General features: G+C 49.1%; 4 protein-coding genes across 5 annotated transcripts; 2 read left to right on the top strand and 2 right to left on the bottom strand.

Moving 5' to 3' along the window:
* Nucleotides 1-7513: 7513 nt before the first annotated feature.
* On the top strand, nt 7514-24205 carry Lrrc59 (leucine rich repeat containing 59). The gene is made up of 7 exons (XM_041664602.1): nt 7514-7878; nt 9678-9737; nt 12258-12416; nt 12627-12731; nt 17437-17509; nt 20602-20775; nt 22130-24205. The coding sequence occupies exons 1-7, from the start codon at nt 7774-7776 to the stop codon at nt 22375-22377; spliced, it is 924 nt and encodes a 307-aa protein (XP_041520536.1). The 5' UTR covers nt 7514-7773; the 3' UTR covers nt 22378-24205.
* A 30-nt stretch (nt 24206-24235) lies between these two features.
* Eme1 (essential meiotic structure-specific endonuclease 1) lies at nt 24236-32086 on the bottom strand. Of its 2 annotated transcripts, XM_041664600.1 has the most exons (9): nt 31957-32086; nt 30240-31023; nt 30026-30153; nt 27398-27484; nt 27199-27317; nt 26899-27019; nt 26478-26593; nt 24616-24805; nt 24236-24424 (listed from the first exon to the last, which is right to left on the bottom strand). In XM_041664600.1, the coding sequence occupies exons 2-9, from the start codon at nt 31009-31011 to the stop codon at nt 24248-24250; spliced, it is 1710 nt and encodes a 569-aa protein (XP_041520534.1). In that variant the 5' UTR covers nt 31012-31023; nt 31957-32086; the 3' UTR covers nt 24236-24247. The 2 variants fall into 2 exon arrangements, with proteins under 2 accessions (XP_041520534.1, XP_041520535.1); XM_041664601.1 differs by lacking the exon at nt 24236-24424 and having other exon boundaries at nt 24678-24805; nt 26915-27019.
* On the top strand, nt 32027-38370 carry Mrpl27 (mitochondrial ribosomal protein L27). The gene is made up of 4 exons (XM_041664603.1): nt 32027-32103; nt 34992-35117; nt 35507-35574; nt 37965-38370. Exons 1-4 carry the CDS (start codon nt 32064-32066, stop codon nt 38169-38171), a joined length of 441 nt encoding a protein of 146 aa, XP_041520537.1. The 5' UTR covers nt 32027-32063; the 3' UTR covers nt 38172-38370.
* A 4599-nt stretch (nt 38371-42969) lies between these two features.
* Nucleotides 42970-57595, bottom strand: Xylt2 (xylosyltransferase 2). The gene is made up of 11 exons (XM_041665685.1): nt 57383-57595; nt 49753-50245; nt 49363-49538; nt 48947-49149; nt 48461-48541; nt 48070-48286; nt 47806-47982; nt 47321-47583; nt 46858-47053; nt 45957-46290; nt 42970-44100 (listed from the first exon to the last, which is right to left on the bottom strand). Exons 1-11 carry the CDS (start codon nt 57515-57517, stop codon nt 43778-43780), a joined length of 2598 nt encoding a protein of 865 aa, XP_041521619.1. The 5' UTR covers nt 57518-57595; the 3' UTR covers nt 42970-43777.
* Between the last annotated feature and the right edge of the window lie 3353 nt (nt 57596-60948).

Genomic DNA, 60948 nt, shown 5'->3' with positions numbered 1-60948 from the left:
AGGACCCAAGCAGGACCATTATCCGTCTTTATTTGTGTAGGTATACCCACGATAACCATGACTTCTAATAAATGAGTGATTACTGAATCAGCTTTTTCTGAACTTAAAGCAGTTGCCCACTGAAAGCCTGAATAAGTGTCAATGGTGTGATGAACATATTTTAATTTGCCAAATTCTGCAAAGTGGAACACATCCATCTGCCAGATTTCATTCCTTTGGGTGCCCTTTGGATTAGCCCCTGCAGGCAGTGGCGTTTGGTTATAGAAAGAACAAGTAGGGAATTTCTTTACAATCTCCTTAGCTTGTTGCCATGTAATTGAAAACTCTTTCTTGAAACCTTTGCTATTAACATGATGTTTTTTTTCTGAAATTCAGAGGCTTGTAGCACACTACCAATCAATAAATAATCAATTTCTGTATTACCTTGTGCTAGAGGACCTGGCAGACCCGTATGGGATCGGATGTGTGTTACGTACATAGGGCAAAGCCTGTTCCTGATCAAATCTTGAACCTGGAGAAACAATGAGGTTAGTTCTGTATCATCAGGTATAAATTCAGCAGTTTTAATATGTAAAATAACTCTTTCTGCGTATTGTGAATCTGTAACTATATTAATAGGTTCTTTAAAATCCCTTAGCACCATAAGAATGGCATATAATTCCGCCTTCTGGACAGAATTATAAGGACTTTGTTCCACCTTATCCAAGTCTTCTGATTTGTAACCTGCCTTCCCTGATTTATTGGCATCAGTATAGAATGTACGGGCTCCAGTTATTGGAGCATCACGGACGATTCGAGGAAGAATCTAAGAAGTTCTCTTTATGAAGTTAAGCCTCTTGCTTTTTGGATAGTTGTTATTAGTGTCTCCCAAAATATTAGCACAATATTTGCCATGGTTCATTATCTTCTCATAATTTCTTTAGTTCATCAGCAGTGAAAGGCACTATAATTTCTGCTGGGTCTATGCCTGCTAGTTGACGAAGTCTCAGCTTGCCTTTTATAATTAACTCAGAGACTTTTTCCACATAAGTTTTCAGTTTTTTACTTGGCTTATGTGGTAAAAAGATCCATTCCAAAATAATATCATCTCTCTGCATTAAAATTCCTGTAGGAGAAATTTTTGATGGTAGTATGATAAGAATACAATCGAGCTGTGGATTCACCCTGTCCACATGTGCCTGTTGTAATTTTTCCTCAATCATTGTCAGTTCCTTTTCTGCTTCAGCCGTTAATTCTCTGGGATTGTTTAAATCTTTATCACCATCCAAGGTTTTGTTCAAATGAATTATTAGATCAGGTGTTATTCCAATAGCTGGTCATAGACTGGAAATGTCTCCTAACAGTCTTTGAAAGTCATTAAGAGTCCGTAGGCGATCTCTCCTAATTTGTGCTTTTTGTGTCTTAATTTTTTGCAAACCTATTTTATAACCTAAATAATTAACAGAATCTCCCTTCTGAATCTTTTCAGGAGCGATTTGCAATCCCCATTTAGGTAAAAGTATCTTTATTTCTTCAAACAGTCTGTTCATGGTATCCATGTTTGAATCGGATAACAAAATGTCGTCCATGTAATGGTATACTATAGATTTGGGAAATTTCTTGTGTATTATTTGCAATGGTTGGTTCACAAAATATTGACACAGGGAGGGGCTATTTAATATACCCTGGGGGAGGATGGCCCAGTGGTACCTCCTCGAAGGTTGAGAATTGTTATAAGTAGGCACTGTGAATGCAAATTTTTCTCTATCTTCTTTTTTGCAAAGGTATAGTGAAAAAACAATCCTTTAAATCAATAACTATGAGAGGCCATCCTTTTGGTAATAAGGAGGGCAAAGGAATTCCAGATTGCAGAGGGCCCATAGGTTGAATAACCTTGTTGATGGCCCTGAGATCTGTCACCATTCTCCATTTACATGATTTTTTCTTAACCACAAATACAGGAGAATTCCAAGGGCTGGTAGATTCTTCTATATGTCCAGCATCTAATTGTTCTTGTACCAGCTGTTCTAAAGCCTATAACTTTTCCTCAGCTAAAGGCCATTGCTTTGTCCATATTGGTTTCTCAGTCAACCATTTTAGAGGCAAGGCTGTTGGTATCTCTGAAGGGACATCAATTGCTTGTTCTTGTACAGCCCAAATGGCCGGTTTTCTCCGTTTGTAATATCTTTTAATATTATTCTCAGAAATATAGGCTCTAGAAGTAGCAGGAATGTTAATTTCGGTATTCCATTGTTGTAATAGGTCATGACCCCATAAATTCATTGCAATATTGGCTACAAATGGGCTTAATTTTCCTATTCGTCCCTCTGGCCCTATACATTCAACCCACCTCATGCTCTGCCTTACTCGAGATAGGGTTCCAATTCCCAGGAGCTGAACATTTACATTCTGAAGAGGCCAATACGGATGCCAAGATTCTGGGGTAATGATACTTACATCAGCACCTGTGTCCAGCAGGCCAGTAATAAAAATGCCATTTACACACACTCTCCGTTTAGGTCTTTGATCATTTATAGAAGTTTGCCAAAACACACGTAACTTATCTTTCTGATCATTATTGCTAGTAACAGTAGGCATGGGGTTTCCTAATTGTCCTGATGAGGCACATTCTCTGCAGAAACTGGAAATGACTGAACCATGTTTGCCATGGGGGCCTGTGAGGCCCCCCCCTCTCACGTTTCCAGTCTGTATCAGGTTGCCTTGTCTATCTCTTGTAGACCTGCATTCATTCGCCCAATGTCTGCCTTTTCCACATCTTCTACATAAACCTGAAGGCTGAGTCCTCCTATTTCTGTTATTTCTAGAAGATGCATTATTATTATTATTTCTGAAAGATGCATTATTATTATTATTATTATTATTATTATTATTATTTCTGAAAATTCGTTGTCTACAATTCCTTTTCATATGACCCATTTTGCCACAATTAAAACATTTGGTATTCTGGTGTCTCCTTTTACCATTGGAAATTGCTTCTTCTACCCATACTTCAGTGCCATAATCAAATATATCAGCATTGAGTGTATGCAAGACCCATTCTTCCAAGGGCGCTGATCTGAGCTTTAAAGGCCCCAAAATCCTTTTGCATTCCACATTTGCATTTTCATAAGCCAAAGACTCAATCATTATATGTCTTGCTTCTGGGTCAGATATCCCTATTTGTACAGCCTTAGTTAGTCTTTATAAAAAGTCACTAAAGGGTTCTCTCTGACCCTGTTTAACTCTGACAAATGATTCCATTCTCTGTCCTGGGTCTTGTGCCCTGTCCCAAGCCCTTAAGGCTGCTGTAGTACACATGGAGAGTATGTTTTCATCCAAATTAGCTTGTTCCTGAGGGTCAGAAAAGAGCCCTTCACCTAGAATTTTATCTAGGGAAATGTCAATTCCCTTCGCTTTTTCCTGCTGTTCTAAGAGTCTAGCCTCTTGCCTGAATAAGCATTTCCATTTCAATTGCGGTCCACTCTCAAGTACCGCAGAGCTCAGCTGGAGCCAGTCCAAGGGGGTTGCTCTGCTTGTCGTGGCCCAAGATCTTAGCATCTCTTTAACAAAAGAGGCTTGCATCCCAAAAGTCATGACAGCCTGTTTAATTTCCTTGAGGTCATTCATACGGACAGGCTCCCATGTATCCTCCTTGATGACCCTAGGGTTTCTGGACCCAATCACCTTCTCTGTTGTTATTACTGGAAAGGCAGGTAGAGCTGTAGGTAGAGCTTTGTGGAAATTGTCCCGGAGAGATTTACCCACAGATATAGTTAAAATTTGCCTTTCTACCCTTTGCTCTTCTTCATCAGAATTTAGAAATTCCTCAATCTTTTCAATTCTATTCACCATTGCCTTCTGCAATGTCTGAATCTCCTGTCCAGAATTATGTTCCAAAGCCTTCATTGAGGATTCTAAAGTATGGAGTTTGTCCGTTAGAGATAACATCTCATCTTTGGACATAATTTTTATGGCATAAACCGTGCCTTCTTGTATTGACAATCTTTCGGTCAATCTGTCATAAGCTTTAGACAAAATCCAATTGTCACATTCGTCAATTTTGATTCTCTCAGTTAATGTTTCATTTCCTACAGAAAGGGACTGAATCTTACGATCCAAATCAGCTGTTCCCTCTTCCATAGTAATGAATTTCTCCTTAACATCAGCCTGGAGAACTTCAAACTGATTCTTGAGAAGATTGTTGTCATTCTCAATTGTTTTTAAGCGTTCAATCTCTGCCTTAAGAATCCTGGATTTGTCTCATAAAGACTTTATCATATTTCTATTATCAAACCATTTAGTGCCAATGAAAACTACGAAACCCAGAAGGATCCATAGATGTGGGGTGATAGACACCTCTTGTAAAATCTCCCACATGGTACAATTAAAAAAACTGTTAAATTCTTGAATAGTAACGTGTTCAGACATTTTATTTATAAAAGAAAAATTTTTTACCTGCAATGATCGGTTCCTGCCAGTGGTGGTCTCTGTGTTTTTGGAGCCTGTCCTAGAACTAGCTCTTGTAGACCAGGCTGGCCTCGAACTCACAGAGATCCGCCTGCCTCTGCCTCCCAAGTGCTGGGATTAAAGGCCTGTGCCACCACCGCTTGGCCTGCCTTGAACTCACAGAGATCTGCCTGCCTCTGCCTCTGCCTCCCAAGTGCTGGGGTCAAAGGCCTGCGCCACCACCGCCCGGCCAAATCACTTTGTATCAGACCAAATCTGCCACTGTGGCAGCTTTTGTTGCAAAACCGCAGGTACTTGAGCTTCTGCTAATCCAGGCAGTGGGGTTCCGCTGTAAACTTAGCCAAGGCAGGCAGAATGGGCCTGTGTGCCGAGTATGTCTCGGACTCGGCACTGGGGCCCAAGTCACGAACTAAAAAACAGCACCCGGGAGCGTGCTGTGTCAGCTAGCGGGCTACGCACTTGAGTCGGGGGCAAAATAGCCCGACGTTGGACGCCAAAATGTAATGGCGTAAACGAATGCAAACAGATTGTAAAAAAATATATATAGCTTTAATGGAGAAATAGACTTACAGAACCACCGTTCCCGCGGAGACCAGGAAAGCAGAAGCTGAGGCTGGGAGCGTGCTTGCCAAACATTAGCCCGAGGCGAACACGCCCCCTAAGGGGCGGGACTTATCCCCACAACTTACTTGACTGGGCATGTGGCCTGCCAGGACTTCACTCTTATGAGTCATCTCTCATAATGTAGCCATGGCTACCATTTCTCCCTCAATTCTCAGTTAAGCAGATAAACAGCTCATGCACCAATGCCTTTCACAAGGCGCTCATTGGAAGGAGGCCAGGTTCTCTAATTAGAGAGTGTCTAACAGCCACCCTCTGCACCCAAGGATATTCCACCTGAAAAGAGGACACAGATTATGGAGGGACTCTGTTCAAAAACAAAGTGGGACCAAAAAGAGATGTCACAATGTCTAAGGCTAAAGCTGGAGGCTTTCTAAGGGGGTTTTCCTTGGAATCTTCAGCCTCATCCAACTCTTCAAGGAGGATTTTCTTTTGGTGCAAGGTCGATTCAATAGTTTTTCACTTTATCCTTTCCTTTCCATTACAGGTCATTATGGAGAACTCCCCTTCCGTTCTACTGACTCCCCTCTCAAGTGTACCTTTAATTAATAACAAAAATTTGACCCAGACAACCTTAGAAAATGGCACACCATATTTATCTATGTGTTTACTTGTTTGTTTGTTTAATGTACATGGTGTTTTGCCTGTATATATTTTGTGCAAAGGTGTCAGATCCCCTGGAATTGGAGTTATAGACAGTTGTGAGCCGCCCTGTGGTTGCTGGGAATTGAACCCAGATCCTCTGGATGAGCAGTCAGTGCTCTTAACCACCGAGCCTTCTCTCCAGCCCTGGTCCATTGGAACACCTCCTAGCTCCAATACAAACTGGAGTGTGGAGAGAGATGGCAGCTTCTGTATTTGTATTGTTTGTGTGGACTGTAAGATCCTTTAGGGTAGGAGAAAAATAGGCTGAGATAAAAAGAATGCAGGACTTTAAATAGAAAGCATCCATCTGTGTGGCTGAGGAGCTAGACACAGGATCTCCATGAGCGTGCTTAACCCCTCAGGTCCATCTTGAAGGCAATACTAATGAATATTTACCTCGCTGCTCTTTTCTGTTTCACAGGTACCCGTCTGCACACCGTCTTATTCAGGGGAGGAGGGGTGTGCAACACCAAGGTGTTGGTAAATGAGTATGAAATTGCACAGACTTCTGTTGTTCTCTAGATCACCCGAAGGAAGTTTTATTTCTTATTTATTTGTGTGTGTGTGTGTGTGTGTATGTATGTATGTGTACTATGATTTGCCATGGAATATGTGTGGAGGCCGGAGGACAATCTGTGGGAATTAGTTCTTCCTCTCTATAATGTGGGATCCAGGAATTAAACTCAGGTCACTGGGTTTCGGGGGAACACCCCAATCCACGGAGGCATCTGACTGGGCCTCATGTATCCCAGGTTGGCCTCAAATTCCCCATCTGGAGGAGGATGATTTTGAACTTTTGATCCTCCTGCTCCCATTTCCCAAGGACTGGGATTACAAAGCATATGACAACATGTTTGATTTAAGTGATGCTGGAGCAATGCTAGGCAAATCCTTTGCCAGCCTATGCCTCCCGCCTCCTGCCCCTGGAGTAAGATTAAAATTTCAAGTTTAAGATGAGCAAACTGAGCTGGGGAGCTGACTCAGCAGAAAGGCATTTTCTCATTTCATGTTTGAGAACCAAAGCTTGGGTCCCCACAGAGATCAACATAAAATCAGGTAGATATGCTTCCAGCCTCTAATCCCAGGATGTGGGAAGCAGAGACGGGAAACTTCTGGAGCAAGCTACCTAGCCAGACTAGCTGTCCAGAGAACTCTGGGTTCTGTGAGAGACCCTCCTTCTGCATAAGGTGAGTGATCAAGAAAACCAACCTGGGTCAGCCTTGGGCCCCCATACATGTGAGCTCCACGTATGTGTGCATGCATACATGCACAGGCGCCACACTCATGGTAAAAGTGCTTCATTCATTCATTCATTCATTCATTCAACAGAAACTTGCTTTTTGCTTTTAAATTATATTTATTTATTTTGTGTGTGTACATGCACGTGCATGCCAGAGCACATGAATGGAGGTCGGGGACAGCTCGAGGAAGTCGGCTCTCTCCTTCTACCATATCGGCTCAAGGGATTGAACTGAAATCTGAAATTGGGCTAAAGGCTGCAGCAGTGAGGAGAAAAGAGGAAGTTTATAGCAACCAGATTTAGTAGAACACTAGGAGAAAATTTGGAGGACACACATAATTTGGCTCCTAATCCAGAGGATAGGGATGCTCTCATGAGGCTAACTTTGGATGCAAACTCAGGCCCTGTAACTTCCATCTCTGTTATTTCAGTTTCAGACATCTCTGGACTGCCACGTCTAGCCACTCAACAACTCCGGGCGAAGGCGGGGCTCTGCAGCTGCAGTACAGCAGCCTGGGCGGCAGAGGGCGCGCCGACATACGCTAGGGCCGCTCTGGCCCGGCCCTTCTCAGTGGCCGCGGAAGGTGACGTGGACACGGAAGTGGTCGTCGTCGCGGCGGCACCGGTGGGATCAGGGCCCGGGGCTGGGAGTGTGGCGAGCGAGCGGACGGGCAGCGGAGGCCTCGCAGCGGCTGCGGCGGCGGCTCAAGGCGCAGGCGTGGTCCGTTGGGTGCGAATCCGCTGAGTCCACGAGCAGCTTCTCAGCCCTCTCCCCTGCCCGTCAGAACCCGGGAACAGGGACCCGCTTAGCCGGCGCCACCATGACCAAGGCCGGCAGCAAGGGCGGGAACCTCCGCGACAAGCTGGACGGCAATGAACTGGACCTGAGCCTCAGCGACCTGAATGAGGTCCCCGTGAAGGAGCTGGTCAGTACGACCCCACGAGCCCCGGGAGCCCCCTTATACTCCTGACGCCTGCCCTACGCGGGCAGGCCCCTCTCTCAAGCCTCAGTTTCCCGATCCTTAAAAAACTAGGTCTCCGGGGAGGCTGCGGTCTGCCTCAGTGTTCTTACTGCGGTGTACACGTGTCACTTTGGCACAGTTCCAGAAGATAGGGACCCTGTACCTACCCGACCCTGGGCTTCTTAGGGGCCAGGAGTGAATTTACCCTCGTTTCGGAAGCTCTCACAACGTCCAGCATCCTGCTGGGTCTTAAAATGAGAACCTGCGGGTGCTGGATGTGTTCGAGGATGAATGAATGACCTGGTCCTGGGAAGTAGGCCTTCAGATAGACCTGGGTGTGGCGCCGAACCCAGCTTCTCTAAGAAGCCTGCAATCCCAGCTGGCTGTCGTACCCCGGAAGCTGCCCTCCCTGAAGAAAGTGAAATCTCTCCGAAGGACTGACAAGGTCTCATCCCAGCTGCGCCGAAACTGTCGTGTATCGCATTTCACCCTCCATCCTCCTCTACCCCAACCCCTATTATTCCGGAGTCTGAGGCCCTGGGGACATCACACACCTAGTTGGTTGCCAATATGGAGCTATATCCTCCATCCGTGGGTTTCCTACTCTGTGCTCCCTAGCCCTAAAGTCTCCTAAAGTTGGCTTCACTTTGGATGGCCACACCTTCATTATTGCCGTTAAGGGGCTACCTTTGCCCCTGTCATTTGGCCTAGTCGTCCTTCCACTGTGGCTGTGTAGTATGATGGTTTGAATGACCTGCCCAGTTCATATCACAGCTCCATTGCTCAATAACCAAATGTCCTCGGCAAGTTAACTAACCAGCCTTTATGTCTAGATTTCTTCATTGATAAAATGGTGCTAACAGTTCCTGTCTCCTACGTTTATGAGTATTAAAATCAATGTCAAATACTTGGAAGGTAGCAAATACTGATAGATGTGGTTGGTGGTTTCCACTCTATGGTATCCAAAAGTTTTTTAGGTGGTCATTTGGACATTCAGGTTGACCTAGGATCCTTAACTGAATATTTGGTTCCTTTACCACTCTCGGAAGAGGGCCAGACTTGTGTGAGCCTGGCCCTAGGACATCCCTCTGAAACCATTTCCTCCAGGCATGTGGTCATTACAGCATTCTCCTTAGGGGGAAGAGAGAGCCAGTTTTGCAGAGCCGCTCTTGCCCTGGACACATTTGGGAAGTAGAGACAGGCTGTGAGGGCCTTGCCCTCACTCTGGTGCTCCTTAGCCAGAGCCCTCCCCAGAGAAGGCACTCAGTACCGATACTGTTGGTGGATAGATGACTGAATGAGAAAATAAAATTGTGGAGCTTTATTAGATCCCGTTCCTGCCCTGAAACCTAATAGCAGGCACCAGAGGAAAATTCTCAAGTGCCCTGGGGTTTTTGAAGGATCAGTTTTCTCTGGGACATTCTATGGACAAACCCCTCCTTTGCAGTCCTCCCTGGATCCTGGTTGGCTGGCATTTTTCTTCTTACCCCCAAGAACATTATACTTTCACACCTTTCCCTCCTGGGGTCTCACTCTGACCCCGGGCTAGTCTTCTATTTGACATCCTCTTGCCTTCCAAATCCTGGGATTACAGGCATGCGCCATCCTGCCCACCCCTATCTATCTATCTATCTATCTATCTATCTATCTATCTATCTATGGCCCTTGCTAAGTGTGGAAACATTTTCTGGAAACTGCTTCATTAGCAGATGTCACTGAATCATTCCAGTTGTTGGTTTGACTTGTTTTTCTCTTCTTTTTAGGCTGCACTCCCAAAGGCCACTGTATTGGATCTGTCCTGCAATAAACTGAGCACTCTTCCGGTAAGTCTGGCAAACACCAGTGAATCCTGGAGCCCTAAATATTCCTCATGTTGCTGGGAGCGAGGGGTGGCATAAAGTGTAATTTCAGGAAAGGTCTACAGACAGGGTCCCGCTAAATCTGAGGGTATTGGTGGGGACCGGTGGAGGAGGGTGGTTTGCCTCAGAAGTACATTCTTTCGAACAGCAGGAGAGGCAGGCTATAGGAAGTCAAGTCAGCAGGATGCTGCTGAATCACTTACGGGGCTCATCTTTTTTCTGCTTTATTTTAGTCTTTGACAAAAGTAGTTTACTGCTCTTGCATAAAGGAGATAGAGACCACTGTGTCAGTTTGCTCTGTGTTCTATGGGAAAAAAGTGAGCTTGCATCTTGATTTGTTTTGTGACTAGGTCCTAGATAGCCCAGGCTGGCCTTGAAACTCCTGACCTTGCTGCTTCCACCTCCTGAGTGTTGGGACTGTTGGTCTGTACCACCATGCCTGACTTGTTTTGTGGTTTGTTTTGAGATTATATAAACTGTGTTGTACAGCCTGGCTTCAAATCAGTGGCAGTCCTCTCATGTTAGCTTTCTAAGAGCTGGGATTTCAGGCCCCAGCACCATGCTGGGTACACATCTTTTGATGAGGTTTGATGAGACTCTCCTGCCTTTATCCCCCAAACCTGGACTTGAATTACTTGAGACTTGCTTTCCTTGTTATGAACATACCCAATGTATATCAGGTCCTTTTGATGCTTTTGGTTTTTGGAGTCTTTTTTTTGCATAGAAAACAATATAACACTTTATAACATTATAACACTTTGTACAAATATAATTGTATCCTGCTCAGATGCCTGCTCCCCCACTCTTCTCCCATCATTCCTCATGGTTTGATTTTTCTCACAACTTCTTCCAGTTCTCATTTTTCTGGAGACAGGGTTTCTCTGTGTACCCCAGGCTAGCCTCAGGCTCCTGAGTGCTGGGATTATTGGTATAACAGCACCCTGCTGTTACTTCACCCGTGTAGGCATTGATTCCTTCAGCCTCTCCTCTCCTGAGCAATGGCCTCCTCCTCTGTCGCGGTGCTCCTTTGTCATCAGGCCGTTCCTTGCTGTCAGATGCCTCTTGCATCCTGTACCGTGGCCAGTCATACCTTGCTGGATTCTAGGGTACCCTCTTGTTGGCGCAGTCAGAAGTTAACCGTTTCTTCATTGGATCATTAGTCAGTCCCTCTCAGTGTTCTCTTGGGCTTCTCTTATTGTCAACAGCATCTTCTTCCCACAGCTCATTAAAAATGGCTTCTGTTCCAGGAGGTATTGTATATCTAATTAAAGAAGGGTAGCAGCTCCTGGCAGCGTCACACCTGCTACCCACTGTGCCCGGCAGTCACTCATCACCCGAGTGCACTCTTGAATCTGAGTCTGTCCCGTTGTCTGTCCTAAGAACTTTGCTTTGACTGTACAACATGAACCCCTTGGTGTTTATGAGTCCCTCACAGAGCACCAACAGTGCTCGTTAGCTGAGTTGTAATGCCACTGTCAGATGGATGCTTAGCAAAGGTTAGTGTCAGGGACTAAGAATGAGCCTGGTTTGAATAGGACAGGTCCTAGGCATTGAGTTGCTTACCCTAAAACACATTAAGACCTGTGAAAAGTTACTGTGCTAGGTGTCACAAGAAATAGAGGCTAAAACTTAGTACTCAAGTATTGGCCATGTTTATAAAAAACAGGTGTGTATATGTGTGTTTCTTTTCTTGTAGAAGGATCTTGAGGATGGGAATTGAACCCATGGCCCCGTGGATAAGCTATGCACAGCTTTTGTGTTTATAGTGCTGGGAGGTAGACTTCGGGCGTTGCGTATGCTGGGCAAGCGCTCAACCACTGAGCTATCCCTGTAGTCCAATTTGTTGTTTGAGATGAGGTTTTGTTCTTCTGCCCAGACTTGCTTCCAACTGTACCAGCCTCCCAAGTAGCTAGGAGTACAAGTTTGTCCTACAATGTCCAGTGAGAAATCTTATGAAAGATGGAGACAGGGCATCATGGGAGGACAGGAAAAGCCCTGTATCACCTAGCAGCGGTGTAGAATAGGAGCTAATCAACAAGATGGGGAAAAAACAGCATATTATTTTTTGGTGTTTTGAGACAGTTTTTCTGTGTAACAGCCTTGGCTGTCCTGGAACTCACTCTGTAAACCAGACTGGCCTCAGACTCACAGAGATCCTCCTGCCTTTGCCTCCCGAGTGGGTTATATGTGTTTCTAATGCTGGTTTTGTGCTAATGCTGTCCTATAAGCTTGTCTAGGTAACTACTGTAATAGCAGTGTTCTTTCCGTTCCTTGTCATTTGGAGAGAAGTAGTGCAAAGGTTGGGATTTACACAGGATACTCTTGACTTGGGGGTTCCTACACCTTTAGATCAAAGTTTGTGAGCCTGACTTGGGGGTTCCTACACCTTTATATCAAAGTTTGTGAGCCTGACTTGGGGGTTCCTACACCTTTAGATCAAAGTTTGTGAGCCCTGGGCCTAAGTCTTTTTCCTCCGGGTCCTAGTCGGATTTCTGTGGCCTCACACACCTGGTGAAGTTGGACCTCAGCAAGAACAAGCTGCAGCAGCTGCCCGCAGACTTTGGCCGCCTGGTCAACCTTCAGCATTTGGATCTCCTCAACAACAGGCTGGTCACCCTGCCTGTCAGCTTTGCTCAGCTCAAGGTAAAGGCACCGAGGTTGCCCAGCCAAGTGTGACCAAGGGCTCAGGGACTAGGGGAGCATAGCTCTGAGCAGGGGAGGGGACCAGAAATGCCCTGCTCAGCTGACTGTTCTCCGAGGTGGAACATAGAGTTTTATTCTAGCTCCTTTTATCCCACTTTGAGGTACTGTGTGGAAACTCAGGCTTAGCCAGTCCCTTTCCCGTCTCTGTAGAATCTGAAGTGGCTGGATCTGAAAGACAATCCCCTGGATCCTGTCCTGGCCAAGGTGGCAGGAGATTGCTTGGATGAGAAACAATGTAAGCAGTGTGCAAACAAGGTAAGCATGAAGCTCCCAGGGGCCTTGCTCACATTCTCGCCTGGGACTTGACTCTCTCTCTTCTTGTTTACCCTCCCAGGGTACCAATAGTGCCGTATTATTAAAGCACCCAAGTCTCAGTGAGATGAGCCTGACACGCAGAGGTCTGTGTTGCTGTAGTTACCTAGTATTTATTATTATTTAAAAAGACTTATGTATGTGTGCCTGCATGAGTATGTGTACCATATACTTGCAGGTGCTCACATAGGCCATAGAGGGTATTGGACCTAGAGTTACAAGCAGTTATGAGCTGCCTGATATAAATGCTGGGAACTGAAGCCAGCTCCTGCAAGAGCAGCAAGTGCTCCTAACCACTCAGCTAGGCCTGGTGCATTTATTTTTACAAGTAGTAGGACCATCTTTTCTACTACATACAGTCCTTCTTCAGAAACCACTCACGCTCCAGTCTGACATTATGTTTATTTATATTAGTTTATTTTTTAAATGTTATCTTTTTTTAAGGATTTATTTTTGTTTTATGTGTACATGTACATGCATATATATGTACCACATGGAGGCCTGGTACCTGAAGAGCCTGCAGAAGGTATTGGGTTCCCCGGCATTGACCTTGAAGCTAGTTGTAAGATTCCTGAATTAGATGCTGGGAACTGAACCCTGCTCCTCTGCAAGAGTAACAAGCGGTCTTAACTATTGAGCCATCTCGCCAGCCTCTTAAATCCATGCATTTGTGGATGGTGGCCAGAGGATAATATTGGTTACATCCTCATGAATGCTGTTCACATCTTTTGAGAAGGGGTCTATCAGTGACCAATTAGGCAAGATTATCTGGCCAGTGAGAACCAGAGATCCTCTTGTTCCCACTTCAGTAGCACTGGGATTACAAGTGTGTGCTACTATGTGTTTTTACGTGAGTTCTGAGGATCAAACTGAGGGCCATATGCTTATAGGCAAGGGATTTTTTGTTTGTTTGTTTGTTTGTTTTTTTCTAACTAAACCGTCTCTCAACTTGAAGAGTTGTTTTCCTAGGACGTAGTAACTCTGTCCTAGTTACTAAAACATTGGCTTTATTAGGGTTAAAGCCATGACCTTTCTGAGGCAGCATTATAACCAGTAAAAAAGTCAAGATTGAAGGCCAGCAATTGGAGCCAACGGGTAAAGGCTCTTACCATCAAGCCTGATGACCTGAGTCCCATCTCTAGGACCCACATGATGGAGGGAAAGAACTGACTCCCCTGGGTGGTCCTCTGACCTCCACGTGTACACCACCCCCTTGGCACATGCATGTCCCCTCTCTTCCCCTCACAAAATAAATAAACCTTTTGAAAGGGAGTTAAGAGGCTGGAGAGAGACTGAGATGACTGAGCAGTTAAGAGCACATGCTGGTCTTTCAGAACATTCAAGTTTGATTTTCAGCATCCACATTGGCTACTCGAGGAGTATCTGATACCTCTGGTCTCCTTAGGCACCTACTCTTTCTCCCTCCTCTCTCTCTCTCTCTCTCTCTCTCTATCTCTATCTCTATCTCTATCTCACATATGTGTGAGCACACACACGCTCACACACACACTTATTTTTCCCCAAGGTGGTTTCTCTATGCAGCCTTGGCTGTCCTGGAATTCACTATGTAGAGCAGGATGATCTCGAACTCATAGAGATCCGCCTGCCTCTGCTTCCCAAGTGCTGGGATTAAAGATGTGTACCACCACTGCCCGGCTTTGAATCTTTTGAAAATGGGGTTAAGGTTTAGAAGTTTGTAGCTATAGATAGACATGTCCTGACAAGAGAGTGAGGAAGAAGGGGCATTTGTGCAAGGCTGCCCTTTCTGGTGACCAGGTTCCTTGATGATACCTTACCTTGCTCATTAGGAGCAGTGCTGTACCCTCAGTCATGCCCACTCTGCTAGGGGAACAGATTGCTGCTTCCGCAGCTGAGCACCAAATGGTTTGCCATGTCTGGATGCTGTGGGAGCAAGACAAACTTAGCCTTACCTCAGCTAATATAAGCTAAATGTGTGTGAGGGGTTCCTGTGAGCCTCAAAAGCAATGGCCTTTCCCCCTTAACTACTCAGGGTTTATATAATCTCACCATGATTGTTACAAGAAAGCAAGCTCAGAAGTAAGAACCAACCAGGCAAGGCAGCATAGGAAATCCTGTTGTGAAAACTTGGTGGGACCCTGGGAAGTGGGTGTTTCCCTTTTGTCTGACCTGTGATATCTCAGGGTACACGCACCAGTCATCTCCATTCAGCAGATACTGTTAGACTGTATGGAACCAGTCTCTCCAGAGGGGACTGTGGTAGGGTGCTCGCCTAGTGTGCTAGTGAGCTCTCTGGGACAGCATAAAACCAAGCATGGTGGCGTAAGGCCATAATCCCAGCACTTGTGATGAGGCAGGAGGACAAATTCCACGTCATTCTTGGCTATGTAGTGTGTTTGAAGCCAGCCTGAATGACACTTATTGATAATTCATAGCTTATGACCACAGAAGTAGACTGTATTTAGTGCAGAGGCCCCTTCTGGTCATATATTTCTTCCGGACATGTTCCAGGTAACACAGTGCATTATAGATGTGGTAACTAAAGCCACAGTCCTTGGTAGCACAGGCACGACTGCCTCTAGCTGCAGCACCTTCAGGCATTGTAGAGGAGTAGTTTGGCAAGTCAGAATAAGGCCAAAAGTTTCTAGAAGAGCATCTGCCCCTAGGAAGTTACCTTAGGGCAGTCTTTCTCATTTCTGAGCTGCCTGTGTTAACAGATAATTTCTGATGGGACCTTGGAGCCAGGGTAAGAATGGACATGTCATAGCCAGCCACACACCTGCTGAAGCCAACTGTACACTTCTTACTTAGTATCCAGTTTGGAGTGAGACAGGAGCTTTGGACACTTTTGGACTCTGTTCACCATCATGTTCACCCATCTTCCAGTGCCTGCAGTTCTTTGTTGGGCTGTGATTTTTATAAATTGGATTCCCTTGAAAGGTACTGATAGATCCAAGTCCTGGGTTAGCAGTTTGTGGCTTCAAACCAGGCTATGGAACCCCTCTTGTGATGAGTGTGTGTGTGTGTGCTTGAGGTTGCCAAGAACTAGGTGAGGCTTGAATGCTGTCCTCTGCTGTCTTACTTTAGAATAGATCAGTTTTCCTGTTGCTCCTTATGTCCACAGTGAAGATGGTGTGATTCAGCCGCAGTGTGTATTGAATCCCATCATGCTGCAGATGATGCCAAGTAGCCAGAGCAGGTTACCATAGTAGGTCAGAGAAACTTACGTTATCTTTGGCTTCCAGATCAGAAAATTGGCTTAAAAGAGCCAAATTGCTTGCTGAGATCACACAGAGTGATAGAATTTGGATTGCCAGAGGCTCTGAGTTACACTCAATGGAACACCAGCTTCTAAAAATTATAGGAACTTAAAAAACATGAAACAAAAAGCTTGGTGGTGGTGGCGCATGCCTTTAATCCCAGCACTCAGAGGCAGGGACAGGTGAATCTTTGTGAGTTTGAAGCCAGCCTTAGCTACAGAGTGAGTTCCAGGACAGGGACAGACAAGGCTGTGTAGAGAAACCTTGCCTTGGAAAAAAAAAAAAAATCACAGGACTGAGAGGGAGAGGTAGCTCAGTAAATAGAGCATGTGTTTAGCATGTAGAAGCCCTATAAAAACAAACAAACAGAAAAGATGAAAGGAATTTGGTTCCTCCTCCTGTGTCCACAGTGAGAACATTTGTGACTCTTTTGGGTAGTGGTCATTCATGAGTTGATCCTGAGAATTTGGAGCCCTGTGTACTGATTACAAGTGGGTGATATTTGGGCCTTTCTCTTAAAGCTGTCTTCTCCTTAGTGGGTCAGTACTCAGGTCTTAGTTTCTTACTTTCTGCGGTGCACCTGGGCACATCAGTTTGTCTTGATTTTTGCCCTTTTGTCATAGAAATTCTGTCATGGGTATCCATTGCCTCCAATCTGTCATACCTAGCAACTTGCTAGGAACAAAACAGTTCCTGCCAGTGACTTAACTGGTGTGCTGGCTCATGCCTGTCAGGACTGCCATACATGCGGGGCCAGGCTGGGATACTGATCACTACTTTATTTCAAGAAACTGAAACCAGGGGGCTGGAGAGATGGCTCAGTGGTTAAGAGCATTGCCTGCTCTTCCAAAGGTCCTGAGTTCAATTCCCAGCAACCATATGGTGGCTCACAACCATCTGTAATGAGGTCTGGTGCCCTCTTCTAGCCTGCAGACATACACACAGACAGAATATTGTATACATAATAAATAAATATTAAAAAAAAAAGAAACTGAAACCAAAGCCAGAGGGAATTACAGCGTATGAACAGGAGCAGAAGGAGAAGGGTCAGGGGAGCATGTTCAAAGGAATGCTGTCTCCCTGGGGATAACCGGGAGCCACTGGGTGGATGATGTGAACTTGTCCCTGTGAGCGTGATGGGAATGACAGAACTTTTCATAGATTCTAGTTGGTGTTGCTTTTTCCTGGAAAGTTTATTCTGGCAGTCTTAATGAACTGGAGTCACGTGACTCTTCTGCGATGAAGTATTTAAGATATAAAGATAGAATTATCTCCCCTGGTCCTGTCCCACCTTCAGGGCCCCTGATAGTCCAGGATCCTGACGTGAACGGTCTCTTTCCTGAGACCTGAACAGCATGAGAACATGAGCTGTGAGGACTGAGTAGCTCAGAGCCTCTTCTCTCCTGCAGGTCTTACAGCACATGAAGGCCGTGCAGGCGGATCAGGAACGGGAGCGGCAGCGCCGGCTGGAAGTAGAGCGAGGTGGGTGGCCATCCTTCTCCTCTTCCCTTTCCTTAATCAGCCAGCAGTCTTAGGTTTCCGGAACAGGATCTGTGGGAGGGTGCGGAAGAGTGTGTGTATGTGGAGGCCTGGGCAGGGGGCACACAGGACGGGACAGTATAGTGGCATCATGTTATCTGATGCCTTTCTCCATCCAGACCTCTCTGCAGGGCTCCACAGCCAACAAGCAACTACTAATGTCTCTGCTTTGAGTTGGCCATCCTCTGATGGTAAAATGGCACCTTCAGCATAGCTGGAGCTGGGCACATGGGTGCATACCTATAATCTCACTATTTGGGAAGCCTGGGCTACAAAACAAGACCCTCATCTCAAAAAGCAAAACCCCAAATAAAGAACCAATGAAGTAAATACCAAAATTTCCCCACAGTTCTGTCCTCTACCTCTCAGCTCAGGATCTTTTTGAAACATAGATCAGATACTGCTACGGTGTGCTTAAAACTCTTTCTTGGCTTTCCACTGAATCTAGAATGGCATCCCAAGTTAGTGGGGTGGCCAGCCTCATCCTCCACACAGGCGAGCATGCCATTAAATTAGCTTGTGCGCACTTTCTTTGGCAGCACATAGACTACAACTTAGCCATTCCTTTTCCAGGACACACTAACTATAGTTCTAGGATGTTCAGAGTTCTATAGAGAGACCCTGTATGAAACCAAACCAACCAACCAACCAAACAAACAAACAAAAAAACCCAAACCAACTCCAGCAGCAAAAACAAAAAAAGGCAGTGAAGTTTGAGTGGAGGTAAGGCAGGTGGAGGCAGGTCTGTGAGAAGTTAGGAGTAGGGTGAATGTGATCTAAATACTTTATATGAAATTATGAAGGAATTAATAAAAAATCACGGATTTATTTATTATGGGGTCCCTCAAACTCACAGATTTGCCTGCTTCTGTCTCTGGAATGCTAGGATTAAAGTTAGGTGCCACCACACCTGTTCTAAAAATAGTATTTTTCAAAGATAGCAAGCAGGCTGGAGAAATGACTCAGTGGTAGCAAGCACTGGCTGCCCTACTCAGGGAGCTGAGTTTCATTCCCAGCTCCCTGGGGTGGCTCAGAGCCATCTGTTATGTGGTTCCAGGGAACTTGACACCTTCTGGTTTCCACAAGCATTGTATGCACATGGTACACATGCATATGAAACTAAAACTAATCCTTAAAGAAAGAAAACAATGCAACCATTAGAACTTGCCTGTCTTTTCCCCTCTGCATCTCAGCACTCTGATCTTGGCTGGCTGACTTGTAAGCTGCAGTGCGAGAAAGGACGTGCACAGTATTGACTACTGGCAGTCCCTGAGCTCACCATATGGGAGTTACAGCTCTGCTTGCTATATGCATAGCTGCCGTGGCAACACAACTCACTCCTGCTTTTCCACTCCTTGCCAGCACCAGGTCCCTAGAGGCTGGGTGTGGTCTGCTCTTGGCATTCTCTGTGCCCAGCTGGACACTGGTTGTTTGCATGAAAAGGAGCTACTGTCCCGATAGTACTACTGTTCAGCTCCACTATGGATCCCCTAGGCTTTCAAGCCTTAAAAGGGCACTTAACCACCATTTTGTGGTATTCTGACTTTAGAAACATGTATTTTAGGCTTCTAAATGACTAATTTGAAAATGCATTTTTAGAACCAATAATTTGGAAGTGGGATACCTCATGAACTGTAAAGTCAACCTGAGCAAATCTTGTGTTGAGTTGATTCTTTCTGAATTAAGCTGGTGTAACTTTAGAAAAAGATTGCACTATAACCCTGACATGAGCTCCCCTCACCGTCTTCCTCTCTGTTCACGTTCATCCCACAGAACCAATATCTCCATTCTATCTTCTCTTTATAACCAGGAGGTTCAGCCCTCTGTGCACTTTTGTTCTTTTGGGGGAGGGAAGGTGTTCTCCAGGCTGGTTTTAAAACTCCCAGGCTTACAGTCGCCTACCCTCAGCCTTTTGACAACTTAGTTATTTACTCTGTGTGCCCACAGTATACATACAGTGGTAAGAGAACAACTTGTGGGAGTCTGTTCCCTCCTATGTGGGACCTAGGGATAAAACCAGGTCATCAGGGGCTGGAGAGATGGCTCAGCAGTTAGCACTGGCTGCTCTTCCAGAGGTCCTGAGTTCAGTTCCCAGCAACTACATGGTAGTTCACAGCCATCTATAGTAGGATCTGATGCCCTCTTCTGGCATGCAGGCAGAACACTGTATACATAATAAATAAATGAATATCTTTAAAAAAAACCCTCAGATCATCAGGCTTCATGGCAGGTGCCTACTGAGCCATCCTGTCTGTCCACCCATACCTTTCTTAGATTCCCCTTGTAATACTCCCTAATTTTTCTATTGCTTGTAGCCAGAAATCAGTAATAAGACTCAGTAAACCCTGAGAGAAACTTTGGTTTTTCGAGATGTGATTTCTCTGTAGCTTTGGAGCCTGTACTGGAACTAGCTCTTATAGAGCTGGCTGACTTTGAACTCACAGAGATCCACCTGCCTCTGCCTCCTGAGTGCTGGGATTAAAGGCGCGCACCACCACTACCAGGCTTTTTTGTTTGTTTGTTTGTTTTTTTAAGAGATAGAGTTTCTCTGTGTAGTCTCGGCTGTCCTAGAATTCACACTGTAGACCAAGCTGGCCCTGAACTCACAGAGTTCAGGCCTGCTTCTGCCTCCTGAGTGCTGGGATTAAAGGCATGCACCACCACCACCTGGTGAAACTTCATTTTTAAGGGTAACTTCCTTGACCCAGGCTGGTTTTCAACTCATTTAGCCGAGAGTAGCCTGGACCAGGCGATCTTCTGCCTCAGCTTCCTGAGTGCTGGGAGTACATTTTTCATAGATTCTCCCTTGATAGCCGAGTCTAGCCTGAAACTCATAATCTTACACACCCCTCAGCATCTCTCCTACCCTAAGTGCTGGGATTACAGACCTGTGCTACTGTACCTGGATTCTCTTACAGTTTCTGTGTGACCCATGGCATAAAAGAAAAGGCAGATGAATCCACTTTAATCGCTTGCGTAGACAGCTGTTGGGGGTTGTGTGAGAGGAGTCATGTTTTGAATGCAAACTGTTGCAGAGGCAGAAAAGAAGCGGGAGGCCAAGCAGCAAGCTAAGGAAGCAAAGGAGCGCGAGTTGCGAAAGCGGGAGAAGGCAGAGGAGAAGGAGCGCCGACGGAAGGAGTACGATGCCCAGAAAGCTTCCAAGAAGGAGCAGGAGAAGAAGCCCAAGAAGGAAACAAATCAGGCCCCAAGTAGGTTTGCTTTCTGTTAGCAGCATGCAGGGGCAGAGTGGTGGTTTGTGTCCCTGTGCTTATTCGTCCTTGCCTTGAGCAAGACACCTAATGTCACTACTACTTGTTTGCTAAAGATAGGGGCTCTGCCTGTTTGCCAGCAGGTGAAGAGTAAGTGAGAAAAACACTTTAAAGTTGCTGCCTAAATTGGGCATGGTGGTACTTGGGAGGTGGAGGTGGGAGGGTCACTGCACTCAAGGCCAGCTTGGTCTGCACAGTCAAGTTCCAGGACAGCTGGAGTGATGGAGTGAGACCCTGTTTCCAAACAAACAGGAACTCCCCCCCTTTTTTTTTGCCTAAAATTCTCAAGATGTTTCTCATTAGAAATTGATGTGTGAAGCTGGGCATGTTGACACGTTTGTACCTTAACACCAGGCAAGTCGAGATAGGAGGGTTGTTAAGTTTGAGCCTATGCTGTGTGTGTGGGTGATCTTAGAACAGCCGCCACACATGATCGTCCCGGGAGTGGTCACATTTATAATGTGGTATGTGTTTACCTTCTGAGCTTGTCTCTTTTTAGAGGGTGGATGAGGTTTGAAATAGGGTTTCTTCAATTAGCCCAGACTGCCCTGGAACTCAGTTTGTTGACCAGGTTGACCTTGAACCTGGAGATCCACCTGTCTGCCTCCCAAGTGCTGGGATTAAAGCCCGGTAGCACCATGGCCCAGCTCCTGAACTTGTCTTTTAGAAAAAGGTCTTGAAGTGTAGCCTAGGCTAGCTTTGAGTTTGTGATCCTCCTGTCTGAGCTCCCAGAGTGTTAACATTCCAGGCATGAGCTACCACCCTGGCCGATCTTTTTTTCTTTTTATAGAGACTGGCATTATTTAGCCAGACCTTGTGCAGTTTTTCCTTTGGAGACAGCGGCACTATAGCCCAGAGTGTCGTCAAACTTCTAGTAATGCTTCAGGCTCCTGAGTGCTGGGATTACAGACCTGTGCCCCAGTATATACTAGTTTATACTTTTTATGTAACAGTGACATTTTTGATATTAGTAATTTGGACCCACCCCCCTAAGTGGGTGGCGGTCTACCCTTTTTGAACACCCCTGATGAGCTTCCTATGCTCCCGAGGACCCCAGATCATCTCCCTGTTCCAAAGAGAATGGAAGACCCTGGGAACTGAGCTGCAGAAGGCAACAGAATGAATCCCATTGTATATAGCGCTTAGAGACCTTGGGGAAGACTGCATTTGCATCTCTGAATAGCAGGGGATTTAGCTCTCATTTTTAAAACATCTGCTCAGGACTTAAGAAGGGAGTGGATCTGCATGGATTCTAGAATTGCTCTCTACAAACTGGCTTATTTTGTCCCTCCAGAATCTAAATCTGGCTCTCGCCCTCGCAAGCCACCACCCCGAAAACACACTCGCTCCTGGGTTGTGTTGAAGGTGTTGCTGCTGCTGCTGTTGCTGTGTGTGACAGGAGGGCTGGTTGCATGCCGGTTGACAGGGCTGCAGCAGCAACCCCTCTGCAACAGTGTGAACACCATCTACGACAATGCCGTCCAGGGCCTGCGTCATCACGAGATCCTCCAGTGGGTCCTCCAGACCGACTCCCAGCAGTGAGCTTGTCCTCAGCACCTCTGCCTCCCAGCCTTGGAGCTTGGATTCCTATGGAATTGGGTTCTGCTGGACACAACCTCTTTTTAGCGTCAGACCTACCTGCCATCATCAAATGGCTGCTGATTGGTACTTGCGATCTCCCCTTTTATAGGACGTCTTTGTTCCTTGTCAGGGTTCCCTGGTGGAATGAGGAGAAATGGAGAGGGGAGGATGAGTTACCTGCATGCCTAAAGGAGTAGGCTTGGGGCGGGGAGGGAGAAGACATAGGCTTTTCTAATTACACAAGGCTGTGTAAGGCAAGGTTCCTTTCTACTAAATGGCCAGCTGTCACTACATTTATACTTTTGTATGTCACAAACCCTTTCATTCCTCCCCAGGTAACCAGGACAAATTGGAGGACAGTGTGTTACTAGGGACTAGGAATACTTGGGTAAATCTAACCTAAGCTGAAAGGGTGGAGTAAAATGTTTCTTGAAAAGATCTCAGACATGTGAGCATTTTAGTAACATACAAAATGCTTGGCTGTGGAGATGACTTCTTTGCCATAGGTCCAGGGTAGCACTTGAGGCAGAGCAGGAGAGGCTGTCCATGACTTGCCCACAGTATTCTAGCTAGTCTAAAGCAGAACTCAACTCTCACTCCAGTTTTCTTTTTTTTTTTTTTATTTAATCCAGTTTTCTTCCTTTCCCTTGATGTCATTTGGCCTCCTTTATATAATACCCAAGAGAATGGACTCCCACCAGAATCGTCCCAGCCGAAGTGAGTCTTTCATAATAGACAAGTCATGCCACCCGCAAATCTCCTGCTATCAGGGTCCTGGGAAGATCCTGTGGAATTTTGCCTCAGCTTAAATGGCTTCCACAAAATGGCAGCAGGCCAGTCTCCCTGCCCCAATTTAAAGCATTAACTCCCCAATGGCCTGGAAGCACAGAGGCAGATCTCTACAAAAGCTGCACCGGGACAGCTCCACCACCAGGACTTGGTGTGATGAAATACCTCAGAGGCATTTGATTTCAAAAAGGCAGGTTTAGAGTTGATTCTGGGCCTGTAACAGCAGGGAAGGAGTAGGGAAGTGGGAGCCAAAGGGAAACAGTCACATGGTGGTGCTGCATAGTGGTACATACACATATCTAAGCATTAGCACAAACCAGGGCAGCACCGCCCACCTTTCTGCTGCTACAGAAAGCATTTTTGCCCCCTTCTCCTTGTCTTCACAGCATCTGGATGAAGGGATCAGGAACAACTGTGTCTGGTGCTTATTTGCTAAAAACTCCTGATTGCAAGTTTCTCGACTCTCCCCTAGGGACCAAGTACCCGTCAGTTCAGAGTGGAGCCCTAGTGGCCCATCTGGACAGGCCTGACACTGGAAGAAAGGCCTTTGTCTTCTCCTCCTCCAGACAGCTCTGCCGTGTAGGTCCACACCTTACTCAGAATCACTACACATTCCTTTAGTCTTCCTCCAAGCTCCAGAGCCATTGGTACAAATGCTTTATTGAGAAAAAGTATATACTACATACATGACATCATGAAAACAGGAGTCAGCCTGGACATAGTTCCCTGGCTGGTTGAGGCAGCTCTGTGGCTGAGCCTAGTCTAGCCAACCCACAGGCAAGAGTTCACTCTGACTTCGAGATTTGATGCTTATTCTTTGGATTTCTACAATTATTAAATCCGTGTCTGAGTGGTCTGCCTTTCTCCTTTGTGTTGTGAGGGTCGACTGGGGCAACATGGGATGGTTGGTTGTCCGTGGCATCTGGTTTGCAGTAAGTGCTGGTGGAGGTGGATTGTAGTGTATCACCGTCTCTGCTCCCACAAGGAGACTCCACCCCTAACTGTACGTAGGAGGTACTTTGGCCCTCTGTGGCTGCGGACGTCAGTCAACACTGTCTAGGATGAGGTCTGGTTGTAGTGTAGTCATATGACGGTAGATCCGCCTGGATAGTTCTGGCCCGACACGGCGGGAGGTAGATGTCACACCTTCTCCACGGCGTACCTGTATGTCAGCCAGCAAATTCTGACGTTCTTGCTCAGAAAAACACCGCTGATAAGCCTGGAAGTGGCAAATGAACTTTTAACCCCATACTACCCACCCACCCATGGCCATCCCTTGGTAGTCAGGTCATTTTGAGGCAGAAGAAAATGTCCCAGACCAGATAACCCACACTGCTGACCTACATTCCTAGCCCATCAATAGAAGCTCTCTTAGGAATTCTGGAGAGTGAGGCCCCCATAGCAGTATACCTGCACCAGGAGCTGTGGGGAGGGATAGGCATCCACAATAGCGCTGGCCATTTCCAGGCTGACTCGGTTCAGCTGCTGAATCTGCCTCCTCCAGATCGCTGCAAGTCCCCTACCAGCTGGGTCCACTTTCATCCCTCCAGCCCAGTCTTTCTCCAGGCAGAAGGAAAAGCTGGTTTGATCCCGGAGCTTCCTGCAAGAGCACCATTGGGGACCTGAGTTCCTCTCCTACTTATTTGTCCCCTCAACTGTGGACTGAGTTCTCCAGTGACCTGGAAGTAGACTTAGTCTTACATCAGGCCAGTTTGCGTCTCCTTGTTCTCAAGCATAGTGCTGGTTGCAGGTTCCCATAAAAACTGCATTTAGTTTGGGGTGGGATGGGACAGGAGAGGTAGTGACTCAGCAGTTAAGAGCCCTGACTGCTCTGCCAAAGTAGATTTGATTCCCAGCACTCACAGGGCAGCTCACTATTACCTGGCTCCAAACCCAAGGGCTCTGATGCCCCCCTCTGCCCTCCTTAGGCATTGCTCACACATGCAGGCAAACACCCATAAACATAAAAAGGAAAAATTGGATCTGGGGCCCAGGGGAGTAACTGAGTGGGTAAAGTGCCGCATCTGTAACCCCAGAGCTACAGGGGGGTTATGGGATATGAGACAGGATCCCTGGAATCACAGGCCAGCTAGCCCTACATATGCAGTGGCAAAGGAGTTCCTGCATTTTCAGTAAGACCTGAACCTGAGGTTATTGCCCACAGTCTCATACACGTGCATGCACACATATACACACACGCAAAAAGATTAAAAAACAACCCCTGCTTCTAGTCCTTTTCACTAGAGAAGGTAATAGTTTCTTTTCCCTGATGTTAAGGTGGGGTTGTAGGCAAAGGGGACTGAGTAATGGGCAATTTGGATACTATTTCTGGTTCTCACTTCCCGGGGGCTTCAACAGCTCAATCTCAGTTCCCCATCCCTTTAATATAATAAAACACCTGAACAGGGTTTCTCTGAGGTCCATGAGTTTACAGTTCTGACTAGGATCATTCAAGATCTGACCTGAATGAATCCTAGTAATCCAGCATCAACTTATACAATAGACTTGCCTCTAAGTTAAAGAGAATATTTTTAAAAAGGGCTGGAATTTAATGTGTATGAGTGTTTGCCTCCATGTATATATGTGTATTACTTACTTGTCTGGTGCCCTCACAGGCCAGAAGAGGGTCTTATAGACAGTTGTGAACTGCCATGTGGGTGCTGGGAACAGCCTGGGTCCTGTGCAAGAGCAGCAAGTGTTCTTAACCACTGAGCCATCTCTCCAGCCCCCTCGATATGAGGCTTTTGCCAAGGATCTCCAGCATAAGATAGGGTTCTGCCTAAAAACAGGCACTGGGGGCTGGAGAGATTGCTCAGAGGTTAAGAGCACTGCCTGCTCTTCTAGAGGTCCTGAGTTCAATTCCCAGCAACCACATGGTGGCTCACAACCATCTATAATGAGATCTGATCTAGTGCCCTCTTCTGTTCTGGTGGCATCCATGCAGAGAGAACACTGTATCCATAATAAATAAATAAATCTTTAAAAAAAAAAAGGCACTGAGCTGGTGGCAGTTTAGGAGAAAGGCACATTTTCTCTGGCTCTAAGAACCAAGGGAAAAGGGGGCTGGAGAGATGGCTCAGCGGTTAAGAGCATTGCCTGCTCTTCCAAAGGTCCTGAGTTCAATTCCTAGCAACCACATGGTGGCTGACAACCATCTGTAATGAGGTCTGGACAGAATATTGTATGCATAATAAATAAATAAATATTAAAAAAAAAAAAGAACCAAGGGAAAAGCGAGACCTAGAGTGGAGGGCATCCTCCCAGTCACTTACTTAAAGGGAGCTTCAGCCACAGCCTTTGTAAATGCACAGGTAAAGTCAGCCAGCTCTTTCCAGCTCTGCACCATTTGAGCCTGGGCTTCTGTATGTAGCTGCAGATCCACCAATGCCTAGGAAGAGTGGAGAGACTGGTTGGAAGCCTTCTCAGTGCTCCCTGAAGCTACTCTGAACCTCTTGGCTCCATTTACCCCTCTTTCCTACTCAATCCAAGGCAGACAGAAGTGCCAGTGAGCCTCTTATTGGTCTCAGTTGGAAACCTAGTTAGACAAGAGTGAGCACTCACCTGACTCGGGCAACAGGAGTTCTTTTGTTTTTTTTTATTGAGATATTTTTCTCTGCTCCCCTCCCTTCCTCCTCTGTCCCCTTCTACCCTCTCCCGCGATTTCCCATGCTCCCAGGCAAAAGGATTTCTTACCTCTTCCATGTCTAACCTGGACATCATGAGCCTTGTGCTAGACTCTTGTCTCTTCTGCTGCTTCTCTTTAGCCTGTTTATTTGCCATTCCTGATTTCCTTTTCCTTGGCAGATTCTGAGCCCTGGAACAGCAGCCCGAAACTAAGCCAGGCAGAAGTGTTGCCAGACTATTGACCAGCACAGCCCATGACTTGTCAGGGACACCATCTTGCATAATGCCTTGCAGCCAGGGTGAACAAGCTCCCCTTGATAACCCATGACCTGCCCCTTTAGGGCCTGTATCTATAGGGCATAGCCATACCTGAAGCATTTCTCCTGATTCACTATCACCAGTGACAATGCTTTCCCTGTCTTTGCTGTGACATCAGTTACAAAGCCCTGAAGTGTCTCCTTCCCTTTCTCGGTAATGCTGGTACTTCCCTGCATAAAGTGGCAGAAAGGGCATTAACACTAATTCCTTGGGAGGAGGCTGGCACCATTCTACCCCCAGCCCCGCACACCTGCTTTCCGTTGTAGACCATGGACATGAAGGCCTCTGCCAGGAGCAACACCAGGACAGTCGGCTCTTCTACCCAGTCTCCTCCATCCTGCCAAAGACGAAGAACACAGTGCAGGGAAGCTCAGCGGCTGTGGTTCCTGTGGGCGAGCTGGATCTTCCGGGGGAATGGCCCTGTGTAATAGTCTTTCCTTCTTGAATGGTGTCGTGGTGGCAAGAAAATCCACCTGTGGTCCAGTCCCTCCCTCCCTCGACCGTCCAGCGCTATTTCCTGCATCTCAGAGACAGAGTATGAACATGGGCAAGATGACTCGGGGGCTAAAAGTACTTGACACACAAGGCTGAGGACGGTTAAGGTGGAAGGAGAGAAGTGAGATGCCACAAAGTTGTCCTCTGGCCTCCACATGCACCATGGCACACATACATGTACACAACAATAATGCATTTTTAAAGTTGGGAGTGGTGGGGAGCTGGAGAGATGGCCCAGAGGTTAAGAGCACTGACTGCTCTTCCAGAGGACCCAGGTTCAATTCAGTTTCCAGCATCCACATGGCAGCTCACAAATATTTGTAACTCTAGTTCCAGGGGATCTGACACCTTCACACCAAAGCACATTTGGAAAAAAAAAAAAAAAAAAAAAGCCAGGAGTGTGGCACACACCTTTAATCCCAGCTCTCAGAGGCAGAGGTAGGCGGATCTCTGTGAGTTCAAGGCCAGCCTAGTCTACAGAGAGAGTTTCAGGGCAGTCAGGGCTACACAGGGGAACCCTGTCTCAAAATTCAATTTTTTTTTTTTAAAAAAAAAGAGGGCTAGAGAGATGGCCCAGTGGTTAAGAGCATTGCCTGCTCTTCCAAAGGTCCTGAGTTCAATTCCCAGCAACCACATGGTGGCTCACAACCATCTGTAATGAGGTCTGGTGCCCTCTTCTGGCCTGCAGGCAGAATATTGTATACATAATAACTAAATAAAATTTAAAAAAAGAAGAAGAAAGAAGAAGAAAGAAGAAAGAAGAAGAAGAAGAAGAAGAAGAGAAGAAGAGAAGAAGAAGAGAAGAAGAAGAAGAAGAAGAAGAAGAAGAAGAAGAAGAAGAAGAAGAAGAAAGAATTTCCAAGCATGGTGGCAAATGCCTTTAATTTCAGCACTTGGGAGGCAGAGGCAGGTGGATCTAAGTTTAAGGCCAGCCAGGGCTACATAGAGAGACCTATCTCAGAAAAAGGGGGTCGGGGCATTGGTGCTGTGTATATAGGCAGCTCAACAGTAGAGTGTTTGCCTAGTATACATGAAGCCCTGGGCTCCATCCCCAGCACTACCAGGGAAAAAAGGTAAAAAAGAAAACCTCAAACGGACCAAGGGCTCAGTCAAAGCCAAGGTGCTTCAGGGCCTTAACAGGGTAAGTAACAGGGTGCTGAGGAAGGAATGGGAGCAAGACTTGCACAGTTTCCTCACCGTCCCTAGAACCCAATACAAGACTCCTAACACAGCAAGCCGGGTGCAGGTGGAGGAGCTCCAGGGTCTAGTTCCCGCCGTGAGCGTTCAACACTTTTTATCCCATTTCCCTCCCTGTGAAATGTGGAGATTTCAGCCTTCAGGACAGCTGTAACTAGAACATAAGAGATGGCAGAGTGTCTTCCAAGATAAACTGCTCTATTAGTATAAGAGGTTTTGTTTGTTTTGAGACAAGGTCTCAATACATAATGGCCTGATCACTATACATAAACGAGGCTGAATTTCATACTCAGAGATCTACCTGTTTTTGTCTGCTAAGTGCTGGGATCAAAGGTGTGCGCCACCATGCCCAGCTATGAATATAGTTTTGCTATTAACGCAAGATAAATGTGTAGGTGACTGTCCTAAGTTACAGAGAGAGGGAAACAAACATCTTAAGGCTTTGTTTTGTTTCTAAACTTCCCTCTCCCCCCAAGACAGTGTTTTTCCACGTAACAGCCCTAGCTGTCCTGAAACTCGCTCTGTAGACCAGGCTGGCCTTGAACTCACGGAAAGCCACCGGCAGAGTGCTGAGATTAAAGGTGTGCGCCACCACCGCCCAGCTCATTTCTAAACCTTGAAGGGCAGAGTGGATTCACAGATAGGAGGAACAGTGGGAATGTAAGTAACGCAGAGACCCCAGGATTGAGGATGACTGTGTGCTGCAAGCCTACTGGATGCTCGTGCCAGATTGTCTCACTGAGACCCTCCAACAGGGACAAGTGATGTTCCGACTCCTCCACTCTACAACAGGCAACTGAAGCCCAAACACATGTGACCTGCAGAGTCCAGCAGTCGAGTCACGAGGATTTAAACACAGTTACTCTGATCCCAGAGCCCAGCTAGAGAACTAGGGATTGCACACAAATTCTCTTCCCTGTCCCACTCTGCTTAAGCTATGTCTAGACATCACGTGATCCCCAGGCTCAAGGGAAAGAGAACGAACTCTTTATTTCTCAGGGTTGCCTATAATAGTGTTGGCCCTCTCATCCTTCTGGAGTCTGCTAACCACTGCCTCACCTCATCCCTTCAGACTTGGGGACAGTGACAGCTTTACCACTCAGTCTCAAGCAGGGGCAGTAAAGCAGTTTATCCTGCAATGCTAGAGGGCGAAGGGGAAGGAAAACCTTTAGCCAGAAGCTCATACCTCTTCCAGCTCTGTCCTCCTCCTCCAAGTGATACTTCGAGGCACGGCCTGGGCTTCAATCACACAGCTGCACTCCATAGACTGCAGTGCTCCCAGGAGCTGGCCCCCGCCTTCCATCTGTAAAAGCACTGCAATAGATTAGAAAGGGCTGGTCATAGGGGAGTCCAGGACACAGTCCGCTGGGCTCAGGGGAGAAGCTGGAATCTGCGAGAACCTGGGTCCAGCACCACCACAATGTGCTTCATGCATTCCTCTGGCCTCTGGGCTTTCAGCCTATTGACCATCGCTGTCCTCTTTTTCTTTTCAGGCTGCCTTGGGGTGTTTTCCTTCCTGCTTGCTTGTTGTGGCTGCCAGCATCCCTGAGCGCCACTTCTCTGGACCTTCTGACTGTGCTTGGTTCTCTTCTGAGGTAGAGGGATGTCCGGAACTGGATTGGTTACTGCCAACTCACTGCAGGCTGACTGGTACGCTGGCAGTTGACGGCCCGGACTGTCTAAGACAGAGTCCCCGTCATTTGCTGGGCTCTTCTCTAAGGCATGGTGGAGAGGACCATCAGGGATCTTTGGGAATGGCTGCTTTTTCCAGTCACCCAGTCCACTTATATCACGTTGATGATCTGAAACAGTTTTAAGTGAGGAGCTAGAGTGCTCAGGGATCAGCTGCTTGTGGGTCAAAAACTTACACGAGATCCTCTCAGCCAGGGGGACAAGTACATCTTCATCCTCACTTCCGCTGCTTAGCACTCTGATGGGCCCTGCCTGTGTGAGAGCTTCAGCTGAAGCTAGGACAAATGGTGGATCTTCCAAGCCTGGTGAGGGAGGACAGGAGGCCTCAGAATCTGAGGTGACAACCACTACATTCTTTTCCCTTTGAGGCTGAATCCTGTCAGCTGAAGATGGCTCCTTCTTCAAAAAGGCAAATGTGGGCAATTCCTCAGAATCACTCTCCAAGGAAAGCAGCGAGAGGGATAGCTTTGTTAGCGCCATCAAGTTAATTGCCTAAAAGGAAAGATGAGAACATACATGAGACCATTCAAGCTGGTCCACTAGAGGTGCTCATGTGGCCAAGCTTTAGGAAAATAAATATGTTAAGAGAATCAGAGAAATAGGACATACTCCAACAGATTGAATAATCTGGAACTCATGGCCACACTGGTATGCCAACAGGATCCCCGCTTTAAAACCAAAATTTCTAGGTCATGGTGAGACTATCTCAAAAGAGAGATTCCAGAACCATCAAAAAGTCATTGCCCATTCTTTCCCTATCCCAGCACCTAACAACCAAAATAAAGCCTATTATCTCTATGGACTTCTGCATTCTGTATATTTCATATAAGCACACAGTCTTTTGTCGCTGGTGTCTTTCACGGCCACGCTTTCAAGTCCTTCTGTGACAGCACTGCCTTCCTTTTTATAGCGGAATACTATTCCACTGTGTGCACAGACCACATTTTGCTTAAGCATTTATTGCTTGATGGACAGTTTGCGTCCCTTTCTTGGCTGCTATGAATAATGTTGCTTCAAACACTCATGTACAAATGTATTAAATGAGTATGTTTTCACACTTCTCCTGTGTATACTAAAGCCTGCCTGAACTGCTGGGTTACACGCAAGAGTCGTTCTATCAGCAAATAGTGACTGTAGGTGTGGCCCCGGATAATCCTTGAAAGATTCCCTTCCTGGATCTCGGTTTCTTTGACACAGTAACAGTAATTTAGGCTTGTAGGAATTAAATGAAAGTGTGCATCTACGACCAAACCAGTTTAGTACAGAATCTGGCTGAGCCTCATCCTGGTCCCTCCCTAGGCTTCGGATGACTCCCGCAGGGGGACGAATGCCCGTTCCTGACATGCTCCCCGCCTCTGAGACCAGCGGTCCATCGTAGAAGCCCCCAGAGGTACTGGCCTCAAAACCCAGGAGATAGGCGCTCACCTGCTACTGCTCCCGCCACTCTTTGAATTGTACGCAGGATCCGGAAGTAGAGCCTCCGGTAGCGGAAGCAGGTTTCCCAGCCCGGAAGCGAATGCGAAGCAGCAAGCATGGCGTCGGCAGTGCTTGCCCTGAGGACGAGGGCAGAAGGTATCTCAGCGCTGTGGTTATTGTGGGGCGAGCAAGCAGGGAGGCTGGGAAATGAAAACTAGATCCAAGGTGAACCCTAGATGCCAAATGAGAGAGGGACTCACGACCTTTGGAGGCGGGCAGTCTCCGGTCACGTGGCTCGTGGTGGGCGGTGCTTGAAGAAGAGTCAGTTCAAAAAGTTCATCGAGTCATTATTCAGGACTTAGCTTTTGTTTTTGTAATGTAGTTTGCGTCTTAGTGCTGAGTTTTCAGGCGTATATGACCATGGCCCGTGCTCAGGTCTGGTGAGACGCTGTGGAGTGTATCAGCATAAAGATAATAACCCCTGTGAGTTCAGTGGGTACGACAATAAACACGTAAATACTTAGCTGTAGTTGTGATGAGCGCTGTGGAGAATCCTAGATTAGGTCTTCAAGGAACTCTTCTGGAGGGATAATTATTAAGACCTGAAAGAGAGATCCAACCATCTGCGGAAAGAGAGCAAGAAAGTGACTCGATCCAGTTTTATATTTTGAGTAGCGAGTTACGAGGGGGCGGGATAGATGCAAATAAATAGCAAGGAATGAAAACGAAATGAGGTAGAAATGAGGGTGCTTGTAATCCCTGCACTTAGGAGCCTGAGGCAGAAGGATTGTCTCACGTCCAAGGCCAGCCCAGCTCGCAGTCCTAAAAACTATAAATAAATAAAATAACCATCATGGCAAACCATGGAAAGATGGACCAGTAGCCTTGCTATAGGATAATTTGGCCAGGATATTAGTGGTGATGGTCGCGAACTTGGAGGAATGTGGATGAATATGGCATCTGTTCTGAAGGTGGACTCCACAAACCTTACTGGTCTGTGAACTGCGGGAAGAGGAGTAACCCGCAGGTTCTCCTTGTTTCTCACAAGAGCAAAGGTGAATGAATGAAGCAATGTAGATGAGCAAAACATCGGTCACCCATTAAGTCAGTGACTGAAGCCAGGTAGTGCGTGCCTGTAACTCTAGTTTTTGTGGGAGGTGAGGCCTGAGGATTGCAAGTTCAAGGCCTGCTTGGGCTACAGAGAGAAAAAACAACATGGATGTTTAAAATTAGAAAGATTCCAATGGTGAACATTGAACATGTCTCTGTAAGTTCTTTTTTCTTTTGCTGTTATGTTAATTGGTTTTTTGAGACAGAGTTTCTTTGTGTAACAGCCCTACTTGTCCTGGAACTAGCTCTTGTAAACCAATCTTGGCCTTGAACTCACAGAGATCTGCCTGCCTCTGCCTCCCGAGTGCTGGGATTAAAGGGTCTCACTATGTAGCCCTGACTATCCTGCTGGAACACACTCTATAGACCAGACTGCCTTGAACTCACAGACATCAGCCTCCCTCTGCCTTCTTAGTGCTGGGATCAAAGGCGTTCATGTGCCATTCTGCCCAGCCCGCTCTGAAAGTTATTATCTCCAGCCCTATATCCCAGCGAGTTTCTTGTGTTTTCATGAGAACTTGAGCAACCTAGGTAACTGGCACTGAGTTTATGCTTCAAACCCCCATAAAGCCTTTCTACAGATACTGACTCACACGATCCTGTAATCTTCCCTAGAGAGCTAAAAACAGGCTGCCCATGATAGCTTGAGGTTTATTTTTTTATTTTTATTTTTTTTGATTTTTCGAGACAGGGTTTCTCCACAGCTTTTTGGTTCCTGTCCTGGAACTAGCTCTTGTAGACCAGGCTGGCCTCGAACTCAGGGATCCACCTGCCTCTGCCTCCTGAGTGCTGGGATTAAAGGCGTGCGCCACCACCGCCCGGCAATAGCTTGCAGTTTATGTGTGAGTGTTTTGCCTGTGTGATGTATGTGCACCATGCTGTGTGCCTGGTACCCACAGAGGTCAGAAAAAGCCATCAGATCCCCTGGAACTGGAGTTACAGATGGTTGTGAACCACTGCATGAGGGAAAGAAATTGAATTGAGGTCCTCTGCAAGAGCAGTCAGTGCTGTTAACCTCTGAGTCACCTCTCCAGCCCCATTAGTCCACATTTTAGATAATGTTCTTTTAGAAGTGTTTTTGTTCTTTGAGAATTTTATTTGCCTTTTAAAATAAACGTCGTTGGGCACGTTGGGATAAGAGGAGAGGTCGGATTAGTGCTGAGCTAGGTTGAACATGTGACCTTTCTGAAATGCCCCACCTCCTGTCAGTGGCACCCTGGCAGGCTGCTGTCCTGGTGTACAGTTGAGAGGTGGTCAGTGGGTGAGTGGCTAGCTAAGAAAGTGGTCAGTGGCGCTGAAGCAAAAGCCCCTTTGCCTGCCCCGTGATCTGGCCCTTCCCTAGGGCATGAGACTGAATTTTGTTTTGTTTTGTTTTTCTAAGACAGGGTTTCTCTATGAAACAGTCCTGGCTGTCCTGGAACTAACCCCCTCTGTAGACCAGGCTGGCCTCGAACTCACAGAGATCCACCTTCCTCTGCCTCCCAAGTGCTGGGATTAAAGTCATGTGCTGCTGCCACCCGGCTGAGATTGAATTTTGAAGCAGGCGGCTCTCTGGTGTCCACTTCTTTTTCTGTGTCCAACAGGACTGAATGTGTCGGGAGCCAGAGCACACAATGTTTATTTCTTTCTCCATTTATGCTCATTGCCTGCCCTTACACACACACACACACACACACACACACACACACACACACCCCTACACACACCTCGCCATGCTTACCTCTCAGCTTATCTATTCCAGGCATGAATTGCTCCCTGCCCCGCATTCTCTGAACACCATACACTGACCTTAGCATTCCTGTTCTCGTAGCACATCTTTCAACTCTCTCATCTCCCTTGCTGCTGCTCAGCTTAGCACATGATCCACAGAGGCAAAGAAAGTGCATCCTGTTTGGAGCCCCTCAGCAGTGTTTCTGTTTGCTCTGCATTTACAGCCCTTTTCAGCCCCAAGACAGCTGCAGCTCTGGCAGTCAGATATGCGTCCAAGAAGACAGGTGGCAGCTCCAAGAACCTGGGCGGGAAATCACGAGGCAAACACTATGGCATCAAGAAAATAGAAGGTGAGGGTGTGCCTTCATTTCTGTTTTCCAACTGCATCCCATGGATGCTGCCCTGTGCTTTCTTAGAAGAGCGGAACTGCCGTGCAGTGCCTCGCGTGTACCCTCACAGTTCACCGTTGCATGGGCTCGCCATTGAAGGGGCAAATGAGATCTAGGTAGGGGTTCGGGCCCCACGGAGTTCTGGTTTCCTAGCCATGCAACCAAAAAGAGACTGCTGGGTGGCGCGTGCGTGTGTCTTGCTATTTATGTAGGCCCATCTTGGAGGTGTTTTCCAGGAGCAGGTTTGGGGGGTTAGTGACAACCCTTGCAGTGTCATGATTTCTCAGCATTTTGCTGTGCTTCTGGGATCACTGGTGCTGAGTCAACTCAACTGTGGACTTTTCTTTTAGGTCACTATGTTCATGCTGGGAATATCCTTGGCACTCAGCGGCAGTTTCGATGGCATCCAGGCGCCCATGTGAGTTGTTCTCGCTCTTTCCCCTTTTCTTTCCCAGGGCAGCCTTTTCATGTTCATCTGTCCTGGGCCCATCCTGATGAGGTGGATGTCATCTCTAGTTTATGGTTGAAATGCCAGAGGCTCAGAGAGTGGTGGAACCCTATTTAAGCTGAGATTCGCCTAACATTAGATCATAGCATTAGATCTGGGCCTCATTTTTCCTTTCCATAGAAAATGGAAGTGGGTTATATAATATAATATATGGGGCATTTGCAGCTGCCTGAGGACCTAGAAACAATAGGCTTAAAATACAGTTATCTTTGAAAGTGATAGACTTCTTACCGATGCGTGTGCTTTTCAGTGTTCTTATAAATTTATAATTTTAAAACATTTCCCCTCTCATGACTCAAAAGGAAGAAATATTTTTATTCTACTAGAATTAGATTCAATAATACTTTCCTTAAGTTAAAAACAAGATCAGAGGGGCCGGGAGATGGCTCAGCTTTAAGAGCGCCCAGGTTCAATTCCCAGCACCCACATGGTGAGTCACAAACATCTGTTAACTCCAGTTGTAGGGGATCTGACAACCTCTCTGTCCTCGGTGGTAGCAGGCATGCAAGTGGTACATAGATATACATGTAAGCAAAACACTCACATACATAAAATAAAAATTTTAAACATCAAGTCCAGCATTTTGGTGTATGCCTTCAACCCAGGACTCAAGTCAAAAGCAGGCAGATCTCTGAGTTCGAGGCCAGCCAGAACTATGGAGTGAGACCCTATCAGCAACCCCTACTCTCAACCCCCTCCCAAAGAAAGGTATTGGATGTGAATAATAACAGTAGAAGTGGATGTGTTTGAGCTAAGTCTGCTCCAAGTTTTTCATGGTCCTTTCATTCCATCCTTAAGATGACCTTATGAACATAGTAGGGAGTTTGTCCACAGTTTGCAGACACAGGAAAGTAACTTGCCAAAGATCACGTGGTATTTAGCAGAGCTAGGATTTGAACCATATTATTATTGTTGTTTGGTTTTTATTATTATTTTGTTGTTTGGTTAGAAAGGGTTTCATTATATTGTCCAAGCTGGTCTTGAATTCTCCATTCTCCTGCCACAGCCACCTGAGTATTGGGGTTACAGCTGTGTGCCACCTCTCGTGGCTTGTGGACTCATGTTCTCAGTCAGACAGAGATACCAAATAGTACTAGGCTGGTGCACAAGACTTGCCACACATCTGTGTTCTGTTGTTTGTTTCTGAGACAAGGTCTCCTTGCTATGTACCTCTAGGCCTGGAGCTTTCCATGGATCCCCAGCTGGTCTTAAGATTGCAGTGATCCCCTCCTAAGTCCTGGCAAACATTGCAGGCATGCACCACCATGCCTTTCTCTCTCTTTTCTTAAAAAATATGTCTGTCTGGCTGTCTAGCCAGCTAACTAGCTAGATCTATGTGTCTGTATGTGTAGATGTCCTAGGAGGCCAGAAAAGAGTGTTGGATCCCATGGGAAGTCAACTCCGGTTCCCTGGAAGAACAGCAAGTGCTTCTAGCCGTTGAGTCATCTCCCCAGCCCCTCAGGTTTTACTATGCATCTAATTTCAAGTTGTAAAAGAAAAAAAGTATAGGCAGTTTTTAAAAATCTATATTAAGGGGCTGGTAAGGTGGCTTAGAGGTTAAGAGCACTGACTGCCCTTCCAGAGGTTTTGAGTTCAATTCCCAGCAAGCACATGTTGGCTCACAACCATCGATAATGAGCTCTGGTGCCCTCTTCTGGCCTGCAAGCAAATGTGCAGGAGGAATACTATAAACATTATTAATAATTAAATCTTTAAAAATGCAAAAATCTATATTAAATATGCTATTTATGAAAACACTTAACTTTGTAGTATCTGGAAAAGGGGTTGGAAATATCTAATGCACTAGGTAAGAAATGAGTTTTGCTATAATGGTGTGAAAGTTTTTAACCTCGGGACTTAACTGTAAGGATTTACTTGGAAGCTCGGTGTGTATTAGCTGATGTCATTATCGTATTAGCAGATCTAGTACCCATGCAGTCTTGATATCTATTCTCCATGGAATCTAAACTTTCTAAGTGTAAACAAAGCATGCTGTCAGGTCCAGTGATTAGTGGCGCCTTTGTGGGCCTGGCTTGGGATTTCCCCACTGTGGCTTCTAACAAGCGGTGTAGACATTACTGCTGTTACCAGTGTCGGGGCTGTTTTCTGTTCCCTCCTCTCTTACGGAGTTGGTGAAGGAGCAGAGGCAAAGAAGTGCCAAGCAGTGGGAGAGAGAAGCCTGAGAGGGACCTCTCAGAGCCTGCCCTTCTGCTCCAGACTTCGCTCTGAAGGGGAAGTCTGGCCTGAGCCTCGGGGTGACCTCCTGTCTTCCTCCAGCTGACCAGGTCTGTGTGTTGCAGGTGGGACTTGGAAGGAACAAGTGCCTCTATGCCCTGGAGGAGGGGATAGTCCGCTACACCAAAGATGTCTACGTGCCCAATCCCAACAACTCGGAAGCTGTGGATCTGGTCACCAGTCTGCCCAAGGGGGCTGTGCTCTACAAGACTTTTGTCCACGTGGTTCCTGCCAAACCTGAGGGGACCTTCAAACTGGTAGCCATGCTTTGAAGTCCCTTTGAGACCACTGGATGGGGACTGGAGCCAGGTCACAGGGCCAGATTGAGGACATGGTCCCCAGAGAAGAAGCCTTGGATGGTGACTGCTGGAGACCCTTTGGTAGCACTGATGTGAGCATCAATAAAGCTCGCTGGAGCCCTGCATCAGTGCCATCTGGGGACAAGTCCAGATGGGGCTGCTTACTGCTCTAGTTCCTAGCCATTTTGTTTGTACCAACTGATGGAAAAGAAAGAAGAGACCTATCAGCAAGGAGCTGAGGAAGGGAGCTGGTTTAAGGGAATTTCATTAGCACCATCCCTTAGAAAGAGTCAGGAGGACTCTAGAGCAGTTCTCGAGAGCAGTAGTTCTCAACCTGGGGGTCCTGACCCCTTTGGGGATTGAACAACTCTGTCACAGGGGTCGCCTTGAGACCCTCCTGCACAGCATATATTTACATTTTTATGATTCATAACAGTAACAAAGTTAGAGCTATGAAGTAGCAATGAAAATATAATAATTGGGGGTCACCACAACACAAGGAACTGTATTAAAGGGCTGAAGCATTGGGAAGGTTGAGAACCACCATTCTAGAGTGTCACTGCTGCTTCCTCCTTGGGTCTCTTAAAGGTCCAGGGGCTGAGCCCTGGGGGTTGGGGAGTAGAGGAAGCAACTAGCCATGACTAGCCATCACCTGCTGCTACGGTAAAGGGAGCCAGCTATAGGCCCAGAGACGGCTACTGTAGCTCTTCACAAACGCTGCCTTTGCAAGTTCAGAGCAGGAGCTTGTGGGACAGACAGTAGGCCCAGACATGCCCCTCCCACCCTGAAGTATGAGGAGCCTTTCAATGGTGAGGCAGGGTAGGTGGCACACAGCTTCTAGTCCACCAAACACGGTGAACCACATATCTTCTGGTTCTTGATGTATTTTAAACTAGAAACAGCAGCAAAGAGTTTGGTTTGGAGATACTCAGTGAAGGCCCAGGCAGGCCTCTACTGTGTGCTCAGCCCAAACCTCAGAGGTCTGGCCTCTAGTAGAGGGACCAGAAGGAAATCACAGCAGGTAAGATGGCCACTTTGACAGCTGGAGACAGGTGGTAGTGGCTGCAGTCCCAGAGGAAGGCGTGTAAAGTCAGGTGGCTCCTAAACATCTATGACCTGCACACAGGCTATCCAGAGATGGGGCACACAGTCACCTTCCTATTTGGGGGTTCTGCTTTGAACTTGTTATCTGGTACAATGGTAGAGATTCCCTATGTCCTCCAAATCCTTGGCAAAGGTGGCCTGGAGTCTGTAGGGATTCATTTTGGCATCCTGTGTATAGAGTTGCAGGTACTGAGGTCAGCTGGGCTAGCGGAGTATGCATGAGAGGCCAGTTAGGCCTATCTCAAGAGAACCAAAACTGTTCTTTTCGAGCCCCTGAAGAGACGGAAAGGGCTATGGTGGTGGCTGCTTCCTGAGAGGTAAGCAAGCCATGTTGGGGTGGGAGTGCAGGCAATGACCTTGAGGCCTCTCGTAGCTTGGTGGCAGTTGGAAGAACTCGAGGACAGAAGTTTTAGCCACCTCTGTCTCCCCCTGTACACACCTTTTACATGGCTGTTCCAGTGTTACACATTGCCTGTCCCTTTCCTGCCTTCTTGGCCTGGAGTCTGTCCACAGAGGCAAAGTGGGGTTTTCAAGTACCCTGGGGGTTTGGTGGCCTTTATCTTGTCCTGCCCAATGGGCCAGGACACTGTCCAGGCTAAGTAGACACTGTGTAAGAGTAATTTGGGGAAAGCTGAGTTCTTCAGGCACCCAAAGCTTAGAGGGCCAAACAGTCAGGTCCCCACGGACCATGCAGTCTGCTGGTGAAATCTGCCCTGGCCATTTTGTCAACAGTTGGACACACAGGCTGACTGCCGCAGGATTTACTGATGGGTCCCTGGGCAGCCTCATACAGAATATCTCTCTGGGGACACCATTATGACTAAGAAAAGCACAGGGAGCAAGGGAGTCATGCACCAGTTACCCAGCTTCCCTTGCTCTGTCTGACCAATGAGCCCAAGGCCCAGGGCATGTTCCCGCCTCTCCAAGCTTCTGACATCTTTTCCTCCGCTGTGTTCTAGCCACATCAGACTCCTTCCCTGGCTGCAGGATGCTAGCACATACTTCCTCCCCCACTCAGAGGAGGCAGTACAAGAATCATCTGTGTTTCCCTGGGGAAACCTCTGTAGGTGGCCCAGGTGCAGGGCTTGGGAGGAGCTAAGCCTCAGGACGCAAGGCAAGCTGGGACACAGGGCCGTCCTGCAAAAGAGCAGCGTCTTGATGCTTTATCCTATTATCCATCTGGTCATTCCTGTTGCTTCTGCTAAGTCCAAGCCCCCGGTGTGTCTAGGAAGCACAGGGGGAAGAGAGTTCACTCCTTTCTGGCCACCGGCTAGCTCATTCTGTCCCTCCCCGTCAGCTCGATGGCCTTTGGAAGGTCAGTCTGAACAGCGTTTTCTGCTCTCACCCCTCCAGCCTGGATCTGGTGCCCAGAGTTGGAAGTTCAGAGCCTAGGGCCACAGCTCAAATTTATTTTGCTTCCTACCTAGCTGCTGTATGGTGCCCTGTCCCTAGGGAGAGGCCTGGCAGTGCTGGAGTTGCCCCAGCCTGTCTACAGAAACCTGCTCTAGCTTTTCAGAGCTGGGTCCTTAGGGAGCTAGGAAGAGAGAGACCTTTGTCTTCACTGAGGGTTGTCTGCAGTTTGTTTACCAATGGCGAGGGAGGGGCCTGACCAGATGTAGTACAATTCTGCTGCTACTATGAGCTGGAGGGATACAGGCTCAGGGGATCGCAAAGGCTCCTTTCCTAAGGAACAGTTGCTCCTGGTAGGCCAGAAGACAGTCCTCTAGTCAGCACCTATGCACAAAAGCTTTGTGCACCGGTAATCCCAGTGCTGGGAGCTAGAGACAGAAGGATCCCCAAGGCTTGCAGGCTGGCCCACTGAAAAAACTCCAAGCCCCAGGTTCAGTAAGAGAGCTTGTCTCAAAAGGATAAGGTAGAAACTAGTAGAGTGGGATACCTGACATTGTCCTTGGGCCTATGCATGTGTGCACACCCCAACACACACGTACACACACTAAAAAAGACAATGCTCTGAGGACCGTTGTATTGTAGGCTGGTTAGCCAGGCCTGGCTGTGGGCAAGCCACCTTGACAGCTTGATTTACTGCCAGTGCCTCATCTGCTGAATCCAGCTGGTAATTCTTTTTGTTCCTGTCCTAAGAATTGCTACTGATAAATTAAAACAAAATGTCGGGCAGTGGTGGTGGTGCGCACCTTTAATCCCAGCACTCAGGAGGCAGAAGCAGGGAGATCTGAGATTGAGACTGCCCTGGTCTACAGAGTTCCAGGACAGCCAGGGCTACACAGAAAAACTGTCTTGAAAAACCAAAATAGTAAGTAATAAAACAAACAAAACAACACCTTCACCATCTGGAGAGCTAGAAGAGTGTCAAATAGTCATTTAAATGGAGGTCAGAGATAGCAACCATCTCTCGACCAAAACGCCATTCTCTGTGTGTCCTTAGCACCTCCTGGCTGGCCAGCCACACCCTGTGAGAGCAGCAGAGCGCAGTGACAGTGGCTCTGGGGGCCTCCCTGCCCTCTCTGAAGAGTGCCGCACAACCAGCTTTAACCTGAGGCTCCTCGTTTCTCAGCTCTGCTTTCCTGACTTGCTCCCTGAAGATGGGAAGTGCCAGACTCCAAAACTGCAAAGAGCCCATCCTGGTACCCTCTCTTGGCACTGGGAAAACGCTGCAGCCTGGGCAGCAATCAGCCACTTACTCCCCAAGCTAAGCCAAGCCGAGCTTTGCCCGGTGTGCCAGCCGAAGAAGTGAGTTCTAAAGGTCCAGCATCTTCATTCCGACCCCCACATTATATAAGGCACGAAGGGCCGATACTGAGCCCTACTGACGACAGGAGGATAATCAGGTGGGAAGGCAGAAAGCTTGAGAAAGGCAAGGCAAGTGAAGAACTTAGCATTCACTCAGGTCCTAGGATGGTGGTTCAGTCCCTGCCACTGGCCATAAGGGGACAAGCTACAGAACTAATCAGTGGGTCATAAACAACCACCTCCATTACTGAGCGGGCTACAAAGGTAGGACTTGAGTAGGTGGCAAGAAAGATGAAGCTTTGGAGGATGGGCCTCAGTGATGCTGAAGGCCCCTAAGCCAGCATTTACTGCAGTCTGGCCAGTGATGGGGTAGAGTGTTGGGGCGGGGTGCACTTTAGAACTAAATGCCACTAATGCTGGCCTGCTGGGCAGCAATGAGGAATCTAAGCCTCCCAGAGCCCATTTTCCTGCAGAAAGAAGACTGCACTGGAGAGCCATCCGCAGCCTGGGTGGATTTTTCAACTGTTCGTGCTATAGGGATTCTTACTATTTCAAGGCTACCAAAGAACCAGCTAAGATTTCTAGAAAGCCCAGGGATCAGCCACAGCTCCCTCGTACGCAGGAAAAAATGTGGAGCCTCAGTGTGCTGGCTAGTTTGTCAACTTGACACATGCTAGGAGCACCTGGGAAGGAGGTACCTCAACTGAGAAAATGCCTCTGTTAATGGGTGTCAGGAGTCCCGCCACTGTGGGTAGCACCAGCCCTGGGAGGTGTAAGAAAGGCGCTGATCAAGAGACTGGGGGGCGAGCCAATGAGCAGCATTCTTCATGGTCTGTGGTTAGTACCTGCCTCCAAGCTTCTGCCCTGGCTTCCCTTTATGATGGACTGTAAGCTGTAAGATGAAATAAACCCCACCCTCCCCATGCTTTTAGCCATGGTCTTTAGCATAGCAGCAGAAAGCAAACAAGGACATTCAGCGTGGAGAGATAGAGATATATTTCCTCTGTTGCATATTTCAGACTTCACACTGAGCTTCAGGCACAACGCGACTCCCAGTTCTGAGCGCCCCGACAGTCTTCCCGCACTGCCAGTGGGGCTCCCTCTTCCAGGATGCACGTGGGAAACTGCACGGATCTCAGCAGGCTCTGACGCCCTGTATTTATAGGGTAGGGTGTGCTGGAAAGCCTGAGAGCCAGCCTCACCCCTACCCTAGGGTCTCCTGGCTACCAGACGAGCGAGCAGCTGTCCCACTAAAGCCCAGCTCCACAGTAGCCCCCAAATCACCCGTTCTGGCCTCAGAGCCTGATGGGACACCTGTGCCTCTCAAGATCCTCAGCTGGGAACCCATCGGCCCAGGCTGGGGATGGAGGCTCTGGAGGGCGAGGCAGACAAAACCTCTCCAGAGCAGGAGCAGATGGGCTCGGTGTGCTCCCCATGGCCACAGCCCACTTTCTGGGCCTGCTCTGAGCCCTATTGCACATCTTCCTCCCCCTGTCACTCATTTTAAATTTAAAAAAAATACAAACTAGAGAGGGGCAGAGGAAGTGCCCCCCCCCCTCATGGTTCCGGTGGACCTCTGACCTCTTGCAGGGCCATTAGCAGTAGTGAGCACTACACCCACCAGCCCTGCCCTCGGTGCAGGTTCCTGATGGCTCACACGGGCACACTGCCTGGGCCTCTGGTTCTGGTCTGTGGGAGAGATGTCCCTCCGTTGTCGATAAGGTGCAATTCCCCGGCTCCTCCGGGTTGTGCTGGCTGGGGCCCTGCTACCTGAGTCGCCCATCAACTTTGACAGGCCCCAGCTCTGATTTAGGGTCAGGAGACAGAGAGCTCCAGCTCGTCAGTCTGCAGAGCTCCAGGGAGGGACAAGCAGAGGGGCCTATGGCACACAATCCTGCCACAGACCAGAAACTACTCAGCTCCCCATCTGTCCAGGCCTCAAGTGCAGGACCCGTAAGCTCTGTGTGCCTCTTGGCAGCCTCCTCCATGGTCTCTGGCTGAGGCAGGTTCAGGATGCCACTTAGGCCCTGGAAACTCTGCTCCATGTATTCATTGTGGGGTGGTCCCGCGTGCAGCCAGCTGGCATCATCTGCGGGTACAGAACAAGCAGTTAGGCATGCCCTTCAGTCCACAGAGGCCAGTCCATAGGAGTCGGGGCTGGACACACAAGTTCCCATCCTAACCTTACCATGGGGGTCTCATCTTACAGAGTGGACTGGGGCTGAGCTAAGGAACTTTCTATGCCTATAATAAAATCATCAGTTGTGGCCAGGGGGTGGTGGCGCACACCTTTATCCTCAGCACTCCGGAGGCAGAGGCAGGTGGATCTCTGAGTTCAAGGCCAGCATTACCTACAGAGCGAGTTCCAGGACAGCCAGGGCTGTTATAGAGTGAAACCTTGTCTCAAAAACCAACAAGTCGGGGGCTGGAGAGATGGCTCAGTGGTTAAGTGCATTGCCTGCTCTTCCAAAGGTCCTGAGTTCAATTCCCAGCAACCACATGGTGGCTCACAACCATCTGTAAAAGAGGTCTGGCGCCCTCTTCTGGCCTTCAGGCATACAGACAGAATATTGTATACATAATAAATATTAAAAAAAAAAAACCAACAAGCAAGTCATCGGTTGTATAAAACCCAAGTGGTACTCACACTTATAGCTCTAACAAACAGGAGACCGAGGCAGGAAGACTGCAAGAGTTTGAAGCCAGAATGGGCTATTCAGTGAGTTCCAGGCAGCCTGGAATCCATTTTAACACAGTGTCTCAGTAAATAAATAAGCAAAATTAAAAAGTAAGCATTCCTAAATTACTAACTTTAGGATTTTTTTTTAAAGGTGAGGTCAGAACCCTGGTCTTACTGAGCTAAATCCCCGACCCTCCAATTTTAGAATCATGTTGAACAAGGCACTTCTTGACCATAGTAGCTCCCAGATCCCTTGGTAGCCTGTTCTTCACAGAGGGCTGGCCTGACTTGGCTTTCCTTCCCACCCCCCTCTATAGTAGCTCCCAGACCCCTTGGTAGCCTGTTCTTCACACGGGCTGGCTTGACTTGGCTTTCCTTCCCGCCCCCCTCTGCACCTTCTTCACCTCTACTCTATCCTCCCGTGCAGACACGAGCCAAGTTCATACCTTGGCTTAGAACATGCTCGACCTTTGTCCTCTGAGGTTTAGTCCCAGGCCTACCTGCAGAGCTAACTGCTCAGCCTGCTGTCTCCTTCATCCAATGGGGAAGTGACTTGCCTGCCCTGTATCTGTCCCAGGCCCTCGTCCTTATATCTCTGGGTTACTCCTGCTCTTCCTCGCCTTCTTGGGACCGGGTGCAGTGGGGAAAGGAAACAGCTACCCATGGGGACGTCACTCATCACCACTCTCAGCCAGCATTCATTCCAGCACCTCCAGAGGTAAGCCCTGCAGGAGGGTGCTCAGCTTCCAGCTGCCCATGGCCTGTCCCTTTAGCCCCAGCCAAATCACCAGGAGGCCGTGTGAATCTGGTCATCCCAAGCTGCGTGGGACCGAGCGTCTCAAGGCTGCACGGAGAGCATTATGTATGGAGGAGCATCAGAGACCGGACAGGCTGAGGGACAAGATGCCCTTAGTCCTCAGTGAGAGCGGAAGCATTTTCAGGGTACTCTGAAGGAAAGCCCCACATTATTCTAATAATTTTCCTTTTGCACTAAATCTGGCTTGAATGACTTGTCCCAGTCACCTACAGGTGTCCCATAGTTGGACCAATGGAAAGGCTGAGTGAGTCATTCCCGAAGCCCAGGGCCCAGCTGTAAGGGTAGAGCCACATTTCCAACTGCAGTCAGCCTGACTCTGGCTTCCCTTCCCCCACTACCACAACACAGGGACGAAGACCACAGCCCTGCCTTCCCCCTCTACCACTCAGCCACGGGACCAGCACCCTGGGAAACCCTGGTCTGCCTGGGATCTGGGCATCATCCTCACCTTTCCTGAGAGGTAGTTTGCGGTTGAAGGTCAACGGCAGCACAAGGAAGCGGGTCTCACCCAGGGGCTCCCAGAACTGAAGCAAGCGAACAGTCCAGGCTCCTGGCCGCAGCGGCCGGCTCAGTGGGGGCTTGTACTGTGTGACCTCAGTGTCCGCATCTACCGTGATGTCATATGACGTGGCCACGACATAGGTGGGGTCAATCCAGACCACAGTGGCTGTGAGGTTGGGGCCCCGGGCCCAGCGCTGCATAGCTACAGGTTCATCCAGGGGTCCCAGCAGGCCCCCAAAATTCCGGAAGAGACGTTCTTTGGGGTCCCACTCAGTGCCAACCTGCAGGGAGGGAGGCAGCTGGGCAGAAGCCTAGGAGAAGTTCTTCTATCTGCTCTCATGTCGCCTCTTCTGGTGTAACCCCAGGTGAGTCAACTACCACTTTCAGGTTCCCTATCTTCAAACTGAAGGGGCGAGTCTACAACTGAAACCTCTCCCCAGCTCCGAGGTTTATTCCAGGCTTCCACCTGAACCCTTCTGCAATGGTGGGGCCCATAAAGGCAGACCACCCCCCCACAAAGCCAGAACCTGTAGGAAAGGACACCCGAAGCTCATCTGGACTGTCCAAGCCCCAGGAATCCTTGCACTTTAGGCGATGAGAACCGACGGTTCCATCCCTAGTCCCTGTGTCATCTGAGAGGACCCCTTAGTGTATGCCTGTGAGGGTGGCATGGGTCTATCTGTGCCGGCATCCCCAAGGTTGCCGTGATCGGGAAAGCAGAGCCCAGAGAGCCCAGCCCGTAAAGGTCTGATGGAGTCCTTACCCCTCCCTTGGTGTCTGTCCCTCTCTTCCCACTCCCTGCGTCTTGCTGGGGGTCAGGAGAAAGCAAGGGGGAGGACCTGTCCCACCTCCAGACTCTGGAGCCGGCTGGCCTGGTCATTGCGCCCCAACAGTTTCAGCGACCCCTGGGGCATCAGCCACATCTCAAGCGTCTCTGCTGGCCCCTGGGCTGAGGGCTGCACCGCCTGCGTCACCAGGTAGCCCTGGAAATGGTCGTCATAGAAATACAGGTGCACGCTGGACGGCAACCCCCTGGGCTCAAACCTAGGAAGGTTTCAGCAGGGAGAAAGGAGATGCCATCAGCACACCTGACACCACCCTGAGTCCCAGGAAGGGACACTGGGGAGCCCTGGCCCCAGGACTTTCTTTGGTTCCAAATCTCACACCCCATATGGTCCTAGCTCTTTTTTACCCAGCTCTAAAAAAAAAAAAAAATTTTCCCTGCCGGGGCTTACTCTAAACAGGAGCTGTCTCTGATTTGTGTCCTCCCTTAAGGGCCTGCTGTATGTCAGAAGGGGTGGGGGCTCTTACCTGCAGAGTGCAGTGGCCTGTGGAGGTACAGCAGTAGCAGCATGACGCAGGCTGAGACGGGCAAAAGCTGTGTAAGCGGTGAGTAAGACATCGCTGAGTCCACCAGGGCCATCAGCCACATCATAGGTGTTCTCCCAGTAGGCCTTGAGGGCTGGGGTGCTGGATGGGTAGCTGCCATACAGGTGGAAGTCCAAAATTTCCAGGACTTCCTGATTCACAGTTGACTCAAACTTCCGGGCAAAGAAGGTGGGTCTGGAGACTTGCTGGGGAGGAAGAGACAAAAAGATGAAGGGTTCTGCAGGCCCCAGAACACAGCAGGGAGCAGGGGCTGCTCCCTCAGAACTTTCTAGTTCTGTCCCTGACTTTTCCACATGCTGCTGCAGCCCAGCTCCAAGGAGCTAGCTGCCCCAGGTGGAAACCCACCCTGCCCTTCTGACCCAGAAAGCTTGTGGGGGAAAAAGCTGGGTCACAGGCTTCTCAGGTACCTGAAGCCTCAGGAAGTCCTGCGGCTTGAAGTCGTTGGGAGAACAGCCACACCAGTCCACAATGTGCTTGTACTGGCATTTGCAGCCCAGCTTACGGTTCCAGTTGGTGACACGCAAGTTGTTGTCCACAAGGCTCTCACAGGCCGGGCTATTCTCCAGCACTGTGTGGAAGAAGGACTGCAGGTGGCAGGAGAGGGTGATGGGTGAACCACGGGCCATTCACCCAGTGCCCTCCCTGGCTTTGGCGCCTACTAGGTCACCCACCTCGGCGGGAAGCAACGTGTAGGTATAGAACTGGCGAAGCTGGGCCACGAGGGGATCGTCTGTATACACCACATATTCCACAAAGCTGCGTGTCAGCACAAACCAGTCAGAGCCGCCATCAACCACGATGCCCGCTGGGATCTGCCGTTCACCCAGGCGCCACATGTGGGAATCACACTCGTGGAAAAGCCGGTCCAGGCCTTGCTTCTTGATGAACCTGAGGGAGGTCCCACAGAAAGGAGCCTGAGCCTTCCTTCTACCTGGCAGCCAGCATGCCTTCACCTATGACTGGGTTAGGGGCTTTACAACCCAGGGCTGGGGCCATCAGGTGCCCTTGGGTGGAAGGCACTGTGCAAGACATCAGGGCCCCCTTCCCCACCACCTGTCTCACCTGGAATTGTCTCGCCCATGTGACTTGAGGAAATTCTTGTCCCGGTTCTTGGATAAGAATGCCACCAGCTCCTCGTTTGTCCTGGTGAGGGAAGGAATTTGTGTAGCCGGGGCTCAGTCCCTGTCCCCGAATGACCTCTAGCCCGAATGACCTTTACCTCTTTCCTTCCTTTCTCACAGGAGCTACATCACGTGCCTGCCCCTTGTCTGGGGAGATAATACCCGAGGAACCCAGAGAAGACGCCATCCCTCCTCCACCTTTGCTATCTGACCTGGCGCTCCGGGTCCATGCCTCTGGCTCTTCCTCTCCATTTCTTATTAATCCCTGATCATCAGGACACCTCTCACTAGCCTCACACCCCAGTTCTCGCCTGGGGTCAGACCAGGTCTGGCTTGTGGGGACTTCAGAACGCAACGGCAAGCAAACAAAATGGAACCCACGGCCCTGATGCCACCAATGGGACTCCACACCCACCCATCCTCTCACCTGGTTGGATAGTCAGTGGCACTCAGGTTGATGAAGAAGTCCCAGGCCCAGCCAGGGATTTCCAGCAGGTCCTTCATGCTCCGCAGGTACATCCTCAGAAGGCTGGCCCCGCCCCAGATGGTGACCATGCGCCAAGGAGTCACCCGCACGTTATCATAGTGCTGGGCCAGCTCCACCACCTCCCGGTACAGGTAGTTGGACCGCTGAGGAAGAAAGGGATGGATGGTCAGGAGATGGAGCTGGGCACCAGGGCTGGAGCCCCCACCCAACATCTGAGAACAGCCATCTTATCCTCGACCAGTCTGGATCTCAACTGTAGTTATCTGAGCCAACCTTTCTCTAGACGACCTGTCTACAACCTCCAGAGTCTCTGCTCCGCTCACCCAGATCCTCTGGGTCTCCCCGGCCCACAGTACCTTATCCACGTGGATATAAAAGAAGTGCTGCTCATGGTAGACAGCCTTGAGAAGACGCTTGAGCTGGCGGATGGCACGGCCATGAACCACCAGCATGTAGGCGATGCGGACTGGAGGGCCACCAACAGGCTGCTGGGCCCGAGTCTCTTCCCACTGGATGCCAGGGCTCATCTTGCCTGAGTGGAGCAGACAGGGACATTGGTGAGATGGGGGAAAGGCTACCTGCTTGCCTCCCAGTAGGAGAAGCCTAGACCTGGAGACCTGGTCCCAGGTCCCCCTCTGCCGACTGACTTTAGACAAGAAGGGCCATCTGGGAATTGAGCAAGAAGACCTGGGCCATATCACCTCCCGTCAGTTCCCGGAAAGGACCAGAGTACCCTAGTCCCTCACCAGGCAGCTGGCAGTGCCGGGGCACAGCCTTGGGCATGAGGCTCCCAGCTTGGTGTAGGCACACTACGTTGGCGATCTCCTGTTGGCATTGCTTGGTGCTGGCCCGGGCCAATGCTGACAGTGCATCCTTGCCCACAATCTCACACTTAGGAGTGAAGCTGTTGTCCGTGGGTTGGGGGGCCCCCTCCACGCTCCCTGTGTCTCCATGTGGTGGGAAGCCAGCAGCTCCCATCAGTGCCTCCCCAGCTGCTGCTCCACTCAGATTCTGGCGGCCTGGCGCCTCTGGAGGTGGGGCAGGCGGGACCCGGCGGCTAGCTCTTTGGCGGCTGGTTACTGCTCGTACCACCTTGGCCACAGGCACACCTGGGCTCTCAGCACGGCCCCGCCAACGCCCATGCCTTTTACCAGCACTGCTCCTGCGCCCTGCAGAGCTGTCTGTGTCCTTAGAGCCCTCGCCAGGGTCTAGTGGCCGTGGCTTCCTCTGCCGTCCTTTCTGTAAAAGACATGCAGATCATAGTTAGTCATTCACCTTTTCCCCCCAGCCGCAAGTTCAATCTTGGCCGAGGTCACTTTGAATTGTAGAAGCTCTTCGCCATCATATACCTAGAAGAGTCCTGCTCACTCAATAACTGTACAAACTGCGACACTTCAGAGGCAGCTGGCTGAGGTGGCTTCCATGTTCCTCCCACCTCAGCCATCGCCCCTCACATGGCTTCCAGATTACACATCGCATAGCACGGTACTTCCTTCACCTGCTCTGGGCTCACTCCACTTTCTCTTTCAGCATATTTTATTTTATTTTATTTTTTGATTCTTCAAGACAGGGTTTCTCCGTAGCTTTTGGTTCCTGTCCTGGAACTAGTTCTTGTAGACCAGGTTGGCCTCGAACTCACAAGAGATCCGCCTGCCTCTGCCTCCCGAGTGCTGGGATTAAAGGCGTGTGCCACCACCGCCCGGCTTTCAGCATATTTTAAATACATGTCCATGCCTTCTCCAAGAAACCCTGCAGGGGACCCAGGAGTGCCCCCGCTGAAATCCATGCCTCCTAACGGGGGCTGTCTGGGAAGTCAGCCTCACCGCCACTTGCATCCAACACTCTTCATGTGGGATGACTGAGGCTGCAACAGGGGAGTAGCTCAGGAGGGAGGAGGGAGCAGTCATGAAGCCTGAGACTCTACTATTGGATGGATCTCCAGGAAGCTGAGGCAAGGGGCTTTGCTGAAGGTACCCTGTGAATAACAGGGGGACCCAAGTAGGAGCTGGCACAAAGCAAGTCTGTCAGGCAAGCCCAAAGAGGGGCAGGAAGCTCCATAGCCCCCAAACACAGCCCTGTGGTCGGCTCCATGGGCTCTCCTGCGTCAGGACTGCCTGTGGCCAGCAAGGCAATCTATCCCTGGCTGGAAACCCGAGGTCCAGCTAGCTGAAGGCCCACAGCTGGAGGCGGTCAACCTCTGTATTTGTGACAGGATTTCTCAGGTGGACATCTGCCCCAGAGCAGGGGTCCACTGAGCTCGGAGACCAGCGATGTTCCCCTAGCAGACTGTAAACTGAGAAGCCACGTCAGACCATCTCCCCAGGGGCTGGTAGAATAGCTGGCACATGAAGGACATTTGGCTAATGCCTGTGAGTGGGAAGGGACAGGGGCAAGGGGAGTCCCGTGAGTGCTCTGGCCTGCTGTTACCTCACCACCAAGACCCTCAGCTGGGAAAGTGGGGATCAAATGAGACATCAGCTGTGGAACGGCAGCCAGAGAGGCCATCGCTCTTGCCTGTCCCTTTCCTCTCGCCATCCTGCCAGCCCCCTGCCTCTGCTCTAGCACTCTGTGCTCTTGTTCACGCTGAGCCCTACAGACACATGCCTCGCTCAAGCAGAGGCACCTGGATCCTTCCCACCCCGGCCACTCATCAGTCTCCTGGCTCCCAGGGCGGACCCTGGGGCCTGTCCTTAGACTCCAGCCAGCCTTTGCTTCCTGGTGAGCTCATTCAGCCTCTCACCCTCTACACACCATCCTTACACCATCCGTATCCCAGGTTTACCTCTTTGGACTGGAATGCTCCCTTGAACCTTCAGGCATGGAATGAGCAGCCTTCTTGCCATCTCCCTCAGAGTCCAAATGCCTACTATTCTTCCTTCCCCACTACTGTTTTTACATCTCAGCAAATGAGAACCTTTTGTGGCTCAAATCGAATGTGCCAGGAGCCCGATGTTTTCTTTGGAGGACACAGACAGGTGGCACCGAGGAAGAGGGAAAGAACCACATGATGCTAAGCAAATGCTCTACCACTAAGCTACAGCCCCCAGCCCCGACCTCAAATTTGATTCTTCTCTCCCTATACTCCACATCACTATCTCCCCACTGTCCTCACCCTAATCTCCTGACACCCTGGCGCATGCGCCTGTCCCTTCCTGTCTCTCCTTATCACAGCCACCAGAATTTCTTTTAGAACTTTTCTTTTCCTTTCGTTTTGGCTTTTCAAGACAGGGGTTCTCTGTGTAACAGTCCTGGAACTTGCTTGGTAGACCAGGCTGGCCTCAAACTCACTGAGATCCACCTGCCTCCCAAGCGCTGGGATAAAGGCGTGCGTGCGCCACTACCTCCTGGCTAGAACTTTTGTTTTTGTTGTTGTTTCTGGTTTTTGTTTTGTCATTTAATTTTTTTTCCTAGAAAAGAAAAACACAACCAGAGGCATTTATATGACAAACTATCAGTGTCAGAATGGAAGGGGAAAGAAAAAGAAAAGCCAGGAGAACCGGAAGCTAGTAAAGAGTGGACTCCAAATCACAGGACCAGTCCACGGGTGGAGTCCTCATTCGCTTGGGGACGCACGTTTGGTGTCTGGTCTTCCGGCCTGCCCCCTCAGATGCCGCCGCAGAGAGAGCTGGCCACACACTTCAGAAACCTGACAATGATGAGCTCGGGACTTCACAGAAAGGTAGTCTTAATTTAACTCCTTGACTTTGTGCTCAGGCATCACCTGGCAGCTTTCTTGCCTCAGAGAAGGGTCTGGAAGAATGGGAGAGTCACTCTGGGGCACACTTTGGCATCACAGCAGGGGGCTCCAAGCACATGCTTTCTTACGGGCACACTTGGTCTTCATCTGCACAGCCGTTTGTCTGCATACTCGCCACTCCTTCTGGCCAAAGAATGGGGAGGTGCTGGCTAGAACTTTTTAATATTTATTTGTTATTTTCATGTGTTTTGCCTGCATGTATGTCTGTGCACCACAAGTGTGCAGTGCACAATGGAGGCCAGAAGAGGGCGCTGGATTCCCCTGGGACTGGAAATACAGTTGTAAGCTGCCATGTGGGTACTGGGAATTGAACTGTGGTCCTCTGGAAGAGCAGCCAGTGCTCTTAACTGCTGAGCCATCTCTCCAGCCCCTCCCTTTAGAACTTACATTCCCATGATGAGACCTGGCCAGTGGCCTCTCCTCTCAGGCTCTACAATAGCTAGCCTTCCCACCATCCTTCCCCGCATGTCTACGGAACTCTCTGCCTCATTCCCACCCCCCCCTGGACCCAGGTAGCGTCCCTCCACCCCAACCACCATTACTGGCTCAAGTTCTGTATTGGCTATGCCTTCCTTCTAGGTGCTCTCCATGGACGCCCCACAGCTCAAACCCTTGCCTCCTCAAGTCGCTGCTCAGACTGTGTTTCTCAACAAGGCCTGCCTGGACTGAAAGCTCTAGCCTCCCTTGTCCCATTTTACTGTCCCCACAGAAATCTGATGATCGTGGATAGTGAACCAACAAAACGGCTTGGCAGATAAAGGCCCTTGCTAACAAGTCTGACAACCTGAGCTGGATCTCTGGGACTCACGTGGCGGAAGGAGAGAAATGACTCCCACAGACTGTCCTTTGAGCTCCATGTGGGTGCCAAGGCACAAGTTCACCCACCCACCCATCCACATATACACACAGAACGCAACAGTAATACATTTTCCTAAGAAACACACTGATCTCTTCCACCATCCTAACGTGAACTTATATATATTTCGTGCCCTTCTGTCTGTCGCTCACATGGCTGTAAACGCTGCCAGGGGATGTTCAGCTTGTTTCTCCAGTGGCATATTCGGAGTCCAGAGGAGTGTGTCACAATCATAAACACTCAGTTAAGTCATGCTCAGATGAATGCCTGCAAAGGTCTTGGTGTGGGTACTGTGTTCACAAAGGTTGCTGTCCTTTTCATTATTACTGGGCACTGAGACAGCAATAGTCAACGTGAGGCCAAGGCTTAGGCTGTCACACATGGTGGACTGAGGGTGGAGTACAGTGTGAGCTTCCCCTGCCCTTTTTCATAGGAACAAGGAGGAGCCTGGGAGCTGCCTTCAGGTTCTCCACAGTACCCAGGCCCCCTGTTCAGCACCCAGATGGCTCAGCGATGTCTTCAGAGGTGCCCAGTAGGTGTACCTCTGACTGCACTTATGTCTCAATGTCTGAGACAGAGTAGTCAGGAGACCCTGTTCCAGGTTCACGTTGAGGGGGGCACCCTGGGCTGGCCAACCTACAGAGTAGTGGCGTCTGACCCAGCCACAAAGCAAGCACAGGAAGACATTCCCAAGATTAGGTGGGTAGTGATAGTAAAGAGGAGTGAGTTCTAGGGGTCAAAGCCTGTATCAGTGCATCAGGAGGCTGGTGAAGAGGGTAGGGCAAAAGGGCACAGAGCCAGGCTGGCTGTGGTGGGAGACAGGATGTGAAAGGAAATAGGCAGGTTGGTGCCCCGCACTGCAGCAGGGAGCTGGCTGACCCTGAGAAGGACAATCCCAGAGGAGGCTAGGGACCAGAAGGCAGCAATAAGCAAACAGAAAGGCCCTGGTGGATAGCCAGCCCCGACTCCTGAACCCTCTCTGGCAGGTCCCAGCCTCAAGCTATGTCTCTTAACAGACTGCTGTCAATAGCAGGATGGTATATAGATCAGGGGGGGTCCCCTGGCTGGATGCATTCTGGCCTCAGAGACACCCCCGCCTCCCTGCCAAGGAGGCATATAAAGTCCTCTGCCACTTCTGACTCTGAAAATCCTTGGATCCTCCCTAAGCCATGAAGAAAGCTCACACAGAAATGCTCACACACACACACACACACACACCCCGCCCAACATGCTCCCACCCCGGACTTCTCAGACTGCATTTAAAACAAGTGCTGAACGGACGTCCGTGAAAGCTTTGAATGCCATCACGTGGCTCTTTGGGGGCTTGTGATCATCCCAGGTATCCACTCTCACTCACCCCTCCACGGGCAGCACAGTGCTTTCCTTAAACGCTCATTGGCTCCCGCTGTGCAGCTTTCCGCAGCACTTACAATAAAACCCACTCAAGTCCCTTTCTGTGGTCTCTTCGGCCATACAGGATGGAACCATCTTTGGGGAAAGTGCCCCACCCTCTACCCATTCATTCCCCAAGGATCCCCAGCTTAGCCCACTCTCCAGAGACCCCTCTGCTCAAACTCTCCTGCCCACCTCTTCCTGGAGGAAGCCGTTCCCAGCTTCCCAAGCTGACCCAGCCCCTCGTTATTCTAGCTTCCCTGCTCCCGTCTGCCTCTCCCTGTAGACCGTCTGCCCTGCAGGCCAGGACTTCATCTATTCTTTATTTCTGTATTCCCCGTAGGAGCACAGTGCCTGACAGGAGAGAACTTAGTGTGTGCTGACAGGCTGAATGAATGAATGAACGTACGTCCCAGGGTGCAATGCTGAGACCATGTGTTATGTCCCGACAGCCTGGCAGGTACTGAGAATTCCCCCAAGCTGTCACAGGGACAGCTTGACTTCCTGGTTTTCATCACCCAACAAAATCGGTGCCAATGTTACCCCCAAAAGAAGGAGAAGTGGCTGGAGGTGGTCCGCCTGACAGCAGAGCCAGGACAAGGCCGTGAAGAGAGCGGGCTCTCTTGCGGGCTGACCTCAAATGCTACACTATGCTCTTTCACAACCCAGTCTGGTGAGGTGGCTGCCAGGGCTCCACAATTTTTAGGCCATTGGGGACCTTTCTCCATTCCGGTCTAGGGTTCCTTTCTTAGCTTTAGCCAGGGGTGTGTGTGTGTGTGTGTGTGTGAGAGAGAGAGAGAGAGAGAGAGAGAGAGAGAGAGATAAAGAGAGAGAGAGAGAGAGATAGAGAGAGAGAGAGAGAATGTGTGTGTGTGTGTGTGTGTGTGTGTGTTGGGTGGGAGAGACCCAGATTCTCTCACCTGTCTTCAATTCTCCATCCCCAGCTATGGGCTGAGCAGCAGCAGGGGCTCAGCTCATGCACTGACTCGGACAACCAGCCACTGAGCCACCCACTTCTGAGAAGGCTCAGATTCCCTGACGTGCTCTTCTGCTCTTTTCCCAGTCCTCACCAGCATCCTGGCTCACACTTACCAGGCTCCTCACCTGCCTCTGTGGCCCACTCCATTTGAGGTGTCCCAGTTGCCCAAAGAAACTTCATCATCTGACTGAAACTTTCTACTGGTCTTTATGCCCAAAGAATAAGCTCACTCCCTACACAAGCCAGCTTCCCCATGACTGTCCTCAGCTCCTATTAGGGTCATGGTCCCAAGTCTCTCTGTTCCAGGTCCCCTCACCAGCCCGAAACTGGAAGGGCAGCTCTTCTCCCAGTCTCCACACCAGGTCTTTGGAACTGACCGGGAGGGGAAGGTGTTCAGGCTCTATGCCTTCACCCTGCCAGGTAAAACCCCAAAGGATATGACAACAGAGCCTCTCTCCCAGAACCCCGGAGACACAGGAACAAAAACCCCTGACCTCTGGCCACATCTTAGGGCTTTGATTAGGCAAACCCTCTCCACTTTTCCAGAACGGACGCCTCCTAACCACACTACAGGAGGGTGTGTCTGAGCCTGCAACTAAAAAGACACCAGTCAAAAGTAAAAACAACGCTGGGATCAGGGGCTGGGGCTCTGATCTGCAGCTGCTGTTCCCATTACCCCAGAGCAAGAGATGGCTGGCTCCCTCCTCCTTTGAAGTCCTGAGGCTAACTCAACAGCTCACCTTCCATTCCCATCCCCTCCTAAAGATTCACCCGGGTTCTTCCCTGGCTGAGAAAGCCACGCCTTGAGGACACTTCAGTTTTTTTTTCTCCCCTTGGGGGTCACTCCTGCACTCTATTCCGGGGTAAACACTTTGTCACAGGCCATAATTCCACCCCCTAAGTTCCACTTCACCGCCACACGCTGCTTCTCAGGCGCAGCTGAACACAGATGCCCGGGGTCCCTCGGCCCCGGCTCCTCAGCCCACGGCGCGTACACCCCCCGCCCCCTCCCAACTTCAGAAAGTTTGGCCTGAGGCTTCCCACCTTCAAGTAGGCTGGGGCCCAGTCGCTCCTCCTAGCCCCGATCCCCGTGCCTGACCTTCATCGCTCTCCGGGATGGAGACCACCCCACCATGACCCGCTCTTCCCTCCACGGCCCCCAGTCCTCCAGTTGCCCCGGCCTCCGGGGTCACGCACCGCTCCCACACGCAGCCCGCCAGGCCGGCCTGGGAAGGGAGCGTTGGGGGACGGAGGTCGGGCTCCAGGAGGCTGCCTGCGCCCTGTACGCACGCGGCCCGTGTCCCACTTGCCTGGCCGGGGCCGCCCGCAGCCCCGCCAGGACCCCGCGCGCCCCCGCGCCCGGCCTGCCCGCCCGCACGGCCGTCGGAGCACCTCTCCCGGCTCGTCCTCCTCCAGGCCGCTGAAGCTCCACACCACCAGGCCCTGCAGCAGCAGGATGGCCAGTGCCGTTGCGATCGCCAGCTTGTAGCGCCGCACCAGCTTCTGCACCCGCGCGCTCGCCACCATCTTCCTGCCCGGGACGCGGGGCGCGCGTCCGGCCCTGCAAACCGGCCGCGGGCGTGCGCATGGGCTCGGGGCCGAAAGCCCCCCACACCCCGCCCACATAGGCGGACCGGGGGCGGAGTCCTAGGCTCCACCCTCTCGCGGGCTGGGCTTGAGGCAGTGGGCCGGTCTTCCGCTCTTGTCTCCTAGGAAGGATCTAGGCTCTCTGGGTCCCTTCCGCGTCTCCAAGCCTTGTCTGCGTGTGGGATCACCACCTCTTGGCAGCAAAAGCATTGTCCTGGGGTACGGAGAGTCTGCGGCCTGACAGCGCTGATGTCGCAGGACATGGTGTGCGTGGGGATGCGGGGAAGGGACTCAGCGGTCCTCGGCCCTGGGAAATGCTGGCACTCTTAGGTGTGTGAGTACCACCCACCCTGCCTAAAACCTGAAGGCCGCTCCTCAGGACAAAGCGTGTAGCCCCTTGACTGGCTCCGAGGCTCTTCACAAAGCTGACTTGCCACCGTGCCCTTCTAGTCCAAAGCATCCTCAGGCCTCTGCTGGAGGCGTGATTCTCAACTTCTAGCTTCTAGCCAGAATCTCCTGGAAGATGATAAAAACAGAGCTCTAGTTCCCACGCCTGGAGTTTTGAACACCTGAGAATTAGATTCTTCAACAAGTTCCTTCTCCGCTGCTGCTGCTGCTGCTCTCCTGGAACCACACTTGGAGATCCACCAGACCTTGGCTTATGCTGTTCTCTCTCCTTGACAGCCATGCCTTTTGCTCCCCCCCCCCCCCCCCCCCGCACTGGTTGTTAAGCATCTGGTGGTGATTTCGCTGTGATCCTGCTTTTGAAGCTTGGGTGCATGCCTGACCCCCCACCTTCCCTGCTTCAAAGCTCAGGAAATGTTAGGAGGGAGCTGAGAAAGCCCACCCACTTGACCATACTCCTTTCTGGCTTGTTTCAAGAGCAGCATCCAACCAAAAAAAAAAAAAAAAACCCGAAAGAAAGAAGGGAGGGAGGGAGAGAGGGAGGGAGGGAGGGAGAGAGGGAGGGAGGGAGGGAGGGAGGGAGGGAGGGAGGGAGGATTACAGGCCCAAGGCGTCAGAAGGGACTTATACAGCCTTGGAATGGAAGGGTGATAGGGTGATAGAAAGATCGTCAGAAACACTAAGAGAGGGTTCAGTGAAGACGGAATCTAATCCTCAGCACCCACATAAAAAGCCGGGGAGTGGTGGTATTTGCTTATAAACCCAGCACCGGGGAGGTGGGAAGGCGAACCTCTGGGGCTCCCCAGTTTGGGTTCATCATAAATCACACAGTGGCAGACTCGAGGAGCAGACAGATGTTGACCTGTGGTCGGCATACACAGCTGTACAGATGACCCCCACCTCCACCCACACGTAAAAAATGATATAAATTAAAATAATTTTTAAAATAAGCCCCACAATCGCCAGGCGGTGGTGGCGCATGCCTTTAATTTTAGCACTTGCGAGGCAGAGGCAGGTAGATCTCTGTGAGTTCGAGGCCAGTCTTGTCTACAAGAGCTAGTTCCAGGACAGGCCCCAAAGCTACAGAGAAACCTTGTCTCGAAAAACCAAAAAAACCAACCAAACAAAAAAAAAAAAAAACAAAACACCAAAAAAAACCCCACAATCAACAGGTCTAGGAAAAGAGATTATGTCAGAAAAAAAAAAAAAGTCCAAAATATTTAGAGACAAAAGGCAGAGTGGTTCCTGTGTTGCCAGAGAAGGCGAGTGGAGCGCTTAGTCTTTGGAGCGCTTAGTCTTTTGATGGGGGATACACTTTCTTTCCTAGTATGAGCATGTTAAAAGTGGAAATTGTAAACAATGTTTCAGATGACACTTTGGCTACTTAGGAGAATTTAAGGCTTCAAGGATTTGGAAAAACATCAGTTGACATGCCAGCAATTGATATGTTAATTAAATATCGACCTGTGTGCTCATTAAATCAGATCCTGGTGACTGCTATCTGCCAATACTTTTCCCCCCACGAGGAAAACAACTTTCTTTTTCTCGGTTATAGAAACAGTCTATTGTCACGCAGCATTTACTGTCAAAAGTCAAAATCCTTCACGCCACCAAAGTAATTGCTGTTCGCACAATGCTGTCCCGACTCTCTGGGAGCCCGCCTGCACACCCGGCTTGGTTTTCGTTCTGGCTTTCCTGAGGCAAGGTTTCACGAAGCCCAGGCGGACCTCAAACTCTCTAAGTAGCCCAGAATAACCTTGAACTTTTGATTCTCCTGCCTCCACGTCTGTCCCAAGTGTCAGAATTACAAATGTGTCATATCATAGACAGAGTTCATTTTCATTTTTTGAAGGAGTCATTATTTTTATTTTGGGAGGCAAGGGTGTTCTGTTTTTAAAGTTAGATCATATTACATTTTTCTGCATTTTGCTTTCTTTCCCTACCTAACATAAATCCATAGAGTCCCCTTAGTTGGGTAGAGCAGATGACCTAATCATCTTTTTTTTCTTTATACTTATGGTTCTGAGAATCTAAATCAGAGTTTTATTCCTCACACTTGCTAGGGAAAGGCTGTACCACTGAGTTAGAACTAATCCTACTTCATTCTTTTTCAGTGGTTACATAATAGTCTACCCCCTGAGGCATTAACTAGGTTCCCAAGTCTTGCCAGTGCCACAAGGCTGTAATAAGCATGTTTCAGGTCTGGCCCTATGCCTAAAGCATTTATTTCTATGGTATATTCCTGGGAAAGAGATTACTAGAGAAACAGGAAAAGAAAAATTTACTAAATATTTCTATTGACTATCTTGGGATATAGCTTAGTGGTTAAGTTCTTGCCTAACACATTTAAGGCTCTGGGTTTAATCCCCTAAGACTGGGAAAAACAAAAACAAAACAGGCACCTTTATTGTGAGGGACTGGAGAGATAGGTTAGTAGTTGAGAGCTACTTTTGCAAAGGGCCAAGGTTCAGTTTCCAGAACCCACGGATGGCTTAAGACTGTCTGTAACTCCAGCTCCAGGAGACCTGACACCCTTAACAGTGTCTGAGAGTATTATTTTCTGCCCCCCCTCCATCAACAGGAGTTATTCTGTTTTTAATTTTAGCTATTCAGATAGGTGAGAAGTGACCTCATTGTTTTTTAATTTACAATTCTCTTCTGTACACTCTTGTTAATTGGTTCTGCCCCTCTTAGAACTGGTCATTTGTGGATGCAGAATTGCTTCCTTCCTATTGTAGTCTTTATCTTTTCATATATGTATGTATGTATATATATAATTTTTGAGACAGATTATCATGTGTCCCAGGATGACCGCAAACTCACTATGTATGGAGGATGACCTTGAACTTCTGATTTCCCTGCCTCTATCTCCCAAGTGCTGGGGTTAAAGGTGTTTATCACTATGCCTGGTTCGATTCAGTACTGGGAATGCTGGTATGTCTGCCAACAAAAAAACAAAACAAACT

Source organism: Microtus oregoni, unplaced genomic scaffold (assembly GCF_018167655.1).
Source record: "Microtus oregoni isolate MIOR12 unplaced genomic scaffold, Mior012 000015F_ref0000493, whole genome shotgun sequence".
Classification (NCBI taxonomy): domain Eukaryota; kingdom Metazoa; phylum Chordata; class Mammalia; order Rodentia; family Cricetidae; genus Microtus; species Microtus oregoni.
This window is presented reverse-complemented; position numbering and strand designations above follow the sequence as displayed.

Coding starts and splice junctions, on each gene's coding strand:
- Lrrc59 (XM_041664602.1), top strand. CDS start 7,774: ATGACCAAGGCCGGCAGCAAGGGCGGGAACCTCCGCGACAAGCTGGAC. Junction 12,417..12,626: donor TCAGCTTTGCTCAGCTCAAG/GTAAAGGCACCG, acceptor CCGTCTCTGTAG/AATCTGAAGTGGCTGGATCT. Junction 20,776..22,129: donor GGAAACAAATCAGGCCCCAA/GTAGGTTTGCTT, acceptor TTGTCCCTCCAG/AATCTAAATCTGGCTCTCGC.
- Eme1 (XM_041664600.1), bottom strand. CDS start 31,011: ATGGCGCTAACAAAGCTATCCCTCTCGCTGCTTTCCTTGGAGAGTGAT. Junction 24,806..26,477: donor GTGGCTGAAGCTCCCTTTAA/GTAAGTGACTGG, acceptor GTGCTCTTGCAG/GAAGCTCCGGGATCAAACCA. Junction 24,425..24,615: donor CCCCACAGCTCCTGGTGCAG/GTATACTGCTAT, acceptor TGCCACTTCCAG/GCTTATCAGCGGTGTTTTTC.
- Mrpl27 (XM_041664603.1), top strand. CDS start 32,064: ATGGCGTCGGCAGTGCTTGCCCTGAGGACGAGGGCAGAAG. Junction 32,104..34,991: donor CCTGAGGACGAGGGCAGAAG/GTATCTCAGCGC, acceptor CTGCATTTACAG/CCCTTTTCAGCCCCAAGACA. Junction 35,118..35,506: donor TGGCATCAAGAAAATAGAAG/GTGAGGGTGTGC, acceptor CTTTTCTTTTAG/GTCACTATGTTCATGCTGGG.
- Xylt2 (XM_041665685.1), bottom strand. CDS start 57,517: ATGGTGGCGAGCGCGCGGGTGCAGAAGCTGGTGCGGCGCTACAAGCTG. Junction 48,287..48,460: donor CATGGGCGAGACAATTCCAG/GTGAGACAGGTG, acceptor GACCTCCCTCAG/GTTCATCAAGAAGCAAGGCC. Junction 47,584..47,805: donor AGGACTTCCTGAGGCTTCAG/GTACCTGAGAAG, acceptor CTTCCTCCCCAG/CAAGTCTCCAGACCCACCTT.